The sequence below is a fragment of the Canis lupus genome, chromosome X (assembly GCF_011100685.1).
Source record: "Canis lupus familiaris isolate Mischka breed German Shepherd chromosome X, alternate assembly UU_Cfam_GSD_1.0, whole genome shotgun sequence".
In the NCBI taxonomy this organism is placed as follows: Eukaryota; Metazoa; Chordata; class Mammalia; order Carnivora; family Canidae; genus Canis; species Canis lupus.
This window is the reverse complement of record NC_049260.1, coordinates 93771865-93843953: the sequence shown is the minus strand read 5'-3', so window position 1 is coordinate 93843953 and position 72089 is coordinate 93771865. Positions and strand designations below refer to the sequence as shown.

Genomic DNA, 72089 nt, shown 5'->3' with positions numbered 1-72089 from the left:
TTATATACTGTATTCTTAGAAAAAATAAGCTAGAGAAAAGAAAATGTTATTAAGAAAATCATAAAGAAAACACATTTATAGTACTGTTTAAAAATCCACATGTAAGTGGACCCACACAGTTCAAACTCAATGTTGTTCAAAGGCCACCATTCATCTCAAGCAATAGAAGACAGAGATTTAAGAAAGCAGTCTCTCCTGCTGGGAAAATGTGGCTGAACATGCTTTTTCCTCACAATTAATTCCCTTTCTACCTTATGAAACAGAATGCCTGTAACTTTGGTACCCCTAAGTCGTTAGGGAAATTATAAGAGCTCTCTCTAGAAGTTCGATTTAGATGTACTCATATTTGTTAAAGGGCATAAGACTCTGAAAAGGAATCCTGCTTCTGTAGAGATGCAAAAAATCAATACAGGATTACAAAACATAAAGTCAAAATTGCACATAAAAGGCTCTCTACAGAACCAAGATTTTTAGGATAAATATATACTTGACAAGAAGAGCATTCAGATATTTCGCAAGTAATAGTTGCAGTTTGCTCAGATGCTTGGAAAATTAAAACAGTACGGGCCAAGAACGTATAACTTCTGATTCAAGATGCTGTATCACTGAATTAATAAAGTCTTGATATCCTTAGTATGCCAGAAGACTCAACAAAAACGTGATACACAAGTAAAACAGGTGAAGAAATTTTTTTAGAGGCTCTAACATTTCAAACACTTTTCCCTAGAATAACAGAGTACAAAGCACATCAGTACAGAACTCTTTAAAAAAGAAGTTAAAAGCCTTTCTCATTTCTGTCTGGCACCTATATTTGACTAAATACCACTCTAGCCTCCCGTTTTTTAAACAACTACTGCCTACACAATTCTTTTCCCCAGAAACAATTACCCTTTCTCCTCTCCTGGCACTAATCTCAAGTGTCTGCAAGTATATAGTTCAGGGATAAAGGCAATCCAACTCTGCAGGTAAATTCAGTATCTCTCCAGAAAGAGGCACCTAGGGACAAGCAGATAAGACAAGTCAGTGTCCTTATCTACAGCAGGAAGTCATGTAAAGCCACAGATTTCAGAAAACTGCCTGAGCCACACAGTTCCATCCTTTGAGGCCACAGCCCAAGAGCACCTAGTACAAAAATAGACACATTCATCCATCCCCACAGTTACAGGCCAAACATCTCCAAAGAATGACTGACTCATAATTACCGGTGAAACTTGAAAAAGGCAATTTGAAAGCTAAGAGTTAAGATGTTTGCTTTGGAAGTTGAGGTCATGAATAATAACTCCTACTTCTACTACATTCTTTATCCTCCACTAGAACATCATCTCTCTGATAACTCAAAATACATTTTATTCATTTTGTAGAATCTGACACCAAATAGGTAATCAGTAAATCAACAAATGATTGTGAAATCCAGCTTCTGTCCCTTTGAATCTCATAGTTGACCGCATCCCACAACCCTTTCACCCAATGAAATAAAAAGATGTTTACTAGTAGCACAGTTTCATGATAACTTCAAAGTACTTGCCATTACATTTTCGCCTTTGCTTCTATGAATGAAGAAAAAATTCTAAAAGACTAAAGAGGGAACCATGTTTGGATGCTCTGTCCCTCAAAGCACCCAGTGATGGTGTCAAGACCTCAAAGGAAAGTGTGTACACAGTGGTATACAGAGAGGCTACATCCTAGGTACTCTAAGACTCAGCAAAATCCATGGAAGTCACAGAGGAACTTACCTTCAAGAGATCATGCAGGCGGGGATGAGGAGCAGGTCAGCTTATCTAGGAGGAGTATGTCAGTATGAACAAAAGATCAACGTCCCCCCAGCATGTCCTGTTCAATGCTAGGCTCCCAGGACCACAACACAATATAGAAAGGTAGGGGGACAACAAAAAGGACCAATAATAATTGAGACAATTTCCAGCCACCTGATAAACTGGATGCTCAGAGCAGATTAAGTTTGACTTAGAGGAAATACATAATATGTATCTTATACAACGGAGTTTAGGAAATTAAATTCATGCTGACTACATTACCTTGGCTACTTTCCCCACCCCTGCCAGAGATTCAGAGCCATGGAGTGCCTAAAAGATAGAGGCTCCATACCCCGAGGAGTTGCCTAAAATGCCTTATTAATCTCTGGCAAATTCACAGGAAAAAATACTGAGCTCCTTTAAAGCAATCACTTCAGGCAGGTGAAATCAGCATGCTGAATCGGCAGTTACAATGTGGGACCTTCTTAATCATCACCAGTGTGGCTTATGCTTTAGGGTTATATATATATATATATTGAGTTATATATATTATATATATATTGAGTTACATATATATTATATTGAGATATATACAACTGTGAATATATATTCATAGTTGTCTCAATCCGGTATTAAGGCAGGGAGAAGTGACTACACGGGATTCCCCAGCTGAGCATTAGACGAAAACAGCTAGATTAACTGAGATACTCCTGAGGCAGACCTGATTGTAAAACACCCAAGTGGGGGGACTGTGCAGGCTTTATACAATCACCTGGATGTTTGCTGCACTCCTGGGTCTGCTGCAGAAATCAAAGGCAATCAAATTAACACATGTTTGACAATGTACACCAGTGAATTCCCAAGCTTCCAGCACAGCCTGATTAGTATTAACAACAAATCAAGGGAAAGAAGGATTAAGGGATAAACTATTTAGCCACCATGGTATGAATTAAATAGATTCAGTGGTGACTAAGCCTTAGCTTATGTGGTTCCATACAAGCAATCCCATCACCCTCCCTCTGCTGATCATCATCTTTCCAGGTGAACCTTCTGTGTGAATTGTGAACTTCTATGAAAGAGGCCATCCCACCCAATCAAAGCCTAGCATAAAGTGTTCTACAGGGGTGCCTGGCTATCTCGTTCAGTAGAGTAGGCTCTCTTGATTGAAGGTTTTTAAGTTTCAGGCCCCACGTTGAGTGTAAAGATTACTTCAAAAAATAATATTAAATAAATAAATAGATAAATAAATAGATAAATAAATAAATAATGAATTTTTAAAAAATAATGATAATATTAAGGGCACCTGGGTGGCTCAGTGGTTGAGAATCTACCTTTGACTCAGGGCGTGATCCCAGAGTCCCAGGATCGAGTCCCGCATCGGGCTCCCTGTGAGGTGCCTGCTTCCTGCCTCTGTCTATGCCTCTGCCCCTCTCTCTGTGTATCTCATGAATAAATAAATAAAGTCTTTAAAAACTATATTAAAAAACAGCATACTACAAATCACTAATTACCTCAGCCATAGGAAATATGACTTACTAATTTTTTTAAAATCTCCTTAATCAGAAGGACAGGAGCCTATATTTCTTTTGCATCACCTAATCAGTGGCTATTAAAATTATGAATTTCATGGGTAAGTAAAATCTCCACAAAAAGACTGAGGATCTGATAAAAGATTCCCAAAAAAATTTTTTTGGCCAAATAAGGACATTTAAAAAACAAATAGCAGATTTCTGCTTTGTATAAAGGTAACTAGATATTAAGGATAATATTTTCCCTGAAACAACTGGGAAACCTGGCATAAATATTTGAAAAGTCATCTCTAAGTTGGAGAACTAGAAAGATGATAAAAACCTATAGAGCAGGGATCCCTGGGTGGCGCAGCGGTTTGGCGCCTGCCTTTGGCCCAGGGCGCGATCCTGGAGACCCAGGATCGAATCCCACATCGGGCTCTCGGTGCATGGAGCCTGCTTCTCCCTCTGCCTGTGTCTCTGCCTCTCTCTCTCTCTCTCTGTGTGACTATCATAAATAAATAAAAATTAAAAAAAAAATAAAATAAAAAATAAAAACAACATTTAAAAAAAAAAAAAAAAAAAAAAAACCTATAGAGCAATGATACAAAAGGAGAAGGAAAAGAAGAGAGGTGAACTGGATCTTTCATTCTAGAACTGAATAAATAAGTAATAAATTTGAAAATCTGAAGAGGTTGTGGGACCAAAAAAAAAAAAAAAAAAAAAAAAAAAACTAAATTCCAGAATCCAGAATCTCCTGTGGACAAGGGAGTGCATGCTGGTAAATGCTTTCGGTTGGGGCCACAAAGGTTTATATGTTAGAAATAAGGATGATTTATAAATATACCAACTCACTCAGGAACTATGCCTAGTAGTCACTGAAATTGGATTAAGATGATCCAGGACTGTGAGTTCCAATAGCCATCTGTTAGCTAAAAAGAGTGGGGGTGGGAGGTGGGGTGCTTCAGAAAGATACTGTCATATCAGAGCTCAAATGCTTTCTATAGTTTTTTATGAACAATATCCATCACTAAATCAAAGAATAGTACATACACCAGGTAACTAGATAAAAATGATAGAAAACCAAAAGAAAGACCAGAAAATACAATTAATGGATATACCAGACATGGATTTTTTTAATAATCATGGTGAATATATGCAAGGAAATGAGAGAAAAATGCCAAGAATGTGTGGAGAAAACCAGAAACTATATTAAAAAAAAAATTCTAAAGTTAAAAATACAGTAACCACAATTAGGAATTCATTTGATGAATTTAACAGTAAATTAAAAATATATCTGAAAAGAAATTCAGTGAGCTAGAAAATAGGTCATTAAAAAATAGACTGAAAGAACCCTAAAGAGACAAAAGAGTAGAAAAAAAAAAGTCTCAAGAGGGGAAGAGAGAAAAAGAATAGAGAAACAATATTGGAGGAGATAATGACTGAACACATTTTAAAACTAGAGAAAGAGATCAACTAAATGATTCAAAATGCCATATAAACTTGAAAAGTTTAATACACATCAATTTTATATAAATTTATAATATGTAATTATATAAAATATTATATAATTTATATTTATGTAAATATAAATAATTAAAACCACACAGACACATCATAGTAAAACTGATGAAAAACATCAGTTTTTCCTATTAATAGAAATCATAATACTAAAAACTACTAAATTGTACACTTCAAAAAGGTTAAAAGGGTAAACTTTACCTCAAGAAGTAAATAAAGAATAAAGATTGATGATGCTCAAAGTATTAATAATTAGACTTGGGCTGAACTCAACAGAGACAACAGAATTCACAAGAAAAGTATATGGTAATCTCAAAACGCCAAAAGGAAATAATTATAAAAGAAAAAATAATAATTTCTCACCACCCAGATTTACAATGAGAGAAATGATAAAAGGGTGATCTTAAGGAAGAACTAATACAATTCCAGATACAAATAGAGAAATATAGGAAGAAAGTAAGAGACTTGAAAGCATAAATTTGGGGGTAAATCCAGAGCACTACTGAGCATGAACAACAACAATGATAATGTCTCGAGGACTTTCAAATATTTCTAGATTTAAAATAGACAAAACAGCACATGATTTCAGATATAAAAAATGGAGTTACTGTGTATGAAATTTGGAAGAAGCCACAGATAAATGCTGTAATACCTAGAGTATCCACTAAAATAATAATTTAAAAGTATACAGTTACCATGTGAATACACAGTGAGAAAGTAAAAACCAGTAAATCAAAAAGAAGGCAGGATAAGAAAGAAGCCCAGCTTAAAATGGATGGAAGATGTCAGATGGCGTTAGCAATATAGATTTAAATGAAAACATATGTACTAATTATAGTGAATATAAACGAACAAGATACAATTGTCAAACTAAATACAAATATACATGCTTCTTAAAGGAAACATATCTAAACTATAAGAAGACAAAGCTAAAAGTAAAAAGATGAGAAGATATGTCATGCACACTCTGAACAAAAGGAAGCTGATATAGCTGGACTACTATCAGAGAGAATAAACTTTAAGGAAAGAAGCACTACTCAAGACACAGAGGGACACTTCATTACAATAACAGAGCCAATCCATTAAGAAGATAACACAATTCTAAATTCCTATGAACCTAGGGACAACTAGGTGGCCCAGGTCGAGATCCCAGGGTCCTGGGATTCAAGCCTGCACAGAGCACCCTGCTCAGCAGGAAGTCTGCTTCTCCCTCTCCCTTTGGCCCTCCCCCCTGCTCAAGCTCTCTCTCAAATTAATTAAGGAATTCATTTGAAAACCCTTTGAATTTATATGAACCTAATAACATAGCTACCAAATACATAAGGAAAATTACACAGGATTGAAAAATGGAAACGGGGTAGTCAAAATGCCAAAACTCAAGTTATAAGATCAATAACAGGGACAAGGGGTGCCTGAGTGGCTGAGTCAGTTAAGCATTCAACTCTTGGTTTTGGCTCAGGGAAGGATCTCAGAGTCCTGAGTTGGGCTCTGTGCTTAGCATGGAGTCTACTTAAGATACTCTCTCCCTCTGCCCCGACAAGTTCTCTCTCTCTCTCAAATAAATAAATCTTTATAAATAAATAAATAAATAACAGAGATATAAGGTATACATTATGGCTATAGTTAACACTATTGAATGGTATATTTTAAAGTTCTTTTTTTTTTTTTAATTTTTATTTATTTATGATAGTCACAGAGAGAGAGAGAGAGAGGCAGAGACACAGGCAGAGGGAGAAGCAGGCTCCATGCACCGGGAGCCCGATGTGGGATTTGATCCTGGGTCTCCAGGATCGCGCCCTAGGCCAAAGGCAGGCGCCAAACCGCTGCGCCACCCAGGGATCCCTATTTTAAAGTTCTTAAAAGAGTAAATTGGGACGCCTGGGTGGCTAAGTGGTTTGGAGCCTGCCTTCTGCCCAGGGCGTGACCCTGGAGACCTGGGATGGAGTCCCATGTCGGGCTCCCTACATGGAGCCTGCTTCTCCCTCTGCCTGTGTCTTTGCCTCTCTCTCTCTCTCTCTCTCTCTCTCTCTCTCTCTCTCTGTGTCTCTCATGAATAAATAAATAAAATCTTAAAAAAAAAAAAATGACCACAAAACCTTAATTTACATAGAGTATGTTCCTTGCCCACAATGGAATTAATCTAGAAAATAACAAAATGTGGGGTGCCTGGGTGGCTCAGGCGGTTGAGCATCCGACTCTCGGGTTCAGCTCAGGTCGTGGTCTCTGGGCTCTGTGCTCATCTTCTTGAGTAATATGTTGTTTCACCTCTGCTCCTCCCCACCCCCATCTCTCTCTCAGATAGATAGATGATAGAGAGATAGATGATAGACATAGATAGATAGATATAGATATAGATAGATAAAAAATAACAAAATGCAAACTTAAAAATTCTTATGTGTTTTGAAACTAAGCTATACACTTCCAATAACCATGGGGTGAAAAAGAAATCACAATGAAATCTTTAAAATCTTTTGAACTAAGTAATCATGAAAATATGCTTTATTAAAACTGGAGGTTTAGAGAAAATTTTATAATATTAAATGCATCACTTTGAAGAAAAGCAAGCTGAAAATCAATGATGGAGGTAAAGAGTTACCAAACTATGGCCTACAGGCCTGTTCCCTGCTTTTCAAAATAGTCTTATGAAAATACAGGCAAGCTTAAGTATTGCCTATGGGTGCTTTTGAGATACAATAGAAGAGATGAGTAATTGTGAAAAAGACTGTATTGGTCACAAGTCTAAAATATCTATTTGGAGCTTTAAAAAGAAGGTGATCTGATCTAGTCGTTTCTCTCAAGAAATTTAAAAAAAACATCACGAACATATTAAACACAGAGAATGTAGCTGAAATTGAAGGGAAGCAAAATACACGACTTTAAAATATGCCAAATTAGCATGTGCATTATTTGGGGCTGACAGCAATCTGGACCATGTACACTCAAAAGCTTTTCCCTCTCCCTTAATTACCTAAAATAATTTAGATAGGGACGTTGCCCTAGAAAGGGGGTTCTTACAAGTAGAGATAACTTTGATCTGAATGATAGATCTCTACATGAAGACAAACATCTAATGACTAAACATATGCACTTCTTATGCTCCTGTGAATTATCTTCCTCCGTTTTCCCATTTCTTAATTCAGGAAGGTATATAAGGCTATAACTGCTCAATTGCCATTGGAAATCTTTATGAGGCACCCTTATGTACAAAATTAATTTTGTATTTCTCCTGTAAAATCGGTCTTATTCCTACTTAAATATTCTATGACCCAAAAAACCTAGAAGGGTAGAGGAAAAAATTTTCCTAACCTACAAAATAGACAAATTCCTACCTAATCTTAAAACTATTAAAGGAATTATATTTGTAATTATGTTCCCACAAACAAAATTCCAGGCTCAGGAACCTTTCATGGGGGATTTTACCAAATGTTCAAGGATTCATAAACATATCACCAATCTTTAACTCCTTACACAGCTTAAACTTAAAAAGAGGGATCTCTTTTTCTCCCTGGGTGCTTGAAGCTCTGCCACCATCGTGAATACACTAACTATCCGGACCAGGAAGTTCATGACCGACTACTTCAGCAGAAACAGATCATCATTGATGTTCCTCACCCCAGAAAAGCAACAGTACCTAAGACAGAAACTTCGGAAAAACTAGCCAAAATTTATGAGACCACACCATATGTCATCTTTGTATCTGGATTCAGAACCCATTTTACTGGTAGCAAGTCAACTGGCTTTGGCATGATTTATGATTCCTTGGATAATGCAGAGAAAAAGAAATCCAAATATAGACTTACAAGACATTCACTAAGTAATTTTGATTTAAAAAAAAAAAAAAATCGGGCAGACCAGGTGGCTCAGCCGTTTAGTACCGCCTTCCGCCCAGGGTGTGATCCTGGGGACCCAGGATCCAGTCCCATGTCAGGCTCCCTGCCTGGAGCCTGCTTCTCCCTCTCTGCCTGTGTCTGTCCCATTCTCTCTCTTTCTCTCTCTGTGTGTGTCTCTCATGAATAAATAAATAAAGTCTTTTTAAAAAAATAAATCTTGGCAAATTAGGAACAAAGGTAAAATTTCTTGATTTGATAAATGGCTTCCCAAAGAAAGTCATATGTAATGGTGAAATGGTCCATTTGGTCCCTCAACTTAAAATCAGATGAAGATTTCACTCTCATCATTTCTTCATTTCTGTTCAATGTTGTGCCCAAGATTGCGAATCCAAGAAACCACCAAGGAGCCGACACCGATGCAAGTACAGGAAGGTTTATTTACAAGCTCGAGCTTGGGTCCACGTGTACCCGACACAGCGGAGCAGGGACTTGGACTCCGAGCTGGGTTTTAGCTTAGGTTTTTATAGGCTGGTCTAGGGGATTTTCAGAAGGGGTGAAGGAATTTCTCAAGTTCTGTTTACATTTTGATATGGGGCTTTCAAGGGCATTGAGCTCTGTTCTTATTCTAATAGAGGCTTCCTGCCCTTGGCTTGGGCTCTTTCTTATTCTAATATGGGGCTTTCTAGGATGTTAAACTGTAAGCTGTTTTCTTCCAGTAACTGAAGTAATGTAAATGTCAGCTCTTATTCACAGGGGTCTGGGATGGCTGTACTAGTGCTAACGCTAAACTTGAAGTGGAATGGCCTTGATTTTTCTCAGCCTCCACCTTCGACATTGCCCTAGAAGCCTAATGAGTGCAGTGATAATGGGAGAAAAAAAACATATAACATAAATATTAGAAAGGAACATAAATAAAACTTGTCATAGATGACACAACTGTATACATAGAAAATTCTAAGCTACTCACAAAAAACCTTGAAATATTATCAACTAAATTATTGATAATTTACAAGAATTGTATTTTATTCTAGGAACAAGCAAACTGGAAAAGCAAATTTATATTGCCTATAAATAACATCAGCATAATAATATTGAAGACCAAATTTAATAAATTATGTAAAGTCTTTATACCCATAAACTAAAATAAATTGATAACAGAAATTAAAAATACATAAAGAGATGAGAGATCTATTATGTTCATGGATTCAAAGACATCAAAATATCAATTCTACAAATCCAAAGGCAGAAGATATATTTTCTAATTTAAAGACTTACTCTATTTAAAGATACAATTTTTAAGATATATGGTTATTGGAACAATATATAAGTCAAGAGACAGAATAAAAATCCCAGATATAGACCCGCACATATATGGTCAATTGATTTTCAAAAAGGTACAAAAACAATTCAACTAGAGGGGGGAAAAGGCTTCTCAACATGTAAGAATTACAGGACAATTATATTTTTAGTATGAACCCTTCACCAAATAGTACTTCAATGACTGGACATCCACAGCCAACTCACCTCCCTGGCAAAGAGAAATCAGACATAGGATACCACACCCTTCACAAAAATTAACTCAAATTACATCACAGACATAAATGCAAAATACAAAACTATTAAATTTGTACAATATAACACAGTTGAAATCTAGATGTTCTTTACCATGGTGGTGCTATTTATTTATTTTTTATTTGTATTTTTTTTAGATTTTATTTATTTATTCTTGAGAGACAGAGAGAGGGAGAGGCAGAGACACAGGCAGAGGGAGGAGAAGGCTCCAAGCAGGGCCAAAGGCAGGCGCAAAACCGCTGAGCCACCCGGGCTGCCCTGGCTATTTAAATTATTTAAATGTAACACCAAAGGCACAATCCATGAAAGAAATAATTAATAGGCTGGATTTCAGTAAAAACTTCTGCTCTGTGAAAGACCATGTCGAGTGAAAGAGGAGACAAGCCATAAACTGGGAAAAAATATTTGCAAAAACAATATCTGATTAAGAACTGTTTCCAAAATCTCCTCAAACTCAACAAGAAAACAATCTGATTTAAAAACTGGCCAAGGCGGGGAGGGGGGGGACTTGCCAAAGACTTTATAGACATTCTACCCAAGAAAATATACAGTTGGCAAACAAGCATATGAACAGCTGCTCAATGTCATATGCCATCTGGGAATTACAAATTAAAACACTAAGATTCCAATACACACCTATTATAATGGCCAATACCTGGAACGTTGACAACACCAAACGTTGGCAAAGATGTGGAGCAACGTTAATTCTCATTCATTGCTGGTAGCAATGCAAAATGGTATGCCCACATTGTAACATAGCTTGCACTTTACTTTCTTAGAAAACTAAACATACCATATAATCCATCAACTGCATTCCTTGGTTTTTGCCCAAAAGAACTGGAAACTTATGTCCACACAAAACACTGCATACAGATGTTAATAGCAGCTTTGTTCATAACTGATGAAATGTAGAAGCAACTAAGATACCCTTCAGTAGGTGAATGAATATATAAAATGTGATGCATCCAGACAATGGACTATTACTCAACACTAAAACTAAACTAGCTATTATGCTATGAAAAGACATGGAGGAACTTTAAATGCATATTACTGAGTGAAAGAAGTCTATCTGAAAAGTCTATATACACTGTGATTCCACCTATATATGACATTCTAAAGATGACAAAACTTTGAACACAGAAGAAAGATGAGTATTTCCCAGGTAAGGGATGAGGCAGTGAGGATTATACAAATTATACAGAGGATTTGGGGCACAGTGAAACCACTCAATATATTAAAATAGCAAATTTGTGTCATTATAAATTTATCAAAATTCATAGAATATACAACACCAAGAATGAAATCTAATGTAAACTATGTATGTTGGGTGATAATGACTGATCAGTGTGGGTTCATTAATTATAACAAATGTGCCCCCCTGGTGTAGTTTGTTTTTGATAGTGTAGGGGGTGGTGCGTGTGACGGGGCAGGAAGTACTTTCCACTCGATTTTGATGTAAATCTAAACCTGGTTGCAAAAATAAAATCTATTATACTGGGGGTAGGAGGAGAAGCTTGCCTTGCTCACAAAATTGGAGTTTTATACCAGTGGGAAGGGCAGTCAGGGAATAAGCAGTACTTTCTGCTCAATTTTTCTATGAATCTAAAACTTCTCTAAGAAAAAAACTACTAAACAAAACAAATGAACAAAGAAAAAAAGAGGAAAAACAAAACAAAAAAAATGAAAGAAAAATTCTTTTTTTTAAATAAAACTTTATTTTTTTTTATTTATTATTTATGATAGTCACAGAGAGAGAGAGAGAGAGAGGCAGAGACATAGGCAGAGGGAGAAGCAGGCTCCATGCACCGGGAGCCCGACGTGGGATTCGATCCTGGATCTCCAGGATCACGCTCTGGGCCAAAGGCAGGCACTAAACCCGCTGCGCCACCCAGGGTTCCCAGAAAAATTCTTAATTATAGAGAACTGGTGGTTGCCACAGGGAAGATGGGTTGGGGTGGATGAAATAGATGAAAGGGATCAATCATATTGTATACCTGAAACTAATATAACACAGCATTTTAATTATAATCAAATAAAAAAAGTTTTATGAAATACTTAAATTTTTAAAAAATGAACATTGATTTCTACATCACAATATATGCAAAATTTAATTGATGACGGATATTAGATCTAAGCATGAACACTAAAGCTCTAAAGATTTTAGAGTTAAGCATAGGTGAGTATCTTCATTATTTTGGGTAGACAAATTTTCATAGATGGAACACAGGAATACTAAACAGAAAAGAAAACTGGGTGAGTTATTCTTTATTAAAATTAACTTCTCCGGGATCCCTGGGTGGCGCCTGCCTTCGGCCCAGGGCGTGATCCTGGAGTCCCGGGATGGAGTCCCACGTTGGGCTCCTTGCATGGAGCCTTCTTCTCTACCTGTGTCTCTGCCTCTCTCTCTCTCTCTCTCTCTCTCTCTCTGTCTCTCATAAATAAATGAATAAAATCTTCAAAAAAAATTTAACTTATTTATGAAAATATCTTTTTTTTAAAGATTTTATTTATGTATTCATGAGAGACACAGAGATAGAAAAAAATAATAAAAATAAAAATAAAATAAAAAAGACTTGTATATCCAAAACATAAAACTCCTGCCTACAATTTCTTTTTTTCTTTTTTTTAAGAGTTTATTCACAGATTTGAGAGATAGAACACATGCAAATGTGAGAAGGGTAGGGGCACCAAGAAGCAGAGTCCCCGCTGAGTAGGGAGACCAAAGCGGGGCTCGATCCCAGGACCCCGTGATCATGACCTGAGCCAAAGGCAAACACTTAACTGACTGAGCGACCTCCATGTCCCTACAATTTCAAAAAGATAAATGATCCACTAAAAATTATCCAAAGAGCAAGCCACTTCACGAAATGAGGTATATTAACAGCCAATGAGCACAGGACAAGGAACTCAATACCACTAATCATCAGAGAAATACAAATTAAAATCAAAATGAGAAAACTTCACAGCCATCAAAATCATTAATAGAATAAGACTAACACTAAATATGGGTGAGGCTGTTAAGATTCTTAAGGAAAAGACATGAACTTCACCCACCATGTTACCCCTAGTGATTATTCTTGTACTGCTGAATAGGACAGTATTAAATAAATATTTAATGGATACATGGATTGATGAGGAAGAAAAGGTGGCAAGAGAGAGCAAAAGAGAAGAATGAAACAGCAGGAGATGAGGAGAAAATGGGAGGTACAATAATTAGAATAAGATAGTTTCTGACTCAAGTGAAAGTCATCTGACCTTTAAACTGTATATTTTAAAAGCAAAATACATTTGAAAAATTGTATGAATATTAAATCAATCCCTCTTTAACAAAATTCAAAAATTACAAAAAAAAAAAAATGCAAGCGGTCCTGTTATACAACCAACTTAGCAGGATCTGAAATGCAAAAAAAAAAAATTCTCCATTTCACAAAGAACCAAGACCAACAAAAAAGCTGAATTACCAATTCAGACCCGCTCCAAAAATGTATTAGTATACCTCACTATTTTGATGTGTTCTTCTTATGAAGTTTTCTGTTTATTAAACATGTTGAGGCATCATTATTAATACCCAAGGCCCGAGTAAATTCAATTCTGTGCTTACCCAATGCTCCTTAAATGTGCCCTATTACACATTTAGGTTCTAAACTATACATGTAGGTTCTCTCTCCCTATGCTCTCCCCACTGCTCATTAGTGCACGCACTTGCTTCTAAAATAAATAAGTCTTTAAAAAATATACAAGCTATTGGACTCTAAGTATCTTTTTTACATGAAACTGCTTATGCTATAATGAAAAGTAACTTCTTGAAGTGGTTATGTCAAAAATACAGTAGGGCACGGGCCCCGGGGTGGCTCAGTTGGTTAAGCATCTACCTTGGGCTCAGGTCATGATCATAGGGTCCTGGGATCCAGCCCCACATTGAGTTCGCTGCTCAGTGGGGAATCTGCTTCCCCCTCTCCCACTGCCCCTTACACCCCTGCTTATGCTCTCTCTTACTATCTCTCTCTCAAATAAATAAAATGTTGGGTTTTTTTTTTTAAAGAAATTATGAAGAGGCAAGAATAGGTAACCACATTCTATTTCTCCTTACAGGAAATATTTACCACTGTCACAAGGGGCCTCTAGAGACAACCAGAGCACACAAAAGTCTAAAGGTACTAACTCTTAAACAAATCCAGTCTCTAGTATTGGCCTCCGCAAAGCTAGTTAGTCCACCCACCCACTCACCTCCACTGAGCATTCGTACACCATAGAAGAGGCCCTTTCAAGGAAAGGCAATGTTATCTGCTTCCCTTCAATATTTTGAGGACAAAGAAACCATACTGCCTTGACGCTTTTAACAAAGAAATAATTCAGCGTTAAGAATTGTATGAAAAGCCTCTGTATTTGGCACCATGACCATACACTAAAGAGTTAACTCAGCAGGTCTAAATGTTCCACAATCCAAAGGCCATCGGGTTGACCCTTGATAGGCTTCTGAAAGATTACCTCTAAACCACTGGAATATCCTTACTGACAAGGCCTATTTGCAAACGTGGGGCCTTGTTCCACACCAGATAGAATATGCTAACATTGTGATTTAACTTCTTTTAGTCATCTTGGGCCTTAGACCAGCTGTATCGGTTAGATCTGGGGGGAAGGGGTGGTGGTGCTGGACAATGAGTAGAGCTAAGGTCAGTCGTGTGGAGTTCAATGCTTCTATGACTACATCCTAATAAGATCTTGGCCACCAGGATTCCAAGAAGCTCTCCTGTTTGGCAACACTTTTCAAATGTCAAAACACACTGTTGAAGGGAGAATTAAATGCTGTCTGTACGACTCCAGTGGGAGAGGACAACTGAAAGTTGGTGCCCAGTTTTTCCTGGACACTGCCCTAAAAATCTTTTTTCCTTTGCTAATTTTAATCTGTATCCCTTCACTGTAATGAAACATAGTGCCAAGTACAGCTTTTCTAAGTTCTATGAGGCCCTTTAGCAAAGCACCCAATCTAAGGGTGGTCTGTGGGCCCCCAAGACAATATGCTTTCTTGTTTTCACATAACAGATAAAAGAATCTCTTGTTGAGAAATTGTGCACAAGCTCGTTTGCACTTGCGTGCTCTCTCTCTCTCTGTATATATATATATATATATATATATATATATATATATGCTCTCCAGATATGAAATTAATTTACCGCTATAAGCAACCATTTTGACAAATTGCAAGAAAAGACAAGTGTGAAAATGAGAGTTATTTATATTCAGACAAATGGCAGACAAGTCTACACAACAGCCCAAAGGCAAAATATCGGTGGCTCTGGGAGGGAGACAAATTAGCCTGGCATTTTTAATTAAAATTGGGATGCTTCCTGGAATGCATAGGTTTTTTTTTTTTTTTCAACTTCTCTCTCACCAAAGACAAGAACCACACATTTTTAAATATGTTTCTAAAATAAAAAATGAATACATTAAATTTGAGCACATATTAAAGCGCACTAGTTTACCTTTATTTGGTTTTCCCTGACATCCATACTGTAATTTGAATTTTCAGAACTAAAATATCTACTCATAAAATGAAAATTTGGAGGCAGGAAGGTAAATTGTGAACTGAGTTTTGACTTCCTGGCATTTTTTTTTTAACACTTACAGCCTATTTTCATCATTCAAAGCTATTACAAAATGTTCTGGTCTATACAAAGGGGAATAGAGAAAAGATAGAATAAAATCCAAGAAGTGAGAAGAGAAAGTAGAAACAAACCTAATGTCATATCCTGAAACTCCTACCCTTCCTATAGCTCATGAGTCTAAGAATATCTGCCAGTCATGGTCAAGTGACACAGAAGTAGTCTTATCCTTCAGTTCCCTTCCACCTCCTTCCTCTTAAGCTGCACTAACTTTTCTCCTTTCTAGTGAGAGCACTACTCAGGATGATCTCCTGACTCCTGGCCAAGATGGTACCACAGGAGCCCAATTTCTTTTCTCTCTATCAAACATTGCTCAACGTCTTATCTTTTTACAATCCTATACTCTGCTATGTGGAGATGCTAGAGTGATTTTCCTTTAAGTAGAGTACACCAGAAGTAGATAAGAAAACTCTTGATCTAAAGCTCCCACCATAGATTAAAGTCAACTACGGAACAGGCTTGTCAAAAACTATTGTCTCATAACCTTAGAATTATGAGAATTGTCTTGTTGACCCTGGCTATAAATTTAGCTCAATCTAGAAAACTTGGTATCTCTTCTTAAAGATATCTAGTTCTTGTTTAATCATCCTAGGAGTGATGTTCAACTCAGGTTAGATTAAAGAATTCAATCTCCAATCCAAGTGACTTTTGCAAAAAAAGTCATAACATACTTTTTTCTCACCTACTCTATTTGGGATAGTCATCATTCCATAAGCTGTGATCAATGAACACTCCAGAAACTGAGACCACCAGAGGAGCCATTATCTGTATATGATGTTCTTCTGTACTACTTTCTAAGCCACTTCCATTCAAGCTGTGTGAACTTTTGCTCAACATTCAATTAACATATTCGTTATCATTCAGCTTTTATATACCAGGCACTACGTTATTTGCTGCGTTCTATTTCTCATTCAAATTCAGGTGTTTTTGGATGTTGGTAGTTCATTGTGCTTCCCTTCCCAGATAACACTTTCTCATTTCCACAGGGACCTATGTAATAACTACACCCAGAAAGAGATTTGAATGGTTAATTTATCTATCACTGAACTAGAAGGTAAGAAAAATCTCTGGAGAGATACTTTTGATGTATCTTCTCATACACTGCAACTCATAATCTATAGGCAATCCACTAGTCTGCATAATAGTAACAAAAGCTAAACCTAAGGCCACAACTTTGTTTCAAATCACCTATTCAAATAAATAAAACCATCCGGGAGATTGAAGCATTCTTTCAAAATACCCTACTGACAATGAAATATGAAGAGCATTTCTGCAGGGGACAGTACATAGGTGGTTCACAACAATCACTGAACATGTGTATATGCGTATACTTGCTCTACTGTGGTACTGACTTCATTGAATCTTGAGCTCTCTGTAGATACAAGGTAGCTTCTCAGCTGTCTCTCCTAGACATCCAAAAGGAAGACTTCATATAGCAAACTTAGGCTAAAAAAAGAAAATAACTAATGTTTATAATCCTGATTTTAAGTAATCATGATGCAATTAAATAATAATTAGCATAGTATACTTAAAATGAAGGAAAGCTGGAAACAGAATAAGCTGTTTTTATAGCCTTATAGGGGCACCCAGCTGGCTCAGATGGTTGAGCACCTAACTTCAGCTCAAGTCATGATCTCTGGGTCCTGGGATGGAGTCTCATGTGAGGCTCCTTACTCTGCAGGGAGTTGCTTCTCCCTCTCCCTCTCCTGCCACGCCCACTCTCGTTCTCACTCTCTCTAAATGAATAAAGAACATCTTTTTTTTCTTAAAAAAAAAAAGAACTATATCCTTATAAAATGGAAGCGTATTCATAGAAATAGGCTTGCAAAGATATTCACCTGGATGATGCAATGGTTATTTCTGGGCAACAGAATTAATATTGATTTTCAGAAAAATTTTGTTTCACTGAGTTTTCTAATTTTCTACAATAAATATATTTTGTGACTACTAAGCTATTTAAAATAAAAACAATTAAGGGTGTCTGGGGGACTCAGTTGGTTAAGCATCTGCCCTTGGGTCATTATCCCAGAGTCCTGGGATTAAGCTCCACATGGGACTCCCTGCTCACCAGAGAGCCTGCTTCTCCCTCTCCTCCCTGTTCATGCTCTCTATAACTATCTCTGTCTCTCTCTCAAATAAATAAATAAAACCTTAAAATAAAATCTATATGAATACTGAGAATTCAATAAAGTAGCTTTTAGAATCATAGACATTTGTAAGTAGCATACTAAGACAGTGTAAAGCATCTCGTACCTAACCCATAGAAAGTGAGTAATAAATGCTCATAGAATTGGAGGAAAATGTATCTTCCTTTCTACACAAGAAATGATCTTAGCATTTCAGCTGTATTTAAACAGCTGAAATATCTGTATTTTTTATTTGTAAGCTTTGAAATTGACTTGTATTTTTGGTATTACTTAAAAACTCTGTTTCTTCCCCAATTTATTCCATTTGTCAACTTCGGAAACTACACTGGGCTGCAATGGAAAAAAAAATCCTCTATTTGATTACATTAGCTTTGGTTTAGCAATATGGTTGCAAGTTCAATCCATGAGCATTAGGCTAAATCACTCAAATCTAACCCTAAACTCTCAAACCTTACCACAAAAAAAGTTAAGACTCAGAATATTACTGACATAACCTCTGTGAAACCACTAGAAATTCTCTAATGTACGCTTTTCTATAAATTCCAGCATTACCAACACTCAATCACTAGGTAATAAAAGGTTTGATCTCAGCAATGGGAGTGAGTTTTCTTTGTGGTCATGCATTTAGAAAATATATCCAGATGGAAGTGTGGCTTTGCAAAGCTGCCTAACTTTGACAAAAAGCTATTTCTTTTGGCCATATTATCATATTAATATGCTGACAGAATCCATAAAGGAAATAATAATAATGTGAGGCATAAATCCAAAAGGGAAAGCAGTAGTGGTTGAGGCTTTGGGTACTGACAGGCATTCTTTAAGCTAGAAATGTAAAAATGTATTTTAAAACCACAGCATGTGATAGCTCCTACTGGTTAAATTCACCATCTTGGACCATATATATATTTTTTAATTTTATTTATTTATGATAGTCACACAGAGAGAGAGAGAGAGAGGCAGAGACACAGGCAGAGGGAGAAGCAGACTCCATGCACCGGGAGCCTGACGTGGGATTCGATCCCGGGTCTCCAGGATCGCGCCCTGGGCCAAAGGCAGGCACCAAACCGCTGCGCCACCCAGGGATCCCGAACCATATATTTTTTAATAAGAAAAATCAGATTCTAGTCAGAACTTATCTTGATTGATGACTGACATCTTGAGGAAGGTACAGTAGGTACTACGAAACCAAATGCATCTTCTCCATCAAAGGGAACAAAGCATGAACCTCAACTATTGCCACTACTGTGGCTAAGAAATCCCTGAACAAATCTGGTAGAAAAGGCTTAAGGGATAAAGAGGCATCTCCGAGAAAACTCATCCTATGGAAAGAGACACATGTATGAGAAAGGACAAAACATTTTGCTGTACAACAAAGCCCGAGTGATTTGAATGGAGTAGCCATTTCACATTTGACACAGGACTATCACTCATATCTGTCCTTGGCCTAGCCCCGTGGATACAGAGGTTCCAAGAAGAGAGAAAATTGTGTGTCAAAGCCTCAAAATGTTGTTTCAGCAAAAAGCTCTAACCCACTGGGAGATGAGCACATTGTTCTGGAACCCCTCTTATCATACAGGACAAAGTATGAAAGAAAGTATGAAAGAAGGGTGTCTTTGCCACAAAGAACTGCTCACCTGTGCCAACATCAATGTTTTGAATTACCAGAGAGGGCACCCAGACAAGTAGCAAGGGTGTCCAAGGGAAGAGTGGCAACACCCAGCAGGAGACTGCCATTTGCCCTGAAGGGTGACGGAGCCCAGCTGCGAGTCTGTAGAGTACAATGACCAAGGACCACCTGCCACCAAATGTGCAGAACACTACAATGCCTAACAGAGTAACAGCAATGCTGAGGCGGGGGGTTGGACAAATAGTGCCAGGTGGAAGAATTGTCGAGCAGAAGCACACAACATAAACTGTGTGGGTTCACAAATTGTATCTGGATACTGAGAAATAACAGGCACAAATAAAGAAGAGCAAAGATGGGATTCTAGGCTTTGCAAGGAGCTGGAGGTCTGGTATGTGTTAAGTAAGAAGCAAGAGTCCATGAAATGTGAGTTGGTACTATTAATGTTTCTCAGTTTCCTCACCTATAAAATGGAGCTAGTCAGTCATACATCAGAGGAACGTTAAGTGAGATGCTCTATCCAAAGTATGTAGAATACTACCCATCACAGATACTATTGACGATGTTGATCTTGTTGCTGTTGATATAAAATCAAGTTGCAGTGTATCTGCTTTTGTTATGTGCATAGATCGATCGATCGATCAATAGATAGATAGGGGTTTTTAAATGTTATTTTATTTAAATTCAATTAATTGTTTAAATAAAAATAAATAGATAAATGCAATTAATGAACATAAACTGTATTATTAGTTTCAGAGGTACAGTTCAGTGATTCATCAGTTGTATATAACACTCAGTGCTCATTACATGTGTATATATATAGTTAGTCAAAGGCTGGACATTAATTTTAAAATATAGGTACTACCCAGTGTAGACTATTTTTTAAAGATCTTATTTATTTATTCATAAGAGACACAGAGAAAGAGAGAGGCAAAGACAGCCAGAGGAAGCAGGCTCCTCACAGGCAGCCTAATGCAGGACTCGATCCCCGGATCGGGATCACACCCTGAGCCGAAGGCAGATGCTCAACCGCTGAGCCACCCAGGCATCCCCCCAGTGTGAATTTCTAGCAGCATAGATATAATCTGCAACTCCCAATTCATCTTCAAAAATCCCAGAGATGTCAAAAAAAAAAACAAAAAAAAAAACAGAGAAACCTATGGCTATGTAAATATGGATAGAACATAATTTATCTTATAAAAATTGCATTCACAGATAATTCATTGACATTTTAGAAGTATTGTTCTTTATAGCAAGTAAATTCCCCTGTAGGTGTCATGACTTTCTCTAAAACTCAGTGTCTACGGGTTGGACTTTCACAAGCTATTCGTTTATTATTTAGCACTACACTTACAATGTGGGTCATTGCCATCAGATATACTTTGGTGCCAGGTTTACTTTGACTTGATGAATAAGTGGATCTCACATTAAGCATGGAAAACTAATTCAAAGTTCCTGTGGTATATGTATTCTCTACCATTCTTTTTTTTTTCAAAAGATCACTTCCTTAAAGTAACAAGGCATGTATTCAAAAAAAAGGTACAATCTTAGAAAAAGACTTAAAGAAATAAAAACGTTATGATTCCTAAACTCTCCATTGTTATTGATCATTTCTGACACCCTATGAGAGAGAAGTGAAAAATGATCCTCTGGATACCCTGAATCTCTTTCTTAGAATCACAAACTGTTGGGAGTTCATGACTGTATATAAGGTTTACTGCAGTAATATGGAGCTGTAGGACCACCCTCTTAAGGGATCTTCTTCACTCCAGCATTTTCTCAAATGCAAGATTGACTTCTAGCTTCTCATGACATTATTTTTCTTAAGATTTTATTTTATTTATTCATGAGAGATGAGAGACAGAGACACAGGCAGAGAGAGAAGCAGGCTCCATGCAGGGAGCCCGACGTGGGACTTGATCCCGGGACTCCAGCATCATGTCCTGGGCCGAAGGCAGGTGCTAAACTGCTGAGCCACCCAGGGATCCCCTCATTACATTATTTTAAAAGAGCACAGCTGTACCTGTGTGCAGCTATGCCCTAAGCTTCCAGTAGGTGTTTCCTCTCCTCCATGGCAAACAGAGTAGAGCAACAGAAACAGAAGGCTCCAGTCTATACCTTCCACCAGGTTCCCAGTTTGTCTAAGCAGATGAATGAAGCTGCCATTCACTGCAATAGGTAACACTGGAAAACCACCATATACTGGGGGGGGGACAAAAGAACAAAAAACAACAACAACAAAAAAACCCACGCCTGTTCAGGCAAAATTCTAAGTTTTCCATTGGTCGTTCAGCACTCCTCAGCATCAAGTACTCAGAAAACTCATGCAGTCATCTGCCTATACAGGCCAAGACCCTTCTCCTAGGTTGTCATTCCAGACTATTCCTGACCCATTTTTACTTTTTTCACAACAAACTGACAGGAGAACCTCCCAACTCTGTGTCCTATTTCCTCAGAAATTTTCTCTTCATGCTTTATTTCAGAAATAAATCCAAACCAAGAAATTAATGAAGGAGAATGATTATGGATGTTCTTCCATTCATTTAAGCACAATTGGGCTATAATATAAACTTCCAAAAAAGGGGGAATTTGAGGTCCTAGAACAAGGTCAGGGAAGGATACATTTTTGTGCAGGGAGACATTTCGTGCTCATCAAATTATAATATGCAAGCTCCCAGTCTCAATTTAATAAAATATCAAAGAAAAGATAAAACCCAGGTATCCTCCTGCATGAAACTTTCTGTCATTAGGTGGAAATACCAATTCCCTGCCTGACCTTCACTCACATAGAAATTTTTTTAAAAAATTTTTTACAAAAAAAGAAAACAAAAAAACAAAATGTTTTGCAGGGAACTTATCATTTTAATATTTTTATGTTATTTATCTGAGCATATATATTCAACCATATTGAGAACTGACTCAACTCACACGATTTCTTCTTTCCCACAGTCATTTCTTCCATTCTTTTGCCCTCTATTACACACACACATACACACACTCCTCTTGCTTTAACAAACAGTGCCGGTTCCATCGATTCCTATGGAATAAATTACTAGATTTTAGAAGAAAGATTTTAGAATTCTATTTATACATGGAGGGAGGCATTCTCTTCTGCCCTAGAATTAAAAGTCCATATGAGTGGGCTGCCTGGCTGTAGAGCATGCACCTCTTGATTTCAGGATGCTGAGTTTAAGCCCCATGTTGGGCATGGAGACTGTATTTCTTTAAAAAAAAAAAAAAAAAAAGGCAATGTAAGCAATAAATTTTTATCTCTTGTGATCACAGCCAAAATATGCATCTTCCAAAGCCTTGTCTACCCAACATTTGCTTTTATTTTTATTTCTTTAGCAAACTGAAGAAACTATCTTATATGCTTTAATACTATTGGTATTTCATCTAATGCCAAGTTCAAGAGTTAAGATTTCACCTTAAAATACCATGAGGTAAAAGACAAATATAAATCTACAGATTAGTCTATATGAGAACTTCATTTTTTTGAGAACTTCATTAATTTAGACCACAGTAATACAAAATCTGTGATCATCTAGAAAAAAAAGTTTAGTATGCTAAATAATAATATAGACAAAATTTCAAGGAACATATTTATACTTTTACCCAACTATTTCAATCATTTTAGAAGTAGTCCCTTGTTTACAAATAACAGATATGAAAATTATACATCATTAGCTACTCAGTAAGCAGCCCCACTAAGGAGTCCTATTGCACTACATTGTTTAGTATTTCTAATTCTCATTATATTGTAATTGATTCTTTCTTTGCCCCCTGTCTGTTTTGTTCATTGCTACATTCTCAGCACTTTAAACCATGCCTGGCATGTACATGTTTAATAAATAGTTGCTAAATGATAAAATAAATCCTATCACTAAGTGTACTCAATAGTAACAGAGTTTCAGTGTTTTAAATATATCCTATTATTCAAACTTTTAAACTAACACAATAATCCCCAAGGTGTTCCAATCAGTGTCGCTTATTATCTTTACATCCAAAGCTTTGCCATTTTGAAAATCATCAATACAGATTAGCAGAGAAACATTCTGTCTTCTTCAAAGCTGTAAAGGTGGAATCACTTTTACAATTGCAATATAAATTCAAACACACGTAAGGAATTTCATTTCCTTGGTTTGACAGTTTTCAGCTATTCCTATCAATTCATTGGCCAAAATAATACATAGTTGAACTATAAAGTAGATATACCACCAAATGCTATGTGTTGGAGAAATGCAATGCAAATTTCTTTTAAGCAATGCAAATTTCCTTTAAGACTGAATTGTTCATAAAGCCTTAAACAACATCTTTCTTCCCCTCTGCCATCTTCCCTCCTACACCACCCATCATCTACTGCAAGCATTTTTGAGAATTAGTGTTCAATTTCCATGTACTTCTCCAAAGCAAATAGGCTGAAAAAACTTGTGGTGTTTAAAGAATATCATTTTTAAAGAACAAAACAATTATATCTAATCTCGTCTTCAAACGCAAAGAGATTTCAATGTTGAAAGCATGTGTTCCATCTCCATTAGCACATAAACTTTAATGCTCCTATTGTCATTTGTTTGTGTTCTTTGACCATTTCTGACACCACTATTATCAAATTTCCCACTATTAATGCTAGTTTATAACTTCTGAGTAATATAGCAGAAGTAGAGGTAAACAGCAAGCAAATCGAATGGCTTGGCTTTCACAAATGTACCTATCTTACTATGGTTTTTGCCTAACCTAACACTTCCACTCCATACTAGCTCAGGATACTTGTAAAAGCCATGTATAATTTCCAAATGCTTAAAATATTTGTCTAAGGGCCATCGAGGAAACAGGCCTTCATTATTCACAAGTACTCCTGGAAATTCACCCCCTAAAGAATGAGTGTTTTGACAGAAACCACATCAAAAATATTAAATATGCTGCAAATGTTTCAGGTGCTTACACATACCTCAAACAGAATCAGATGTGGTCCCTTACACACACTGTAGGGCTATGATATTCAAAAAGATCTGTTTTCTTTAGTGGTGGAATATTCATTTTACCTCACCCCAAACTGAAAAAAAAAAAAAAATTACACAGCACCTCAGTCTGTGGCTCTCACTGAAGCAAGTCAGGAAGATGGTGAGACCTATAAGCTTGAGAGCCTGTGAGGTCAGGCCTCAGCTACCAGAATAGCAGCCCTAAAGGCAAAGCAACAAATGGCCAAGGAATCAGGCAAAAAATTAGGGCAACAATGGTTACAAGACAGGCATGGCTAGGCTGTGGTGACAGAGATAGAGAAAGAACAAGAAAGAAGGTATAATCCAGAGCCAGAGTGTGAATCTAGGGCTGCTGGCTGACTTCTCAAACTGCTATCTCCAAGACCCCACACTCAGAACAACCTTGTTGAGCAAAATGGTACCTACTCTCCTCTTCGTGTAGTGGCACACTCAGGAATGGTGACTACCTCCTACAAGGATGAGGCAGCTCTGTGGGACCAATGCCCAGCAGTGTGCCAGCTGCTTAAATTCACATGTCCCCGGGAGAAAGCCAAAGCTAGCACTGAGGGGCTATCGGCAAGCTGGTGTGAACACTGTATAGTCCTTCCAAGTACAGGAATGGATTGACATATATTCATTCATTCTAATTGGGTCCAACGGAAGGCTTTTTTAAAAACGATGTCTGAGACCCTGGAACAGACTCAAACTACCTAGTCGCCGATGAGTACTGAGCCACAATTAGGGTTGTCGTGGGCTTTACGCAGGTAGATAAGAAAGGTTTGTTCCAATCTACTGAGAGAGGTAGCTTCAGATTACCCTAGGGTAAGGACTGCAACTCCTAACATGTAGCAGACTAAGCCACAGTACAGACAATACCCAACAACAGCCATAAAAAATTGCAAAATATGGTTTTCTCATCCTTGAAGAATAATGTTAAAAATCAATTAAAGGATAAAGAGAAGGAAATGTATGTTTGGCTGTGTGTGTGTATATATAGGAGTGGGAATGGGAGGGTCCTTGGCACACATTGTGTTCTGCCTCTTAGAATATGAGAAAAGTCTATCTGCCCCTAGCTTGTTGTGGAACTCTGACTAGGTCTTTTCCCCTTTCTGGGCCTGAAGTACCACAAATGAAAAATGTAAAATGCTGGCTTTATTAGTCTGAAGGGTCAGTGAGGTCTCTTGCAGCTCTCATAGTCTCTGGTTCTAAAACTCCTTTTTACATCCTGGATTTCAGCTCTAGGTGTAAAGACCACAGCCAGAGAGGGACTGCAGTCTTTCTTCCCTTATAACATTCCTTCATCTTCTAATTATATTTTCATTTTCCATTTGTCATAAAGAGTCGTTACATACCCCTCTCCGCCCCCAACCAGGCAATCTTTGCCTTGTCTTCTGAAATAAAGAATAATTTCTTTTCTTCTAATTTAAAGGCCAAGGGAAGCTCTGAATCCATCCCTCCTGCCCCATTTTCTTACTTATAAGGACCTTTCTAGGAAGACTCGGGGATATCTGTTCAGTGTAATGAGGCATACCATCCAAAACACCTGCTGGTTATCCTCACAGCAGCTTTCAGGACTCTTGGATAAGGAGCAAGATGACACCATATGAACATACAGGAGATAACTTGGATATAACAATAAATGATGGTGGAGTAAGCAGAGAAGAGAGGACAAAGCTCTGTACCAAATCACTCCTTCTCTCTGGATCTCAAAACTTTGCAGTCAATCCTGAGCAGTGATACACCAGAAGTGGGGGATCCTGTCAGAGAGCTCTGCCCAGTTGGGAAGAATATTGGTTTCCAATTTTGGTATATGCTGCTAAAATGCAGGTCGATTTTCGTTTCATTATTACGTCTAAATCCTCTACAGACAGCGGCTTTGGGAAGTTCAAAATGAGGAAGTGAAATATAAAGGAAACATCCTTGTATTGCCAAGACATGGGTTTTAATAATAGAGTCGCTAAGCAATTGGTGAGCTATAATGTGGCCTTCCCAAGATACGCAGGAGCTAGTCCATGGAACCTATCTATGTTATCTTCATGACAAAAGGGACACTGTAGATGTGATTAACTTATGGATCATAAAATGAGATTATCCTGAATAATCCAGTTGGGCCTTAAATGCTTTCACACATACCCTTAGAAAAGGGACCCTTAGAAAAGAGGGAGACAGTACCACAGAGAGGAGGAGAAAGCAACGTGTGACTACTGAAGCAGAGATTACAGTGATGTGGCTACAAGCCAAAGAAGGGAGACAGCTACTGGAAGCAAAAAGAGACAAGGAATGAATTCTTCCCTGGATCTTCCACAGGGAAACAGCTATGCTGACACTTCGATTTTAGCCCCGTTATGACTCACTTCAGACTACTGACTTCTAGAACCATAAAATATTAAATGTGTGCCCCTTAAGCTATTAACTCAGTGATAACTTGTTACAACAGCAACAGATGTACCAGACATTACATTAGATACTTAACACAGAGGATTTCATTTAAGATCCACAACAGTCCTGTGAAATACTGACATCCTCATTTCGCAGATCAGGACAGTGAGGCTCAAAGAGATCACATAAGCAATTACTGGAAAGGCTGAATTGGAACTCAGGTATATGTCACTTCAGAATCTGTTTTTTTCCCCATACAATATGTAGAAAAAAATAACTAATACTGACAACTTACATTCAACTGAAAGCTGTGCTAAGAAATTCACATTTATGACTTCATTTAATCCTCCTTAAGAGTGAGATTTTTAAAAATATTTACTAGTTGGATAACAATGAGAAAGTTATTATTCTCTGTGATTCAGTTTCTTATCTGTAAAATAGAGCTGCAAATAGTATTTCTTGCCTCAGAAGTTGTTATAAAGATGAAATAACTTAATATTTGTAAAAAAAAAAAAAAAAAAGATTAAAGGCACATGGGTGGCTTAGTTGGTTTCAGCTCAGGTCATGATCTCAGGGTCATAAGATGAAGCCCAGTGTAGGGCACTGTGCTCAGCATGGATTCAGTTTGAGATTCTCTCTCCTTCTCCCCTCTTGCTCTCTAAATAGTTCTTTTTTTTTTTTTAAGATTTTATTTATTTATTCATGAGATACACCGGGGGGGGGGATGGGGGGGAAGCAGAGACACAGGCAGAGGGAGAAGCAGGCCCCATGCAGGGAGCCCAATATGGGACTCGATCCCGGGTCTCCAGGATCATGCCCTGGGCCAAAGGCAGATGCCAAACCGCTGAGCCACCCAGGGATCCCTTGCTCATGCTCTCTAAATTAAACAAATAAATCTCCTTTTTTAAAAAAAGCTTATAACATTGCTTAGAACATAGTCAATACTTTAAAAGTAACAAGGATGATACATTCTCTCAGGAATGTAGTCCTGTCTCATCTGGTAGCTAACAAGTAACCCTGAGCTATTTCTTTGACTAGATTACAAGGCCTTCAAACATTGATATTTTGTGATTCGAGGCCTCTCTTGAGCTCGGTTTCCCCAAGTATGAAATGAGGGCTTTGGACAATAAGAGTTCTATCATTACATGATCACATAGGAATTCTGGTGGTGGCTAAGCACATACATCAAAGATTTCGCAAATATTGTTCTTTCCAAAGCTAAAACTTTATTGTGTTCATACCCAGGGAATTTGAGAGCTCAAGGCAACCAGATCATTGCATGTCACAAAGCAGTTTATTTGTAGATGACAGTTTATTCCTTGCCAAGTCCTTTTAATTAGATGCTTTTGCTTCCTAAAATGAGAAAGATCATTAAACTGCTTTTGAAAAATGTAACAGCTCTTATATTTCAAAACAATGAGCACTGCGACACCCAACATTATTTTTACCAATATATAACCTTTTGTCATTTCTCTCCTGCCTCCTTATAATGGTTGGGAGATGGGCCTAATAGTCATGGATGCCAGGTAACCTCATTTAACATGACAGAAAATTGGTAGGAAAGGAGCACAAAAGCCCAAGCTGAAATGACTCATCTGCAGATTCTCTGGCAACAAGATCACAGTCCACCATGTGATGGGGGTAGCGGGCACTGCTTGGAGCCAGAGGTAAGAAGCTTATGGGAAAGCAAGCAGCAACAGAAGACAGAGTCCCAGGGTAGTAGTGATTTGAGGAGGGGGAGGAACAAACTGCTTCTACTTCCATCAAGGCCAAGCCCAATGTTACTGGGATTTATCTTTTACAGCAGGAGAACTTCGGAGAGCAACAGGTAACTACCCCGCAATGAGTGACTTTCTTATCAGGAGACTTTCTCAAACTGTTTGTATGCATTCTTACCTCATCAGTAGGTCTTGGGGTCTTGTCCCTCACAAGTTGGATATGTTGAATGACTAACTGACAATGTGATGGTTTTAGAAGGATCTCTGCGGGAGGTGATTAGCTCCTGAGGATAGAGTTCTCTCACCCCTCCACTGTGTAAGGACACTGCAATAAGACAGGCATCTGCAAACCTGAGAGCAGGGCCTCAACCAAGAACCCAGCCATGTTGGCACCCTAATCTTAGATGGTGAAGAATAAATCTCTGTTTATAAGCCACCCAGCCTAGGGTATTCTGTTACCACAGCCTGAATGACTCAAATGCTAGGTTAATCGTTTCTAGCTATTTTCACAAAATATGAGAACCTCTCTTTACCATCAAACATGTTCTCACACCTCCATGTGACAACAGCTGTACTTCACAACTGATGGGTGAGAAAACAGCGACAAATAGTAACCGAAACCCAGGATACATACATTCAAGAAATGCTATATACATGTGCAAGTAATGGATTTAATAAGTTTCCTGCAAGTATTTTGTGAAGTTCTTAAAATAATTGTATCCCTCCCCACTCTTGAGGCTGCTGTCAAGTGGGCATTTTGTCTCTTATCCTCCTACTTCCTTGTCCTGATATGGCCACCAAACCTCCTCCTCAAACAGGGTTGCTATGGAAGTCGAATTTAATGTTCTGACCAATCAGGGTCGCTGTTACTTTCTCAGTGGTTTATCCAGCTTCTCTCCAACGCAGGGGTACATTCACATGCAAAACCTGGGACAAATCTCCCTATAAAACTCAAGAGTCAACCTCCAATTCTGTCTATGCCTATCTCATTTCAGTTCTACTGACAATTCCTTGCATCCCTGTTCTCATATCCTTAAGTGCCTCCTCCCATAGCCAACTTCTCTCCTGGGAATGAGAAGGGTATATCGAGGTAGCTTCCATGAGGAGATATTCTTTGATCTGGGCCTGGGAAAATGGACAGGAGATTCACAGGCAAGAATAAGGGAAAAAGCATTCCAAGTGTTGGGCATTGGTTATCAGAACAGGAACTCCTGTTACATATGCAGATATCTGGAGCCCACGCCTAGAAGTTCAGACTCTTTAAGACTGGGGTAGGGCCCAGAAACCTGCAGGCTCAAAAAAATGCCCCACACAGTTCTGCTAGTGGTGTTTATAGAACACACTTTAAGAAACACATCTAGAAACAGACTTAGCCTGTCAAATACAGTTTGTTTGTTCATCTATAGAACTGTGCAGGAAAACCCCATTGAGTATCTAGGGCTCATCCGAAGAAACTGGCCATGTATATGCTGAAAGACAATCCTGATCCCTAGGTATTGCTGAATAATGGCATCCTAAGCAAATCCTGCCTAAGAATGACCTACTTATTTCTTTCTTTCTAACTTCATAAAAGCTCAATTTTCCAAGGATGCCATGTGCATTATTTTTTTGTCCTACAAATCACAAAACTAAAGATACTCCTTTTGTATACCTAAACAGCTTTATAGCAAAATGCTATATGACTTCACATATTAAGGTGGCACACTTGGTGATTTTTGGCCTCTTCAGAGTTCTTGGCACCTGCATCGAGGTAGTTTTTGCACAAGAACCAAAATGCACTTATAAATTCGAGATGGAGGAGAGGAGTGAAAAGAATGTATTTGCACACATAAGCAAGTGTGTAAACCTGATGGTAAACTCAGTAAATTAACGCATCATGCCAAGATTATGAATTTAATCCACTTACGAACTAGAAAGCTATTCTCCCTTGCTTATTATTACCTACCCCCTCCTTTACCCCAGCCCTGTCACCATGAACAAACATAAATGGTCTGGGCATAAGAGTATGGCTACCTCCATGCATGACATCCCAGATATGTGTAAGTAGCGAAAAGATGAACAGCACATATATTTTTTTAAATTTTATTGATTCATGAGAGACACAGAAGGAGAGAGGTAGAGACACAGGCAGAGGGAGAAACAGGCTCCATGCAGGGAGCCTGACGTGGGACTCAATCCCGGGACCAGGATCACGCCCTGAGTGGAAGGTAGTCGCTCAACCACTGAGCCACTCAGGTGTCCCAACAGCACATATTTTTTAAAAGAATGGGTTAGGAGCACTACCTTTTTTATTATAAAGTAAAATCATATATTTTACCTCAATCAAATAAATGGTTTTATGTGCCTTCATATAAGTATATTGAAGCATCTTTTTGCAAGTCAAGCTGAGGAGGGAAATATGCTTAGTGATATTTTGTAGATGGATGTAAAATGGAGGAGAGCACTCTACCAAGGTAATTTCAAGATGCAATATTTGGACATATAATTTTGGCAATCATACCTCAATAAAAAGATTTTTAAATGCAACAGTCTAAAGGGAAATGTAAGTTTCACATGATTCACTGGGCTTCTGAATCTTTCTCTGAATTCCACTAAAGAGTGTATAAGAAATTTAAAACCCCATTAAAAAAGTCTAAGTTGTTGTCTTACGCTTGAATAGCCATTGTCATACTTCAAGGAGACTTAGGCCCAGTGCATGCTGGGACCTTGCCAAGAAGGCACCTCTGTTAATTGGAAAGATGACGGGACTAGTCTAGATAGAAACTGAAAAACTAATTCCACAGGCTAGCTTAGAAAGGGCAGCTCAGTCTCTCAAAGGGCATGAGAATTTCTGTTCAAAACAAAAAGCATTCAGTATTGGTCTATTGCCCAATAAAGTCAGTGACTAAATCAGTTAGGAATCCAAGTAACCAAATATATGAAAGACAGTTAGGCTGTAACCAATTCTTCCATATAGAACAAGTCCCTAAACCAGCAACTGACCAAAAGGGAATAAAATCTAATGCCCTAGGAAGGTTCTGGCAAGAATTTATAGGGTACAGAGCCCTGTTTAGCTGAGTCAATGTTCGTAATGGGATCCTATCCTAGATGTTGCTGGGTAATGTGGATGACAAGATGGGGATCTAGACTGGACCTCTGAAACTACTGTCTCTGGTTGAGTTAATACAAATAATGGACACAGGGGATCCCTGGGTGGCTCGCGGTTTAGCGCCGCCTTCAGCCGAAGTCGTGATCCTGGAGTCCTGGGATCGAGTCCCACATCGGGCTTCCTGCATGGAGCCTGCTTCTCCCTCTGCCTCAGTCTTTGCCTCTCTCCCTCTCTCTGCTGTGTCTCTCATGAATAAATAAACTCTTTAAAAAAAAATAATGGACACAGAATGGTGCTTGGCACAGAATAAGCCCTCAATAAGTAACAGCTGTTACTATAACAGTTACTTAGAAAACTTTAACACAACTGCTTTGTTACCCTTGCCTTTCATTAGGCCAATTCTGAGGAGCATTGGTCTTGCTCAGCCTCTGTTCCTCTCATGCTGTGACTTAAAGACCATGAAGGGGTTCAGAGTTCACGAGTACTCTAGAGCTGGAGATAACTAATGGTCAGATTGTGACTGACAAGTGGAGTACTGCAAGGCAGCTAGGACTATGGGCTCTGAGATCAAACCATCTGAATGAAAATTCCAGCTTGTCCATACTGTGTAACCTTAGGCAAGTTGCTGAACTTCTCTGTACCTCTGTTTGATGCTCCACAAAAGCAGCAGGACAAAAATATCTCATTGTCTTTGTTAGAAAAATTAAGTTGACACACTATATATAAAGTACCTAATATGACATTCAACATACAGGAAGCACTCATTAAGTGTTCGTAATTGTGATTATTATTTCTTTTCTCATTCAGGACTCGCTTGGAAGCATGATGCAATCTGTAGCTTTGGATTTCTGTGGGCTCACCTGGGAAGTGCTGAAGAGGACGGACAACAAAGGAAACAGAGCAAGAGCTAATAAATGAAGTTGGCAACAGCTGATAGACTTGAAGGGGCCCCTCTTGGAGGATAGATTTAAACTTTAATAAGGGCCTAAGGGGGGGCACCTGGGTGGCTCAGTCGGTTGAGCGTCAGATTCTTGATTTCCCCTCAGGTCCTGATCTTGGGGTTGTGAGATAGAGCCGCGCTCAGCAGGGAGTCTGCTTCTCTCCTTCTCCCTCTGCCCACCCACCCCACCACCACTCACACCCGCTCTCTCTCTCTCAAATGAATAGGTAAATAAATAAATAAATAAATAAATAAATAAATAAATAAATAAATCTCTTTAAGATTTTATTTATTTATTCATGTGAGACACAGAAAGAGGCAGAGACACAGGCAGAGAGAGAACAGACTCCCCGTGGGGAGCCCGATGCGGGACTCAATCCCAGGACCCTGGGATCACAACCTGAGTCGAAGGCAGATGCTCAACCACTGAGCCACACAAGAGCCCTCTTTTTTTGAAAAGAGAGAAAAAATAGAGGCCTTGGGTGTCTTAACCTGAAGCAATGTTTTTAATGCAGGTTTCAAATGCTGTGGCATATCTAAGATGGGAGAACTGAAGATTATCAAGGACTGTTAAACGCACCCTTCACTTCACAGCATGTAGGCAGCTACCTACTTTCCCTAAGGATGGGGCCAAGGAGTGCTTTGGTCCAACAGCCAGTGGAAAGTCAGGTCCCAGATACTGCCAAGGGTTCTCCTCGCTTTATAAGAGTGTCCCAAGCTTGACTGGTTAGGGAAGATGGTTTTTTTCTCATTTATGCTACTAATTTTTTCATTGTAGTGCTTTATTCAACCCTATACCCACATCAGCTAAAATGGCAATTATTACATTTGGCTTAATGAAAAGGAAACTAATGAGTATAACTAAGGTGATTAGCCAAAATGAATCACCAATTTAGGGAGAAGTGCTGGCTCAGCAGGGGCACTGCTCACTTCCAGGTGTGGGCTCCAAATTGCAGCTTCCAGCAACCACTAGAAAGGGGTTTATGAGAAGAAATCACCCCAGCAGACAAATACCCAGCACTTCCCTTATGAAATCTCCTGTCTCCTTTGCTCACTGAGGCCCTCCCTGCCTGTTTCACTCTCAGGGCAACTGCCACAAAAGAGTCTAAGGACTGCACTGGGGAAGGCAGAAAAACACCGCAGAGCCTGGGCTCTGAAGGCAGCCCAACCTGGGATCGAATCCTAGAGCTTGATTGCACAGGCTTGAGTATGCTATTTAGCAACCCTGAGGGGCGGCAGTCCCCTTGTCTTTAAAATGCAAGTCAGATAGGTACCCAGAAGGCTGTTATAACAATTTCATGGCATCATTGTTTCATTCCACAAACGTTTATGGAACGTCTGTTCTATGGCCTGAGACTGCTGGGGTGCTATACACACATCACAGAAAAGGTTTTCTCTGCCCCTATGGAACTTACAATCACAAGGAAGAGGAAACAGTGTCCCCCACCAAACTGTAAACTGACTCCATGCTTACTGCAGGGCCACAGCAATTGGTGGTTGGATGTTAGTAAAACTAGAAACTAGAGGGTGCCTGGGCTTGGGTCCCTGCTTGACGGGGAGCCTGCTTCTCCCTCTCCCCTTGCTCTTCCCCTCTGTCCATTCTCTCTCTCTCTCTCTCAATAAATAAATAAAATCTTTTTTAAAAAAAAACTAGAAACTAGGTATGCTGCCCACCACCTTTAACACTAACAATACTACCTGCCTGAGACTGTATTTCTGAAGCAGTATCCCTTCCCCAGGCTGCCTCATTGTTGTGCACTGCTGACCTATTTAAATTTTTTTAACTTACTTTTTTTAAAAAGATTTTATTTATTTATTCATGAGAGACACAGAGAGATTGAGAGAGAGAGGCAGAGACACAGGCAGAGGGAGAAGCAGGCTCCATGCAGGGAGCCCGATGTGGGACTCGATCCCGGAACTCCAGGATCACGTCCCGGGCTGAAGGCAGGTGCTCAGTCGCTGAGCCACCCGGGATGCCCCTATTTAAATTTTCATTCACTTATTCAACATCCAATACAGGGAGAAATGGAAAATCGGCAAGTGTGGCTTGTTCATCAGTGTGGTTTGTTCATCGTAAGGGGAATGGAATGGAGGAGGAATAAAGTGGAAAGTCTGGGAGAAGCAATCTTAAGCTTCTTAGGACATATTAAAGATTTTATATTTTATATCAAGTACCACTGGAAGTCACTGAAGATGTTTAGGTAATACGAGATCATTTTGTGTTTTCCAAAGATCACTTTTTTCCAACATTTTGTAATGACAATTTTGTGACTTACAGAAAGTTTTAAGGAACTAACTGTACAGTGAATACCTGCATCCCACCAATAAGAGTCTATGATTTGCACTTATTAGACTTGCTCCATGACATTGTATCCATCTAGGCATCCTATGCACCTAATCTTCATCTGCATTTCAGATTAAGTTGCAGTCATTAATATACTTCCCACTAAATATTTTCTCATTAACTAGTTAAGTATTTGGTTGTTTTATGTTTGGTTCTTTTATATTTTCTTACCCCCAAAAAAATCACATTTAAAAACCTGACTACAGAAAGCAGTTGCCACGGAGAGAGTCCTTCAGAGAAGAAGCCTTCTGGGGTACTGGAAATATTCTACATCTTGATCTGAGGAATAGTTACAGGAGTATATACACATATGGAAAAATTCACCCAGCTATACACTTAAGACTGGTGCACTTTGTACATATCACTATATATATGTGTGTCACACTTCAATATAAAAAGCAAAAAGAAAGTATCTGAGCACAGTGAAGACAAAAATTGGAAGGGTCAAATACGTAAGAGGTGACACCAGTGAGAAAGCTATTATAATCTGCAGAAAAAAACAATAGCTTCCACTATGGTGATTGTATTGAAGAAGGAAAGAAATAGATTTAATATATATTTCAGAAGATGAACTATGAGAATTTGTTGGGCTTCTCGATGTGAATCAAGTGCAAGACATTGGTTAGTTGGTGGGTACCATGCATGTTGACAGAATACACAGAAGAAAACCTGGAATGGTGTTGAAGTAGGGAAAACTCTAGAGATGGTCCAGTTTTGAAAACTGTTAGTTTCAGTTGCCTTCTAGAATATCCAGATGCCAATGTCAAGTTTTTAGTTACATATATGGGTCTGGAGATCAGAAAAAGTCTAGAATATAGATAACAAATGTGGTAGTCATCAAGACATATATCGTATCTGATGCTAAGGTAACGGCTGAGATCCTTCAAGGAGAGAATGTAGCAGGAGAGGAAATACAACTGGAGATAATTTTTGTGAAGAATTTAGCACTGACACTGCACATAGTTAGAAAACAAATGGTAGCTGTTCATCATCATCATCATCATCATCATGATGGGCCCTAACATAACAAAAAGGGACAGCTTGATAGGCAGAAAAGACCCCGGGGTTAACTTTAAGAGCTCAAAGACCTAGTTCTTGTTTTCTGCTCACTCTGTCGCTGAATAATGCAAAAGACAGATGCCTGACAAAGCAGAATATTTTCCTTCCAGACCATTTAGCAAACATGTAATGAGAGTTTAATCTGGGCCTAGGAACAAAGAATACTAAAAAATGTAACAATAGCACTTCTTCTGTATCTGGTACCCTATAAGCATTATCTAGTTCATCCTCATCTAGAATCTGCAGTAGGTTGGTATAATTCTACTCGTACTACAGTAAAAACCAATACCCATACAGGTTAAGGAACTTCTCTAAGATCAGAAAGCTAGTAAGTGGCAGACCTAGGACTCAAACTCAGGCAGTCTGTGTCCAAAACCCATACTTTCTCCACCATTACACTACCCCAAGTTCACTTAAGGACATAAAATGCTGCAGAAATGCGCCATAAAAACCCAATTCAAAAAAAAAAAAAAAAAGTGTATGTTTGGAGCCACATAGGAAGTATCAAGAAAAGTATCTAATCATCACCGAGTAGGCACTGTGCTTTGCACCGGGCACAATTCACTGTCTTAAACACATATACCCATATAATCCTCACAACAGCCAATTTGATGAAGTAGACACAACTATCATTCTCACTTGACAGGTGAGGAAACTGAGTCACAGAGGGGTTAAGTAACTTGTCCAAGGTCACCCTGCTCACACGAGGAAGGGTGACCTGGAATTCAAATCCAGTCAGTTAGGTTCAGAGATGAAAACAAGTAGAAACTTGGGAGAAATCACAGAAGGCTTCACAGAAATAGTAGGATTGGAGTTAAATCTTAAAAAACAGTAGGGTTTAGGGAAGTTAGGAAGAAGACACTCCATTTAGAAACACTTGCATGAGCAGCAGCGGCGGCGGCGGCCACGACGGCAGTGGAGACGGCAGCGTCAGACTCCCAGAGCAGGGCAGGACAGGGTAAGGAAGCAGCAAAGCATCTCCCTCACCATTCCCCACGCTCTCAACAAGTTGGACAGGCCTTTAAAGGGCACAAAAACAGGAGAAACCAAAAGTAAACTGTATAGAGCTACAGGTTTAGAGACGGATCACAAGACCTGCTGTCTGTCAAAGAACTATTATTTGTTTGGCTTCAATTCCTGTGTCCCTGGGGCTGGTCAGCACAGCTTCACGCTCCAAGATAGAACCCCTAGTCCCTGCTTACTTCCTTTTGTTTTTGCTGTTATTTCCCTACTTCCTACTGAATAGCTCAAATACAATGCAACAACTCAAAGAGCAACCCCATAACTGAAAGGGGCAAACAGGAGATGATATGAAAAGAACATAAAAAAAGAAAGAATTATAATATGCTAAAACTACGAAAAATGGGCAGTCGGTAAGTAGCTGCAACAAGCCAGGAGATCACTTCACAGATTGAATTCAGAATTCTGTAGCCATGGCAACCCACTCGCTGTCCTTGTGTTGCCCTTGGTAAAGTACCCCCAACCCTGCCTTCAGGAACCTCAATCTCTAGATGTTTTCTTTCTCTAGCTCAAGGAACTCCACTAAATAAGAAAGTCTCCCAGGGAATGAACCATCCAAAGGAATTCAATAGCATCCCACTCCCCCCAGCACATGTGTGAATCACATTCTGGGTCAACATTCAAATGCCTTGAAGTTTCGGCCCAAAAGATGGTGCAGTTGTAGGCTCTGATGCAAGGATGGAAGATCATCTTCAGAGTTAGTTCATACCAGGTGAGGTCGTAACTGGATGAGCATAAGCCCCACTTAAAATGCCTTTCTTAACATTTCAAGTTTAAAGGTACAAAACATCTAGGTCATTTCAAATACATTATGTACATGTAGAGGAATACCTGAAAAGTGCGTGCACACTTACATGTATGAACAGAAAAGGGGAAAAAAAACAAGCACATCATAGTTACACTCTAAATAAATATTTACTGAGCACCTCCTAGAACTAGCAGAGCAGAATTCCTCTCACCTCCCCTACCTTCATTCTTATCGACATCGATAGTGGTTGTTGGTAATTTTAGCAAAATAACAAGCAAGCGATATTAATGAGAAAAACATCTGTCATACAGAAGCACCATTCAGAAGTAACTGTAAGATTTAAGCCGGTTCCCAAAGAAGACTAAGTAATCAACTGTTCAGAGAAGTTAAGTTATCCTTAGTCCTCTTTAAAAAACAAAAAGTCTCAAATCAAAGTCCAAGGCATTGATCCCTAGAGAGAGAGAGCCAGAACACTGGGGAAGAGCAAAAGCAATGAAATTGGAAGCTAGAGGGTCATTAGGGGAAGAATGGACTACTGGAGCACTCATTTCACTTAGAACTGATAAGTTGGACAACTGGAAAAAGTACAAAACTAGTTTTTGCACCATCCTAAAGATTCAATACCTGTTCCTAATTGGCAACTCACAAGATTGTGTTCTTTCTGGTGAGCTTCATCTTGAAGCCCTTCCAGACAATTTAAGACATAAATGGCAGGATTCGCAGAGGCCAGATGCAGGCGATGCACCACTGAACAAGAACAATAAACACAGTCCCTAAATTCCCAAAAGTGTAGAGTCTATTTGCCAGAGAAAACAAATAAGAATGTTCAAAACTGAGGTTCCTGGGTGACTCAATTGGTTAAGTGTCAGCCTTCAGCTCAGGTCAGAATCTCAGAGTCCTGGGATCAAGGCCCATGTCGGGCTCCCTGCTGCTGGAGAGCCTGCTTCTCCCTCTCCTCCTCACTCGTGCTCTCTTCTCTCACTCTCTCTCAAATAAAAAAAAAAAAAAAGAATGTTCAAAAAAAAAAAAAAGAATGTTCAAAACTTTAGGGTAAGTGGTATAATCAGGAAAGCACTAAAGGCTGTGAGAGCTACATAGGGGGATAGAGGAGGGGTAAAGATGAGACTTTCCAGGAGGAAATGACATCCAGACTAAAACTTTAAAAATGAGTAGAGGTTAGGAAGAAATATTCCTTCAAGAAGAAATTGAAGAACTAAATTATTTTATAGAATGGTTTTAATATATGAACTTAATGTAAGTAAGAATAGAACTGCTTACTCGGTAAATAAAAAGAAACTGAAAAAAAATAAAACAATATTCTCTAAATAATACAAGAATCAATACTGATGAAAACCCAGTAAGAACTATATGGTACAGGGGACTTTAAAAAGGTATTTAAAAATGGAAATGAACAGCGTTTAACGGCATTCAGAATGACACTATGGATATAAAAGAAGTAGACAAAGGAGATCCAATGCAAAAATTGAGACAAATAATACAGCAAAACACGAATTAAAAAATATTTAGGGGCAGCCCGGGGGGCTCAGCGGTTTGGCGCCACCTTCAGCCCAGGGCCTGATCCTGGAGACCCGGGAGGGAGTCCCACATCGGGCTCCCTGCATAGAGCCTGCTTCTCCATCTGCCTGTGTCTGTGCCTCTCTCTCTGTGTGTCTGTCATGGATAAATAAATAAAATCTTTAAAAAAAAAATATTTAAACCTTCCCAGAAATAAACAACAAAAGAAACCAAATGAATAGCATTTTTAAAAAACCATGTAACAACTCCAGAAAGGTTGATACAGAACAATTAACACTAAAACATAACTTCATAAAATGATTAATTTTAAGAGTAAAGAATCTTTGGACATTCAGAAGAAAACATAAAGTCATCATTAAGAGAAATTTTCAGGCTGGCCACAAAGCTCTCCAGTGTAACATTCAATACTAGAAAAAAGTGAGGCAACGTCTGTCCAAGTATCTTCAGAAAAAAAAAAAATTTAAGCCATATCCTGCTACGTAGTCTTTCCTGAAGAGAAGCAACAAATGTTTTGGTTCATACCAGAACTTCGCAGATACCACTCCAATGAGCACATCTTGAAAACCCTACTGGAGGACAAATGTCAGCCTACTCAAGAGATGGATGGAGAATCTCTGACAAGAGGATGAACACTAAGCACAGAAACCATCTAATACTTAAAATAACCCTGGAAATTATGGTTACAGAATAAGATATAAATCTTATAAATAAAAATGTGTAACTAAAAACTATATAAAATTATGTGTAAAAGTATATAACTAAGAAAAAAATAAAGATAGGTAGGGAGATAGAAGGCCGGACTTAGGGACACCTGGGTGGCCCAGTAGGTTGAGTGTCTGACTCTTGATTTTGGCTCAGGTCATTATCTCAGGGTCTTGAGAATGAGCCCCTCTTGGAGCTCCGAGCTCAGGGAGGAGTCTGCTCAAGATTCTCTCTCTCTCTCCCTCTCCCTCTCCCCTTCTCCCTGCTCACATGCTCATGCTGCTCTCGTTCTCTCTCAAATAAGCAAATCATTTTTAAAAAGGCAGGGGTTACTTAATACACGTGTATTGATTTCTTCATATTTTAGAGCTGGGGATCAAAGGATATCATTTAAGGCAGATAAATCAAGTCAGATCTATAAGCATATTTAAAAGTATAAACATAAACAAATAAACTAAGAAAATAATATGAACAACTCAATGGGGAATGAAGGAAAAGGAGGTAGCAGTAACATAAAGCAGATTTATTTTGCCTTCGCTTATGCAGAGTCAACAGACATCATTTTTTTTTAAACCGAGGATTAAGAGTAAGTATAGTTACAAAAGTAAACACGAACAAGAACTAGAAGGAGAATAAAAACGATTCAAACTATTGGCAAGAATAATATTTCTCAGGGCACCTGGGTGGCTCAGTGGTTGAGCATCTGCCTTTGGCTCAGGGCGTGATCCCGGGGTCCTGGGATCGAGTCCTGCATCGGGTTCCCTGCGAGGAGCCTGCTCCTCCCCTTGCCTGTGTCTCTGCCTCTCTCTGTGTGTCTCTCATGAATAAATAATTTTTTTTAAAAAAAGTGAATAATATTTCTCTCTCCCTCCGTCCCTCTACACACACACACACACACACACACACACACACACACACACTAAAGCCTTATACAAACTCTATGAGGAGTTAATGCAAGGATCAATTTTATGTAGTTCTTCCTTATCTCCGTAGCCATGGCAATGATCTTTGGTCAAATTCTGAGAAGTAAACTATACGAATGTTCCCATACTTACTGATTAGGAATGTTATATTCTATAATCCCAAGGCAACGGGTCATGACAAACTGGGCTTTCAATATGTTTAAAGTAAACATAAAGATACATAAAGATAAAGTACACTTGCTACCTGGTTTCGGGTCCACACTATGTCTGGAAATGTGACAATTATAGGTCCACAACAACAAAAAGAACAAATGAGACTGAATCTTCAGTAATCATTGATTACAAAAAGAACAGAAATAGACTCTAATAATAATAAGCTAATAATTACAAATTTTCTCAGTAGCATCACTAGTATTACATTTGGCCCTACCAGAATATGTAGTCTTCAGAATCATTTTAAAAACTACTGAGGCTTTTCAACAATTCTATTACGGTTAGATAATTTACATACAACCATAAAGAAAAAAATTAGTTTTATTTTTCCAGTTTTATTGAGATATAACTGACATATAACATTGCATAAGTTTCAAGTGTGCAACATGATTTCATATATGTAAATACTGCAAAATAATTGTCATAGGTAACTTAACATCCATCATTTCCTACAGTTAAAAAAATTTTTCTTATGTTGAGAATTTTTACGGTCTAGTCTCTTAGCACTGTATTGTTAATCATAGTCACCATGATGTATATCACATTCCCAGGACTTCTATATTGTATTACTGGAAGATTATACCTTTTGACGAATTCCCAATTCCCCACCCCCTAACCCCGCCTCTGACAACCATTAATTTGTTCTTGATTTCTGAGTTTGTTCATTTAAGATTCCACATATAAGTGAGATAATACAATATTTGTCTTTGTCAGACTTAGTATAAAGCCTTTTTCTAAAAAAATAAAGGAAAAAAGCTTTCAAGGTCCATCCATGTTGTCACAAATGGGAGGATTTCCTTACTTTTATGGTTGAATAATATTCCATTGTGTAAATATACCATATTTTCATTATCCATTCATCGACTGATGGACATTTAGGTTGTTTCCATGCCTTGGCTATTTTAAATTAACTATGGAACACAGGGGTGCAGACAGATCTTCATAATAGTACTTCCGTTTTCTTAAAATAAATAGCAAGAAGTGAAATGGCTGGATCATATGATTTTTTAGTTTTTGAGCAAGCTCCATGCTGCTTTTCCTGTAATAATGAAAAATCCTAACTTTACCTATATCAAATCTTTTCTTCTAGTTTAGGGTAGGCACTTATAATGTAGGAATTCCATTTGCTAGTCTTTTCTCACCCTGATCATGCTCCCCAACTCCCTTATTTTAGATGCTCCAGGCCAAAGAAGTTGGGGAATCAAGGGATAGAATAATTCTTACTGGACTCAGCGTTTTCGGGGTCTGGGTCTGGGGACAGGCAATAGCTAAAGCAGACAGGGTTTCCTAAGTTGTTTCAAAGGGCAATCTCTTCTGTTTTTCTTCTGCACCAACAGGTGCAGATCCCATGCCTCTAAAGCCAGAAGTTTAGTTAATTGGAACTCTTCCCACAACCCTTGGGCATCCTGCAGTGGACATTCTGCATATTTCTACTTAGGTTTCCACACCTCTCTACTGTACAAGATCCAAGATGATACCATGGCAACTCTCCCTTGTGATGGCTCACATTCATCTGCAATGCTTTCTCTAACAATTTTTGGAAGTATAGATCAATGTGGAAACCAAGACACAGGAGGAGGGAATTTATTTTGCATTGTATATAAACATTGCCTTTTGCCTTTTGTATTGAGTTTATGTGATATCTATTTTTAAATAAATAAGTAAATAAATTAAGTCTACTTTAAAAACCAAGCTGGAGCACCTGGGTGGCTCAGTCAGTTAAGTATCTGCCTCCAGCTCAGGTCATGATCCCAGGATTTTGGGATCGAGCCCCATGTTGGGCTCCATGCTCAGTGGGGAGTCTGCTTCTCCCTCTGGCTCTCTGGCTCATGCTTGTTTTCTCTCTCTCCTTCTCTCTCTAAAAAATAAATAAAATCTTGAATGAGAAAAAGAAAAAGAAAGAATGGCAACATTGAGATGAAGAAGATGTGGAATGACTAAAACTTAAATGTTATGTTATACTGCTTTGGAATACAGTGTAGAAGTTTTGTAAAATATTAAATGTCTACCATATAACACATCTATTCCACTCCCAGGTATTTACCCAAGAAGAGTTAAAACTTACACCCAAAGACTTGTGCATGAATGATCATAACACCTTTAGCCAGAATACTTCAAAACCATAAACATCTCAACCTTTAGGGAGCCAGGAAGGAAGGGTTTGGCCCTGGTAAATACAGTGTAATATGGTTCGAGATTCTTCCCAGGATCGACATCATGGCTGTCTGCTTGGTCATCCCTGGCATAGCCAGGACGCATATCCACAGGTTCAGTAAAGCGGACAAGTAAAAAGGGTTGCCCAATATTCATATCAGCGTAATTTGATGGAAAGGAATAGGCACATCTCTGGAGTTAATATGAGTCTAAAGGTTTGGAGAATATCGATTAAGGAAGCACTTTCCTGATTAATGAAAAATAACTTGGTTATATTCATCTACCCTTTCTAGGTTATGCAGTGTTTTAATTTAGTACGTAATAAAAACAAAACAAGACAAAAAACTAAAAATATCCCAAAGGTAGAAAAACAGGTAAAGGGAAAAATAAAATGTTCCACAGCCATTTAATTAAATAATATTCAGCGATACAATGAAGTAAGTACTGATATGTGCAACACGAATGAATCTCAAATTCATCATGCTGAGTAAAGGAAGTCTGATTTTTGTTCTCAGTTTTCTGAGAACATATCTTAAGATTAGATTCACTTAAGACCCAAAAACAGCAAACTAACCAGCAATGATAAAAAGGTAACCAATGGTTACCGGGAGACAAGGGTAAAGGAAGAGATAAATTGCAAAGAGGCAGAAGGAAACTCTGTGGGGTTTTAGGAACATTACACACCCAGAATTAACAGGTACATGAACAGGTCAAAACTGATCACACTGGAGAAATTAAATATGTGCAGTTCATTCTTTATAAATTACAGCTCAATAAATATTTTGTTGAGTAAAAGGCACAAAATTCTCTTTGGGGGAAAAAATCTATTGGATAACTTACATTTTAAGAGAAATTTACTATTTATCAAATACATATATATATATTTATTTGAGAGAGAGGGAGGGAGAGAGAGAATCCCAAGCAGACCCCATGCTGTGCGCAGAGCCTTGACTTGGGGCTGGATCCACCACCCTGACTGAGATCATGACCTGAGCAGAAAGCAAGAGTCCAACATTTAACTGAGCGACCAAGGTGTCCCTATAAAATATACTTTAACATACGGTCATAGACTCTACCTTGCCAAGTTGAAAAAATGAATTGAGTAGGTTTTGCCTCACTTTTTTTTAATATGAAAAATTTAAGGCTTGGGGAAGTAAGAGATCTTCCCACTATACATATAAACCAAGTGGCTGAGATGTGGTTTGAATTCAGTTCACTGTTCTTTCCATTTCACAATGCTCCCTAATGAAGTAGGTCTTTATTAAGCAATGGATGAAAAGATTCTACTTCCCAACACAATTCTAATTAGTACCTGTACAAATTTTACCTACATCACAATGTGGGAAAATCCTTATCTACATTACTAGGATCCCAGGTCTGTCTACTTAGTTGAAACATGCTCTTCTTGATTTCCAGTGTTCTAAAATGTCAAAACTGGCAATAATACATATATATTCTGCAAATCTTTAATTATCGATAATATATACTCTCCTGATCAACTTATTCTCCTACATATATCAAAAAGCAAATTGTAGAACAGTGCACATTATAAAATATTATTTTTGTAAATAAAGTATGTGAAAAAAATTTAAAAGCCACCCAAGTGTCCATTCATGGGTAAACAGAAAAACAAAATGTGGTATGTACTACATACAATGGAATATTATTCAGCCTTAAAAAGTAAAGAAATCATACCACATGATACAACTTGGATGAACCTGGAGAATATTATACAAAGTGAAATAAGCCCATTACTAAAAGACAAATACTGCATGATTTCACTTAAATAAGTATCTGAAGTAGTCTAATTCATAAAAACAGGAAAAATGGTATTGGGGAGGTGTAGAAGGGGAAGCTACTGTCTCATGGATATAGAGCTTGAATATTGAAAAAGTTCTGGCAATTGTTTGCACAAAAATGTAAATGAACTTAACAGTACTGAACTGTACATTTGGAAACTGTTAAGACTGAAATTTTATTTTATGTTTTTACACACAGTAAAAATAAATATGAAATTTATGTTTAAAAATTAATGTTCAAGATAAAAATGAAAAGTTAGAACACACTCTGTGAAGGTATACCCATGAGTACTACCTCTTTCTCCTCTGTAAAGCTTTCTACTTCTTTAACAATTTTAGTAATTCGTGTTTTGAGTAATTTATGTCAGTGAAGACTTCAGATTAAAAGCATGGACTTATACATGACTTCTATATAACTCTGAAAATCTCCTCAATATTTATGGTTATATTCCCTTTCTCATTTTTTCCTTTATGGATTTTCCTCCTTTCTTACTTTTATTAGGCTAGGATTTTCTCCCCCCACACTCACCTTTTTTTTTTTTTCTTTTTAAAGAAAATGTATTTAGGGATTAGTAGAATTCACTGGTTCTCTGTTTCCTAGTTCATTTCCTAGTTCAAATCTGTTCTTATTAGTCTTCTGTTTCATCATGTTTTGCTTATATTTATGTTGTTGTAACTGGAAGCTGAAGATTTACTGAAACAAACTTTGTAAAGCTATGAAGTTTCCTCTGATTAAAGCTCAGCTATACAACTTAGATAAAGGCACAATATATTCTTATGATGGTTATTTTTTCAAGTATTGTGAACTGTGGCTTTTGATTTCCTCTTCAGACCAAGAATTGTTAGAGGTTTGTATTTCCTAAGTATGTGGAAATAAGTAAGGTTTCCATTTGCTAGGTCTATTATTAATTGCAAATATTACAGAATGGCATACCACAAATGCTTTATAGAACTGGGGTTTACATCGTGGCCAATATGATTCTATTTCTTTAATGTTCCATGGGCACTACAAAATAAGATATAGTTCTTTCAAATAAAGAATTTTCTTTGAATTAATTATCTTTAATAAGAAAAATAATCAGACCCTCTATATTGCTTCATACATTGTGTATTTTTACAAGATGTTAAACTCCCCCTTTCCCATGGGCATACTGTCAGTTTCTCCTTCTATCTGACAGTATTCAATTATCATTTTCAAATGGATCTTATTTTGTGCATAAAGGTTTACAAATATTATACTTTTATTATACTTTCTTTTTTTAATTCCTTACCAGGACTGTCAAAGCAAAGAGAAATGGTGGACATATTCTCGGCCAGCGATGTCCAATATGCTGGCTATTAAACACTTGAGCAGATGTGGCTACTAAGCGCTTGAAATGTAGCTATTATTACTGAGGAATAGAGTTTTTAAATTAAACTTTATTTTCATTAGATTAAATTTAAATTCAAACAGCCATATGTAGCTAGTAACTACACTATTAGACCAAGGCTAAATTAATAATACATGAATGGCCTTATCTTATGAAGGAGTTCTCATTAGATTCTACTTTGTTGATTAATAATATGCTTTCTTTGTGCTTTCATTTCCTGATATATGTCATCCCTCTTTCACCTTTTTTTTTTTTTAAGATTTTATTTATTTATCCATGAGAGACACAGAGAGAGAGGCAGAGACATGGCAGAGGGAGAAGCAGGCTCCACGCAGGGAGCCCAACATGGGACTCGATCCCGGCCGCTAAGCCAACAGGGCTGCCCCCTTTCACCTTTTAGAATTACTTTTACACATGTCTTTCGGAAACTACAGATGTATTTTTTTTCCTAATTCACTCTGGGAATCTGTCTTGTAATAGAAATGTTCAACTCAAACATTCATTGGCATTGCTTGATCTTACTTATGTTGTTGTATTTAAATTATGCTTTTTTCCTATTATTTCCTTTTTTTAAAAAAAATATGGCTTATCTTTGATTTTTTCCTACTTTAGTAATTTGGAAAGTATACTTTCTGCTTTTAATTCTCCATGTGGTTACCCTTAAATTTAAAATACATGAATCTAGGGTCCCTGGGTGGCTCAGCAGTTGAGCGTCTGCCTTTGGCTCAGGGCGTTATCCCAGAGTCCTGGGATCAAGTCCCACTGCATGGAGCCTGCTTCTCCCTCTGCCTATGTTTCTGTCTCAGTCTCTCTCTCTCTCCCTCTTCCTCTCTTTCACTCTCTCTCTCTCTGTCTCTCATGAATAAATAAAATCTTTAAAGATTAATTGATTAATCTATTAATTAAAATAAAATAAAACACATCAATCTATGGGGTGCCTGGGTGGTCAGTCAGTTAAGTGTCCGACTCTTGATTTCAGCTCAGGTCATGATCTCAAGGTTGTGAGGTGGAGCCCCCACTGTACTGGGTATAGTGCCTGATAGCGTTCTCTCTCTCCCTCTGCCCCTTCTTCCCTCAAAAAAATCAATAATCTATGGATCTCCTGGAAACAGTATCTAGTAATTCCTCCTGCACTTTCCTACCCTATCCGGATCTCCCAGGTAATGGGGGCATAGTATAATATTGTAGATGAAATTTTTTATTTTCAATGTTTGAAACAAAATTATCTATTTTTTTATCTATTCTTTTAAAGATCATTATTATCTGTGTTTTTCATAAACTCATCTATAACATCATTTAAATAATTATATGTTTAAGTGAACTCATGTATACATGCATGCATCAATTTATACTTAAGTCCACATTCTTAAGACCTTTATTTTTTCATTATTTTCCAGTTGCTTTGCTTATCTCAGTTGCCCCTTCTCCTTTCCCACAAATTCTACATGGGGTATGTTTTCTGAGCTATCATATTTCTTAAGGTATCCTTTTGTTACATTGTCTGGGTACAGAACGCCTTGGACAAAATATTTTTCTATCGAATTGTAAATGATGCTCTATTGCCTTATTGCATTCAATATTATACCAAAATTCCCAAATTTTATAATTTTTTTAAATTTTGAGGTAACTTGTTTATTTCTGGTTTTTTGTTTCTCTTTTTTGACTGGGTGTTTGAATTTTTTTTCTTACAATTCAGAACATTCGCCAATTTTTTTTTTAAAATTCTACTTATCTGTGAGAGAGAGAGAGTGCTAGTGAGTAGGGAAGGAGCAGAGGGAGAAGAACAAGCAGACACCTCCCCTGAGTACATAGCCTGAGGTGGGACTGGATCCTAGGACCCTGAGATCTAGACCTGAGCAAGACCAAGAGTCTGACACTTAACTGACTGAGCCACCCAGTCCCTACCAGGACTATTTAGAGGTCAGTCACATTTTAGTTTGACTGGTACCTGGTGATCCATTCCAGCCTGCAGTCTCAGCTATTTCTCCAATGCAGAAATGTTTTCTTATATTATTACTTCTAATGCACTTATTCTTGCCTCCTGAGATACATAAATTAGCCACACAGTGGCTCTTCATACAATGACCCATTATATTATTGATTTTCTCATTCTTTGTATCTCCTTGCTCTTTTTCTCTGCATCCTAGGAAAGCTTAGGTTTGAACCCCAAAGTGATTTTATTTTCCACATTCTCAAACCTGAACACTATTGCGGATATATTTATTATAAGCTAGTATAATTTGGTCTTTGGTGGTTGGCTGTTTTGGTCTACTAAACGAGTAATTTCTTATGGTTTAAAGCAATACAAGAATAGTAACTGCAACATAAATGGTGATGGCAAAAAAAAAACTGGAAATACAACGAATGCCCATTAATATGGAAATGACCGAATCAAGTTTGATACATTCATATCAGAAGCTACTATACTACCATTAAGAGAACTGTGGAAATCTTACCAACTTCACCAGGTATTAATTAATAAATAAAAGATAAAGAAAAACATATAACATGATAACTAATTTTATAAAATATTGACCAAACAAAACCTGTGTGTTTGAATCAGAGGAAGTAAATGTAGAGAAATGTACACAATTATATACACCAGGCTATTAATTTTGGGTATATGGGGGAGTGTAATGAGAAGAGAAGAGGGGAGACCAAAGTCCCTCAAAAAGTACCCTGAACAATAATGCAAGCATTTAGACTCTGATGCCGTCTATGGAAAGGAACATATGTATATACACATAATGAACCACACAAAAGTATGATCATCCTAAAGTGGTTATCTCGGGGGCGGGGGGGGGGGGGTTAGATGCTTTAACTTTCTTCCTCCATCACACACACACACACACACACACACACACACACACACACACACATACATTTACTCTCTAAGGAACTTTGACTTTGGGACGCCTGGGTCGCTCAGCAATTGAGCATCTGCCTTCGGCCCAGGGTGTAATCCTGGAGTACCAGGATCAAGTCCCACATCAGGTTCCCTGCGTGAAGCCTGCTTCTCCCTGTGCCTGTGTCTCTACTTCTCTCTTTTTCTGCGTCTCTCGTGAATAAATAAATAAATAAAATCTTTTTTTTTTTAAAGGAACTTTGACTTTGCTTCCTCTGTTTTATGAAACTTTTGCTCAGATGGCCAGACTCAGACAAGCACCCCTTAAGAAGAATGGTCTCTACATCAGAGAGTCTTGCTAATAAGTTCCCTTTTAGACCTGGCTCTTCTAAATTCGGGACAGATTATGAGGTCTAGGATTTTTACCATTTCTTGTGAGGTTGAGATTCTACCTTTATTTTAAATTTTAAATCAGTCCTTCCAAAATATCCCTATTTCTTAAACTCAGTGTCTTTTACTTCTTTATTTCTAAGGTTCATTTATTTCAAGTCCACCTTACCTATCTAGAATCCTAGCATCCATTTTGCCTTTCTAGGCAGTAATTCTTGGGATTCTGGCTGCAAAGATGTTGAGTATTCCATTTCACAGGACCAGAAACCACCAAACCAATCTCAATACCCTGAGATTGCCAAGACCCTTGAACCACATTGAAACTAGTAACAATGCTTTAAAAGCCTCTACTCATTTTTAATATAGGCCCGCCCTTGAGCCCTTAGACATCACACCCTCCCACCCCCCATCAGTGTTTTATGGAAGCTAAATTAAATGCTGTTTTCAAACTCTTAATTGTAAAGCATTACTTTCAATTTTCATAATGACTGAGACCAAATTTAGCTTCTGGGCATTGCTTAGGCTGTCCCTAGTTGGAGACAGGCGAGGACTATTTAAACCTATAATCTTAGTTTCAATCCACGCTCTATAATTTTGTAGAATGATGGCTCTGACAAGAAAATGCCTAGAAAGACACCAACCTCAGGGTCTCACAACTCTGCAAAAGCCTCATGTTGACAGATTTTGATAAAAGGGCCCCTAGGGGCAAGTTTCCATATGAATCAGACACCCTCCGGTTTGGCCCCAGCTTTTTCAAATGTGGGCTAACTTGCACTATTTAACCCTTACTTTTCACCTCACTGGCATTGGTCTCCCAAACACAGGACACCCAACAAGCAAAGGAACACTTTGTCCAAGTTCAACTTCACCTGCACAGTACAGCTCTGTTGTCTAATGAGCTCCAAAATGGGAGTGTTAGAGTGAGAATCTTTCCGGAAGTAAACCACAGGAACTCTACATAGTTAGGATCACTTCAGATCACTTCAAGCCAAATTGACCATCAAAAGATACTGCTTGAACAATATTCTTGCCTCAGCAGTGGTAGGAATTACAAAGGAAGAACAAAGAGGTAAGGTGAACCACATTGCAAAGAAAGGACGTGAATAGCAAAGAACTAAAAACCTCTCCTTCTCCCAACCCCACATAAAAATCTGTCCTCAAGGACCTGCCAGGATTCTAACATTCTCATCATAGGAATTACACTTTTAGGTTAAAGATAATTGAATATACTTGTTAAATTTTAACTGGGTTACCCAGAAAAGGTAACTCAAAACCATTACAAAAACCCTTCAGCTTCTATAGGAACTTGTTTGCTATATTAAGTAAATTTCTAGAAAAACCTAGTAACAGAACATAATTTGTAAAATGCTTTATAATGTACACATTGATATTTTATATGTTTATAACACACAAATGACATAAGGAAATATTATCCTTCTTTTTTGTTAAGAAAATTGAGACTCAAAGAGGTAAGGTGACTCCATCCAGCTAGCGATTGACATCTGCACTAAGAGTGGGTCAAAGGACAGAGAATTTGAGAGAAGGGATCTGGAAAGATCTTGAACACTGAGGTGCAGGCTAGGGTGAGGCCCCAGGTTGGGGGCACCAGAGTAACCAGAGAACACAGAATGGATGAGCTTCAGCTCAGGTTGAAAGGGAGGTGGATATGTAGACAAAGACGACAAACTTTTCCCATTCCAGAACTTTGCAAGAAGGTTGGTTCTATCAGTGGCCTTAGAACATGCAGACCCACATTTGAGGATCTTTCTAAACCACAGCATAGCATTGGGTCTGCCAGGATCCAAATATAAAATAAAGTAATACAAATCTACTGAGAAGTAAACAACCAGGTTCTGGTATAGGCTCCACTAATTACTAGCTGCATGACCATTTGTGTATTTTTCCATCAATCTCTTTGAACACTGGCAAAAAAGAGTGGCCATAGAGAATTAAAAACAGGACTTGTGACAGGAAGACTGAGTCTTCAAGATTCAACAAAGCATTCACTATATGCCATGCACTGATCTAGCCTCTGGGGATATTGACATGAACATGACAGGTAAGACCCCTGCGTTAATATTTAATTTGCATTCTAGTGGCAGTGAAGAAAGATGATAATTAAGCAAATAAGCAAACAATATGAATGATACGAAGTAATGACATGTGCTATGCAGAAAATAGATTGAGTTCTAAATACAAAAATCTGCAGCAAGTGTCTTTTCTTCTGCCATTCCATCTCCTGTCCTTTAAAAAAAAGAGAAAAAAAAGGTGCTAATACCTCAGGCCAAGACTACAGCACAGATTTGCTGTAGGGATCAAATGACAGAATGGATTCAAAAGCTCATTGTGTATTGCAAACTGTTTACATAATCCTTACCAGAAAGGAAGGAAAATCTTCTGACCACTTCACTGCTGGGAGCAAGCAAAGAAACTGCCAGACATTCTGTTGTTTCCAAAGACAAGATATAAAGGGGTATGCTCAACAACCACATATAAAAGAATACCAATCAATACAGACCACAAAAAAAAATAAAATAAAATACAGACCACAGCATTGTCCTCAGTGGTAACCAGAAATGAGGGTTAGAGGAAAATGAATCAAGACTCAAGCTAAATCAGACAAAATTCTCATTTCATATATTTGGGTGTTTTTTTTTTTAATTTGGGTGTTTTTCTAATTGTTGTTCATAATATGCATTTATTCCTCAACTTGCAAACAGCATGTAATTTGTCCTTCAAAAGTTAATTACAATTGGCAAAAGCTTTTCTCAGATACTTCTCTCAGGTCCAACAGAGGGGTAGATGTTAGCTCTTGATTAAAACACACACTCAAAACGAGGAGGGGATGACCTTAACTTGCAAGAACATTCCACTGTTACATTATTGTATAAACTTCCAAGCTGCTGGCTGTTCTTCCAGATGCTCTCACCTAAAGGATGTAACAGCTCAAAGCTTAATATTTACACATTCTTGGAAAAACGCTTACGTTTCATTCATAGATTCTCTGGGCTCCTGCAACACCATAGCACCTTCAGTCATGGCCCCTGGAGACGTGTCCTGGAGTCGGAGGCTGCCTCCTGAGGCCTGGGTTGGTAGACCATGAAGCGGATTCCTGCCTTTAAGCATCATTTTGCCAGTACCCGCCCTTTACTCTCATAGGCCACCACATTTTTGGTCCCGTAAAGGTGCTTCTTCATAGCCCCTCCCGAGTGGATGCTGAAACCACGATCTAGCCACTGCAATGCTTAACAAGCACCTCTACACGATGCTGAGTCTCGCAACTCAGGGGAGGGCGATATTGTCCCCCAAAGCTGCTCTTTCCTGGCTACAGCGAAGGGCTCCAGATTGAGGGGGTTCTGGTCGGTGAGCGCTGAATCAAAAGCTTCTTTTTCCAGGGGGTCCACTTCGGGTTTCACCACTGGCTTGGAACTGATTGAAAAACACTATGACCCCACACCTGGGATTCCTGTGAACTACCACTCCCAGAACCATGCTTGCCAGCTGCAGCCATATGAACCCCACCAATTTAGGTTTTTTTGCTGGACTTCGTGGGACATGAAGTGGACTCAAAGCCAACAAATCAAGAGGCCAAAACCCTCTTGATTTCATTAAAGCAAATTCGTATTATGCAAACACTAAAACTGAGTACTGTATACCATTGGTGGGAACACAGAACTGAGCATAGGTAAAAGGACACCCACTCAAGAGAGTCTAGGTGTATAGAGGGAAGTTGGCATTAAAGGCACATGCTCTGGAAGTAAAGTTATAACCCACAGTTCAGGAGAGAGGGAGGGAGGGAGGGAACATCAAAAACTCTCAGGCCTACTTTGCCAGGACAATACTAGTCAGCAGCTTAGCAACCTACTAGAAGACTAGTTATTTAAGTTTTACTTCTCTCATTTCTACAAGTAACCTCCTATAACAGTGGTTCTCAACTTTGGTTGCACGTTACAGTCACCTGGTATATTTTTAAAGAAGTTGATGCCAACATCTACTCTCAGAGACTTGAATTTCATTAGCCTGTAGCATGGTCAAGGTGATATTTTTATAGGCTACCCAGGGGATTCTAATGTGCAACCAGGCTGAAAACAAATGAGTCTACAACTGATTTGAATGCCCACCAAAAAGATAGGAATAGCATTTCTCACTACTTGCATTCGATCAGCCCTTCCAAGTACTAGTGGAATCCAATAGATCAAAAGTCAGAAGATATAAAACCAGGAGCATTTAGTATACACACATCACAGAAGGCCCTCAACCTCTGTCGTCTGCTTCTCTGTGACTCACTCCACCCCACAGAGTTTATAGCTTTCTCAAAATGTGCACCCCATGTGTCACAAGTGTCTAGGAGACAAATATAGTGTTGCTCCACCCAAGAGCAGAGAATGTGGCTTACCTGCCCTATCTCTCACTAAATCCAACAGAGATCCCATGCAGGAAGCACTTTCAGAGTCTGTGTTCACTGAATCATTCCCATCCCCACTGGAGCCAAATAATGCCTTGTGGATGAGGGGGTGGACCAAGGGGAAAAGATGGAAGGAGAGAGAAATAATGTGATCAAAGAAAGTGAGAGAGGGATGGAAAATGAAGGCATATAAATGGTTTGTTACAAAACAAAGGTAGAGCCACCAGAAAGAATCTTTAAAGCTGGAAAAGACCACAAAAATCATCTAATTTAGTTTATCAAAGAATGATCCTTAAACTATATAGAATTTATGTTGAGTTACTTCTTAATACCAAGATTCCTAGGCCTCATCTAAACTTACTGACTCAAAGGATAAAGAAATGAATGACAATTTAAAAATATGCATTTTTTAACACACTCCTTTGCACAGTTCTTAGACATCTTCAAGTTTGATAATTCCTTATCTAAATTCATTCATTTTTCAAAAAAGGAAACCATGGCCCTAGAGAAACAAAGAGATTTGCTTGAGGTCATAATGCTAATAAGTAACAGAAATGGAGCTTGAAAACACAGTTTTCCAACACCCAGTTCTACTATTTTCTGCAGGTGCTGCCAGTGCTAAGCAATAGGAACACTAAGACATATTCTTGTTCCAGAACAAGTCCCTACTCAGTGTCACATTTCCTCAGACATCCTATACCTGTTTGCCAAAACACATGTCTAATTAAAAGCAACAGTAACAAAAACCTCCATGTAAAGGCGGCCATGAGTGATAATGTTGCTAAGTGTTGCCTTTCCCAGCACTATATACGTAATCAACTAAATTCCCCAAATCAGCAGTTACTCAATCACCCAAGTCATGACTCAAAACTGATAATGCAGGCACCCAATGAACCACAGTGGAGAGGTTTGGGGAGCAGTAAGTTTTCTTTCATAGTTTCCATTAACTTCCATTATGCATAAAGTCACTACTGATTACCAATAATTTTACAGATGTAGTTTAAAGACATCAACTTTACTGTCATTATTATCTCCTGGGGATTCTATGGATCACATACTAACATCTTCTTCAGAAGGACTGTGGATTGCTCTCTGGTCATCTCAGAAGGAGTTTCTCCACTGTCTTTCCAGAAGTGGCCATCTGGTACTAAGAAGGCATTTCTAACTAGATTTATGGCTCTGGAACTTGGATTGATCCATCCAACTGATTACAATTTTATATTATGCAAAATTGGATGCCTTTAGGGCCCAGTTGGCCCAGGAATTTCTAATTGGCATCTGCTGAGATTGACACTCCATTACCTGCTAGAGCACATGTATATGAATGACCTTCATGCATTGACATAAACTAGGAATCAAGGACAGGCTGTGGCATTTGGATACATTAAAAAACATGCAGTACTTGAGATTTTGTTCAGAGACCATAGCAAAGAGTCAGCAAGTTCAAAAGCACATCTCCACCTCTACTCAACATGTGCACATTGCAGTGAAACACTCCAACAACCTAAAGAAACACAGTTTGTAACTATCCAAAAGATTAAAATATGTGAAATAAAATATTATATAAATCAGCTATATAATTGAGAAACAATTTCTACTTCTATATGTTCTTTAACTATATAAACATCACAAAATTTTTGTTAGGATTCAAATTCAGAAGAAAAAAAAATGATGAGTATCACATTATGGAAACCTCTAATACCATGATAGAACATACACCCAAAGTGTTTCGGAAAGTACAACCTCTGTTCAAAGACGTTCTGTCCTCTAGCTGGCAAAAGGGATTTATTAAACACTTAGTATATGAAGAAGTAAAAGTCTGGGCACTTAACCAAGAGCTAATATAAATTACTTTGGAAGATACAACATATAGAATAAAATTATATGAGAGAAATCACTCAGCAAAACAGGGTGACATTTGGCAAGACTCAACTGTATATTTATTATTATGTTTCATTTATCTATGAGTCTGTTTCTGTTTTATTCGTTTCTTTGGATTTTAGATTCCACATACTACGTGAAATCATACCGTATCTGTGTTTCTCTATCTGACTTACTTCACTTAGCATAGTACTCTCTAGGTTTATTCATCTTGTCACAAGTGGCAAGGTTTCATTCTTCTTTATGCCTCAGTAATATTCCTGTGCGTGTACACTCATACACAACATACCTTCTTTATCTATGCATCTACAGATGGATGCTAACGTTGCTTTCATATATTGGCTATTATAAACTGTCCTGCAATGAACATAGGGGTGCGTATCTCTTTGAATTAGCATTTTCATTATCTTGAGATAAATACCCAATACTGAATTCTCAGGAGCATATGATTGTTCTATTTTGAATTTTTTGAGGAACCTTCATTTTGTTTGCCACAGTGACTGTACCAGTTTACGCTCCCACTAACAGTGTGCAAAGCTTCCCTTTACTCCACATATCCTCACCAACACTTGTTATTTCTTGTCTTTGACGCTAGCCATTTCTGGCAGGCATGATATCTCATTGTGATTTTGATTTGTATTATCCTAATGATTGGTGATATTGAGCATCATTTCACATCTCTTGTTCATCTGTAGGTCTTCTTTAAAAAAAAATGTCAACTATAGGCCTCTACTAATTTTGTAATTGAGTTGTTTATTCGTTTGATATTAAGTTGTGTACGTTCTTAATATATTTGGATACTAACCTCATATCATGCAAATATCTTCTCCCATCTACTAAGTTGCCTTTTCATTTTTTGATGATTTCCTTTACTGTGCAAAATCTTTTTAGTTTGATGTAATCTCACTTGCTTATATTAGCTTTTGTTGCCCTTGCCTGCAGAAACTGGTCTAAGAAATTATTGCTAAAAAAATGTCATAAGAGCTTACTGCCTATGTTTTGTTCTAGGAGTTTTATAGTTTCAGGACTTACATTCAAGATTGTAATCCATGCAGAATTTACTTTATGGTCTCAGATCTTACCCTCAAGACTTTAATCAATTTTTAATTAATTTTTGTATATAAGATAGTGGTCTATTTTCCTTCTTTTGCACATAGCTATCTACTTCCCAACACCATTTACTGAAAAGCATCTTTTCCTCATTATATATCCTTGCCTCTTTGTCATACATTAATTGACCAGATATGTGTGGGTTTGTTTTTAGGCTTTCTATTCTATTCCACAGATCTATGTGTCTGTTTTCCAACCAGCACCATATCTTTTTGATTAATGTAGCTTTGTAGTATTATTTGAATTCAAGAAAAATGGTAACTCCATGCTTTGGTCTTCTTTCTCAAGATGGCTTTGGCTATTTGGGATCTTTGGTGGTGCTACACAAATTGTAAGATATTTCTATGTCCTACTTCTATGAAAAATGTTATTGGTACTTTTTTTTTTTTTTTTTTTTGCTATTGGTACTAGCAATAAGTGAAGAAATGCATTGCATCTGGATAGTAAGGACATTTTAACAATATTAATTCTTCCAATTAATTCCTTCCAATCTTTCAATCCAATCATATATATATATATATATATATAGGCATTTGCTATATATATAATAAAAATAAATGGAAAAATGGAAATAATCATATATATATATATTCCCATTTATTTGTGTTGTCTCCAGTATTTTTAATCAGTACCTTATAATTTTCAGAGTACAAATCCTTCACCTCCTTGGTTAAACTTATGCCTGGATATTTTATCCCTTTTGATGTATTCATAAATGGGATCATTTTCTTAATTTCTCTTTCTGATAGCTTATTACTATAGTATATAGAAATGCAAACAATTTCCATATGCTAATTTTGTATACTGTGACTTAACTGTATTAATGTATTAGTTCTAATAGTTTTTTTAATTTTTATGTATTTATGATAGTCACGGAGAGAGAGAGGCAGAGACATAGGCAGAGGGAGAAGCAGGCTCCATGCACAGGGAGCCCGACGTGGGATTCGATCCCGGGTCTCCAGGATCGCGCCCCGGGCCAAAGGCAGGCGCTAAACCGCTGCGCCACCCAGGGATCCTGTTCTAATAGTTTTTTGGTGGAATTTCTAGTTTTCTATATATAATACCATGTCATCTGTCATTCTTTTCACTTCAGATACCTTTTATTTCTTTTTCATGCCTAATTAGTGGATAGGACTTCCAAAACTATGCTGAATAAAAATTAAGTGGGCATCCTTATTCCTGCTCTTATAGGAAAAGCATTTGGCTCTCCACCACTGAGCATTATGTTAGCTGTGGGTCACACAAGCTTTTAATGATGGCTGAGGTTTCCGACATTACTAAAACATTAAGGCAATGACTCTCATCTTATTTGAGGACAATGGACATAGTAAAATCTTTAGGAAGAAAGAGCCTGACATAACCTGTTAAAAAAAAATACACCTGGTAATGATTAAGAGCATGCGCTCTGGAACATGGTTGCCTGGGTTCATACCTATGAATCTATCACTTCTTATCTCAATGTATTCCTAAAATCTTCTCCAGTCAAGTTGCTGCCCTCATCAATTCACAACACCATCCCTGTCAAGTTCAGGTATAATCTGTATGTTGCTATTCCAATGGTAAATTACCAGTCCTCACCTTCTTTGACTATCAGTAGTACTTAACATTTTATCTCTCAAACTTGAAATGCCTTCTTTACCTGGATTTCAGGGCAACACATTCTTATGATTTTTCCTCCTTCCTCATTGATTCATCCTTCTTAGTTTCCCATTTTGACTCTCCTTCCTCTTCCCAATTTCTAGATGCCTAAATGCCCAGGATTCACTATTGAACTTTCTTCTCCTCTTCTATATATACTCACCCTTGCTGAACTCCTTCAGTCTCATTGCTTTGAATCACTTATACATCCCAAATTTCTAATCCTACCCAGCGTACCTCCCTGGAACTATATATATATATGCAATCACTTCCCTATTACCTCCCACTTCTCTGTCCGATAGGCCTCTAAGATCTAACATACCCAAAATCAAACTCTTGCTCTTCTTTCTCAAACCTGATCATCCTAGCTTCACTTCCATTTCAGTTGTTGGAAATTCCCAATTGTTGAGGCCAAAAACACGGAGGTCACTTTTGACTTCTATTTGTCTTTCATATCCCAGTTGCCTTGGATAGCAAATTCCACTCATATACCTTAATAATATCTCCAAAATTCAACCACTTTTCAGGTTCTATATCATCACTCTAGTCTAAGTCACCATCAGTTCTTACAAGAATTAGGATAGCCTCTAACTGACCTATCTGCACTTGTCACTGACTCTCTATAGTTGGTTCTCAACAGAGCAGCTAGGGGTCTTTTTTTTTTTTTAAGGGGTTTTAATCAAATGTACACCAGACCATATCCTTCCTCAGCTCAAAACCCTCCTATGACTTTCTCATGCAGGTAAAAGCTAAAATGCTTACAATAGCCTATGGAGGGCCCTATTAGCTCACTGCTATCCCTCTGTCCTGATCTCCCACTAAATGCTATCTAACTCTCTCCATGCAAACTATGGTGGTCTCTTTGCTTTTCCTTCAATACACTAAGCAAGATTCTACCTCAGCTTCTTTGGGCTTATTGTTAACTCTACCTGGAAAATTCTTACTATCCCACATAACCACCTACCTCCTCCCATGACTCATGCAAGTATTGATCAGATATAATGACCAAGGAGGCCTAGCCTACCCCTATTTAATATTGTAAACACAGGCTCCATCCCAAGCTGTAATATGCCTTCCCTCAATTATTTTCCTCCAAATTACAATAAATGACTTTTCTGTTTATTGTCTATCTCCAGATGTATACATCAGAATATAAGCGAAATTAGGACATGAACTATCATCTGCTTTGTTCACTATCACATCCCCTGTATCCAGAATTGTTCCTGGAAGGTAGCAAGGGCTCAGGGCACATTTGGTGAATGAATAAATGGTCTTAGATAAGTTAACTCTCTCTGTCGTCGTCATAGTTGACTCATCTATAAAATGAGATCACTACTACCTACTTCATTAAGTGATAGGGAGGATTAAATGAATAAATACAAGTAAGGTGCTGCAAAGTAATTAAACATAATATGCACTCAATATTTGTAGTTATTACTCTTATTCATTAAGAGGATATAAATAAGTATAGTAAAGGAGGAAGGAAAGACATGGGCCAGGAACTTTGAAATCCAGGCCACTGGCATCCAATGATGGGAGTGGGGTAGGATGGGGGACACAGTTCAACCAAGTCCTCATTGGAAACTTTAGAAAATGTATGAGATTTCAAACAAAAAAAAGTACATGTGATATAGGATGTGATACAATCTGCCTTAAGGTAGCCCTGAGCCTGTCCATGGGCCCACTATTCTTTTGGCTACTAGCTGCAAAAAGTTGCTGATTAACCCTGGTTGTTCCTATGGATTGTATGATGCTGGCACCCAGAAAACAAGGAAAGAACTTATTCGAGCTCCCTAGACATCACAGAGAAAGATGCAACATGATAATTTCCAAGTAGAAATGGGGAAAATTTCTATAAGAAAAGTCGTAATTTTTCAAATAGCAAAAAGCTACTAGAGGCCACAAGCAGCAACTTTTTAATAATCTAGAAACATGTGAGTGATAGCCTTTTTGAGGTATTCTGACTTCCTTAAGGTCAGAGTTTAAATAAAGTCTCAAATTAAGCTTTGCAGATTTTGTCAGTGCTAGTTTATTTAGACTTTGGATATTTTCTTCCTGCCTTATTTTGCTGGGAAAGGGGCCATGGGCAGTTCTCTTTCAGCACCTGAAAACATTTCTATAAAAAATTCATCAACCATTAATTTGTTTCAGTGACACATTTAGATTTTCAATTCCAAGGCTGCACCTGCTACCATAGTGTGAAGAAAACACTTTCGGGTGATTTTACTCTGCCTGCTAACAGGCAAACATGACCTTACCTAACCACTGAGACACTTCATCACAATTTTAAAAGGAGTACAGTGTTTAGAGAGAATACACAGGGGTGAACACGTTTAAATATCGCCAAAGACCCCTGAGGGGAGAGGATATGTGCCTGAGGTAAGCAACCCAGAACACTAGAGATACTGAGCTTCAAGGAAATCTAGAACTGACCTTAGAGGAGGGAAATTATGAGCATCAGTAAAAGCCCTGAGACCATCTGCAGTGTAGGAGCTGTAATTTTTACCAATAACCTTCGCTTTCTAAGTTCCCTCCAGGAAAAGTGGGCTATAGAATCCTGAAAGAAAATCTGCATCCGGGATCCCTGGGTGGCGCAGCGGTTTGGCGCCTGCCTTTGGCCCAGGGCGCGATCCTGGGGAACCGGGATCGAATCCCACGTCGGGCTCCCGGTGCATGGAGCCTGCTTCTCCCTCTGCCTGTGTCTCTGCCTCTCTCTCTCTCTCTGTGACTATCATAAATAAATAAAAATTAAAAAAAAAAAGAAAATCTGCATCCAAAACATATTTGGAAAAGTGGATCTAAGACAACAAGGGCTAAATACTGTGCTGTAGTCCAATGAAATATCTAATGTTTTAGTTGCAGAAGCAACTGTGCAGACAGCTTAGTCCCTTCAAAGATTACCTCAACTCAAAGAGCCATCTTGCCCAAAGTCATAATCCTTCTTGGGGAAACCTGTATCCAATACTGATTGACAAAAGGTAAGGACCAAGCCATTCTGACCCAACTTGGGAAAATTCTGAAGGACCTATTTGTTCCAGATTTCCCTGTAGGATTACTTGAGGCTACTGTAGGTCAATTCTCCCTCTGTCCATTCTTACTTCCTTCCTTTCCCTTCTATAGGTTTTGATCCAAAGAGTATTCCTATATAAACAACCTGTAGTCTAAATGCCATATCAGAGTCTGCATCCAAGGTAACCCAAGCCATGACAACATAGGCAATATTATAAGAAATGTCCAATGCATTCTAATTTATTAAACACCCATCCGATTAATATCCATCAAAGACCTACTGTATACCAAATACCTTTTCTAGGTATCAGGGATACATCACTGAACAAGAAAGATAAAGCTCTTGATCTCGTGGAACCTATTTTTAGTAGACGGACACAGGTAATGGACAAATGGATAAATAAACAGCATTTCAAATGATAAATACTGTGAGAAAAAAAGATAAAGTGACATGACGGAAATTGAATTGGAGGTGTGGCTAATTTAGATTGTGTGGTCACAAATGGATTCAGTGAGAAAATGACGTAAGAGCAGGCCTGACATACATACATATAAAGTAAGAGCAAGCATTTCAGGTAGAGGAAAGCACAAGTACAAAGGTGTTACTGTGCAAATGAACTAGGCATGTTCTTGAAACCGAAAGGTCACCATAGCTGGAGATGAGGGTAAAGTAGTAAAAGATGATGGTGGAGAGGTGCCAAGGGGCCAAATTATGGTACGGAGTTACTGTTTCATTCTTGTATATTTGGAAATTACCAGAGTATTTTCAAACAGGGCAGTAACATTACTGGATTTATGTGTTTAAAATAGAACTCTAGCTACTGTGAAAAAAATAAATTTATTTTTTTTAAAAGCATAACAAAAAAATAAAAAATAAATTTAAAAAAGCATAAAAATGGGAAAATCAATTAGAAGGCTACTGCAGAAGCCCAATGTTACAGTAAATGGTGGCTTAGTGTGAGTGACAGGAACAAAGGTGAAGAAAGGTACCTGAATTCTAGATATATTTTAGAGCTACAATTAAACTCTATGTTGTGGGCACATGGTGACTCAGTCGGCTGGGCTCAGGTCACCACCACATGGGTCTTGGGATTAAGCCACTCAAGGGGCTTCATGCTCAGTGGGGGGCCTGCTTGAAGATTCTATTCCTCTGCCCTTCCCCCCACCCATGCTCGAATGCCCTCTCTCTAAAATAAAAAAATACGTCTTAGAAAAAAAACACCATGTTGAATACCAAAGATGTAAAACTGATGAATCAGGTGTGACCCCAAAATCCAAATAGTCCAGAGACAAGATACAGGATACATATATATATGGTTAACAAAGTGATGACAGTGTTTGGCAAAGGTCAAAAAAATAAAATTTTTTATTGTTTTCCACTTGCTTCATGCATATTAATCTTGTTCCTCTAACACATATGTGCGCTTGCAATGGTGCCAGGCAATTATTTGTTGCTAAAGAAATACGTGTTGGCTGCTGATTAATCCGGCAACTCTCCCCAGGATATTTATGGATGCCCTACTCTTTGAAGAATTAAAGTAATTAACTATTTTATACTTGCCATGAAATGCTTTAAGAATCTTAGTTCCAAATTTATGTTCTATCTAAAAGTGGGAGAAATGGATTGCTTTGTCTTATTTGACTGATAAGAGTCTAGTCAGAAAAGAAAAATGACACTAGTTCAAACACTATATTATTGACCATGGCAGAGGCTAGTTTTTCCCCAATATTCTCTCTCTACCCCTTGGTAAAAATAGAACCTCTACTTTGGAGCTAGTAACATGGTCATCATGAAAAAAAGAGTATTTTCCATACTGCCCTGCCTCCAGGTTTGGCCTCATGACTAAGTTATGTCCAACAAGATGAAAATAGAAATGTCCTCTAACCACTTCCTCTTTCCAGCTGGCGACAACATATCCATGATGTCTATAGCTGGAACAGCCCTTTTGGACTATGATGTAGAAATGTCGAGAATTCAGATGCAAAACAGAGAATGAGACTATTTCCTGGTTGATCACAGGGCTGTCAGAATGCTTATCCAATCATGTAATTTACATAAGAAAAAATAAAAATTTTGTTATGTTTAAGCCAATATTATTTTAGGTTTTCTGTGTCTACCAGCAAATCCCAATCCCAATATAATGAACATGCACCAATTCAGTTAAAACAAATTAAGTGGTTTGTGCATTAGAATAGCTTAAGACTGAAACTAGACAAATGTATACAGAACAAAAAAAATATTTTGAAAATGAATATTCCTTTAATATTTCTATTAGAATCAGAATTCCCATGGTTTTTTCCTCCCCAGAAATCCTGAACATGCCAAAAGTTATTCCATCTGCTAATTCTTATTAAGAGAAAAGAAGAAAATCCCTATTGCCTCCTCCAGAAGGCAGCAGAGTATATAGTTAAAAGGACAGGTGATGGGAAAGGGACCATATGGAGCTACAATGACCTTCTCTCTAGAGAAATAACCATAACTGGTGAAAATTATAAAGGACAATCATTTGATGACATTAGAAGTTATCCTCTAAGGCTATTCAGTAAAAAGGCAAACATGTACTCAAGAAAAAACTACTAAAACAGCAAGAGTGCAGCATTCATGCCCTGATGTGCTCTCCCATCCGTCTCCCACACTCAACACAATGGAAACTCTACTGGTGAATCCAGCAAAGAACACAGAACTTTCTCTCCCTGAGCTTCCAATCTAGAGCTACAGTTTCTCGGTAAGAATTCCATTCACCGGGACACCTGGGTGGCTCAGCGGTTGAGCGTCTGCCTTTGGCTCAGGGCCTGATTCCGGATTCCCAGGATGGAGTCCCCACATCAGGCTCCTTGGATGGAGCCTGCTTCTCCTCCCTCTGCCTGTGTCTCTGCCTCTCTTGATGTGTTTCTCATGAATAAATAAATAAATAAAATCTTTAAAAAAAAGAGAGAGAGAGAGAGAATTCCATTCACTCACAACTCCATGTTGCAGAAAGGCGATTCTAGGCCAGGGCACCTGGGAAGTCTGGGACTCCCTTTCTCCATTCAGCCCACAGCCAGAGAATGGTAGCTCTACTGCAGGCTCAGCAGGAGAGGGGCACTGAACTTCAATTACCTTCAAACCAGATTGCTCATAGCACCATGCCAGGAGAAGCAAGCTGGGGTGACTAGAAGCTACCACTCTTGCCCCGTGCCAGATTTAAAACCTGGAGGGTCGGGCAGCCAGGGTGGCTTAGCGGCTTAGCGCGGCCTTCAGCCCAGGGCATGATCCTGGAGACCTGGAATCAAGTCCCACCTCAGGCTCCCTGCATGGAGCCTGCTTCTTCCTCTTCCTGTGTCTCTACCTCTCTGTCTCTGTACTCTCTGTGTCTCTCATGAATAAATAAATAAAATCTTAAAAAAAAAAAAAAAGAACCTGGAGGGTCACTCCAAGAGAAGTGGGCTACTGTCCCACCTTCAGCCTCAGAACATTGACACAACCTTGTAATGGGGGAAGGGGGCGCTTAAGAGAGGACTATATAGCTCTTCTCAGGGGAAGCTCTATTTGGATTAAAACACAGAGAACTTCAAGCCTAAGCCTGCTATCAAAAACAAGGGATATTATTGCCATACAAAATTAAGAGGAGGTTGGTAGTTCCATAAGAGCAACAACTCAAATCATACACAGATAATAGTTTAATAGAATGAATAAGGAAGAGAGCTAAGAGTCCTACTGGGGTCAAAATTCACTTCAAAAATGCCTCCAAGACTATTTCTACAAATGGGCCTACATTTAATAGGATCAGATTTAGCAATATATGATGTAATTTATCCACATACACATTTATCAAAAACAATACTGCAATCAGCTGAGAGTAACAGGGTGAAACCAACAGAGGAAGGCAGTTAATCATATATCAAGGAACACAAAACACCAAAACATAGGATACAGAGAAAGCAGTAATAGGAAAATTAACAGCTGTAAATGCTTACATTAAAAAAGAAGTAAATCCCAAATCAATACCCTAACTTTACAACTTAAGGAACTAGAAAGTTAAGAACACACTACACTCAAATATAGAAAAAGGAATAATAACGTGTAGAGCAGAAATAAAATGGAGACTAAAAAAACAATAGAAAAATATTGATGGGGGAAAAAAAGAAAAATATTGATGGGGCTCCTGGGTGGCTCAGTCAATTAGGCATCCACCTTCAGCTCAGGTCATGATCCCAGGGTCCTAGGATCAACCCCCACATGGGACTCCTTACTCAGTGGAGAACCTGCTTCTCCTATTCCATCTGCTGCTTCCCCCGTTTGTGCTCTCTCTGTCAAATAAATTCATAAAAATCATTAAGAAAAAAAAATTGATGAAACCAAAAGATGATTCTTTGAAAAGGTAAACAAAATTGACAAACTTTTAGCTAGACTTATAGAGAAAAACAAAGAGAAAACACAAATAACTAAAACCAGAAATAAAAATAGAGACATTAACTACTGATCTCACAAACATAAAAGGGATTATAAAAGAATACTATGAACAATGTACACCAACAAATTATATAACCTAGAAAATACAGGAAAATTCCACAAAACATACAAATTACCTAAGCTGACTCAAGAAGAAATACAAAATCTCAACAGACCTATAACAGAGAGATTGAATCAATAATCAAAATCCTCCAGAAAGAAAAGTCCTGAACTTGATGGATTCAGAGGTGAAATCTACCAAACATTTAAATACGAATACAAAGGGCACCTGGGTGGCTCAGTTGGTTAAGCATCTGACTCTTGATTTCAGCTGAGATCTTGATCTCTGGGTCATGGGCTCAAGTTCCCTGTTGGGCTCCATGCTAGGTATGGAAAGTACTTTTTAAAAAAACAATTAACACCAATCTTTCTTAAAACTTTTCAACTCTTTCAAAAACTGAACAGAAGAAAAGAGAGTATTTCAGAATTCATCTATGAAGCCAACATTATTGTGATACCAAGGACACATAAAAACATCGCAAGACAAGGAATCAAAGATTGATATACCATACATAGATCCAAACATCCCCAACAAAACATCAATATATCGAATCCATTATTCATTATGACCAAGTGAGATTTATCCCAGGAATGCAAGAATAGTTCAACATAAAAAAAAAAAAAATCAAACATTGTAAAACATCACATTAATGGAATAACAGAAAACAAACACATGATCATTTCAATGCAGAAAAGTCATTTGATAAAATCTAACACTGTTTCGGGTAAAGGCATCCACTTTAAAAGAAAGAGATAATGTCTCTATTTATACTTGACATGATTTTATATATAGAAGCCCTCAAAGAATCCATGAGAAACCTATTGGAGCTAAGAAAGGAATTCAGCATAGTTGTAAGACACATTATCAACATGCAAAAATCAAGCTGTAACGCTTGAACAACATAGGTTTAAAGTGTGAAAGGCCACATACATATGCACTTTTTCAGTAAATACAATACTAGTACTATAATTTTATTTTTTCGTCCTTATAATTTTCTTAACATTTTCTTTCTTCTGGCTTACTTTAAGAATACAGAATATCATGTAACACAACAAAATATATGTTAATCAACTGTTTATGTTATTGGCAAGACTTCTCGTCAACAGTAGGCAATTAATAAAGTTGTTGGAGGGGTCAAAAGCTATATACAGTTATATATAACTGCCCATGTTGTTCAGATAAAACGTCCACCAACAAAGAACAACTCAAAATTGATATTAGGAAAGCATGTCCACTTAGAATAATATGTAAAAGAATTAAACACTCAGGAAAAATGTAACCACGTATTTGAAAGTCTTATATACATAAAACTACAAAAAGTGAAAGAAATTAAAGAAGACAAAAAAATGGAAAGGCATCCCATCTTATGGATAGAAGTTTTAACATTGCTAAATAATTAGATATTATGATACTAGCATCAGGACAAATAGATCAATAGAATAGAATAGGGAGGCTAGAAATAAACTCTCATGTATGGTTAATTGCTTTTAAAAAAGGGTGCTAGACTATTCATTGGGGAAAAACAGTCTATTCAAGACATATTGCTGGGAAAGCTAGATATTCATAAGCAAAGGAATGAAAATGGAGCTTATTATCATAAACAAAAATTAATTCAAAATGGATCAAAGATCCGAGCTCGAGTTTAAAGTGTAAAACTCTTTGAAGAAAATATTCCTGACATAGGGTTTGGCAATAACTTTAAGGATATAATACAGAAAGTACAAGCAACTACTGAAAAAAAATAAATTGGACTTCATCAAAATTAAAACCTTTATCTATGAAAGAACACTATGAACAGAATGAAAATCCAAACAATTAAATGGGAGAAAATATGTATAAATTTAATACTTTATAATAATGTCCAGAATATACAGAACTCCTAAAACTAAAAATCTGATTCAAAAATGGGCAAAGAGGGATCCCTGGGTGGCTCAGCGGTTTGGTGCCTGCCGTCAGCCCAGGGCGTGATCCTGGAGTCCCCGGGTCGAGTCCCACATCGGGCTTCCTGTATGGAGCCTGCTTTTGTCTCTGCCCCCCCCCTCTGTCTCTCTCATGAATAAATAAATAAAATCTTTTAAAAAAATGGGCAAAGAATTTGAATAGTCATTTCTCCAAAAATAAAAATACACAACTGGTTAATAAGCACATGAAAAGATACTATAGGGCAGCCCGGGTGGCTCAGCGGTTTAGTGCTGCCTTCAGCCCAGGGCTGGATCCTGGAGACCCAGGACCGAGTCCCACATGGGGCTCCCTGCATGGAGCCTGCTTCTCCCTCTGCCTGTGTCTCTGCCTCTCTCTCTCCCTCTCTGTGTGTCTGTCATGAATAAATAAATAAAATCTTTAAAAAAAAAAAAAGATACTATATACCATTACTCCTTAGGAAAATGGAAACTAAAACCAAAAGATAACCACATTAACCCTCCTAGGATGGCACTAACTTTTAAAAATGGAAAATCAGTTTTGGAAATGATGTATGGAAATTGCAACCCTACTATAAGAATAGTGCTGAGGGGAATGTTAATTGGTACGGCCACTGTGAAAAACACTTTGTCCGATTCTCAAATGATTAAACATAAAACTATCATATGACCCAATAATTCTACTCCTAGATATATATCCAAAATTATTTATTTTTTTAAAGATTTTATTTATTTATTCATTCATGAGAGACACAGAGAGAGAGAGAGGCAGAGACATAGGCAGAGGGAGAAGCAGGCTCCATGCAAGGAGCCCGATGCGGGACTCGATCCCGGGACTCCAGGATCAACCCCTGGGCTGAAGGCAGGCGCTAAACTGCTGAGCCACCCAGGGATCCCCTATCTAAAATTATTTAAAGGGACTTAAACAGATATTTATATACCAATGTTCATTGAACCATTATTGACCATAACCAAAATGTGGCAACAATGCATGTTGTCTCTTGTTTAACTTTTGTCTCTTCAAAATTTAACTGCTAATAGCCAAGAGTTGACTGGAAGCCTTACCAGTAACAGAAACAGTCAAAATATATATATATCATGTTGTTTCTTACAATAAAGTAAAAGCTAGAGAAAAGAAAATGCTATTAAGAAAATCATAAGGAAAAGAAAATACATTTATAGTAGTGCACTATATTTACTGAAAGAAATTCACATAATGAACCCACGTGGTTTGAACTGGTTTTTCAAGGGTCTTTCGTATTGTAAACAAATATAATTTCTTACTCTGAGAAATAAGGCACTCATAATTACAAGGGTGAGCAAATGAATGCTGTCTCAGCACAGATCCTTCTGTGAAGTACTAGACAGCAGGGATCAATGAAGGTTTTCTATAAAGAGTCAGAGAGTGACTATAAATAATAAAAATTATAGGTTATAATATATCCATTTAAACTACTTGAATATGCTGTTACAGCAGGAAAACAGCCATAGATAATACATTTAAAAAAATGGTGTGACCATTTCAAAAAAACATTACTCACAAAAACATGTGGTAGCCATATTTGCCTCACATTATAATCTGTAGACTCAGTGATGGACACTTGGCTTACATAAACTACTAATACATTTCAATAAATTGGATATATTTTTGTTTCATTCTTAAGGAACAGCTTTGAAGAATACTGATCCTCTATTTCCCTTAAACAAACAGTTAACTTTGGCTAGGGAATTTACTGGTTGCTTTTTCCTTGTTAAACAACATTAGCTAATGCTGATGCTTTGCCAGATATGCCCAAAGGCCCAAACACCAATTGTGAAACATACATCTAGATCCCTTCATGACATTTTGCCATGTTATGCCTATCTATGAAAATGCTTTACTTATCTTTTATTTTACTCATTTACTTACCACGTCCACAGTGGAAATTAATGGAAATTGATATCTACAAATTACTCGGAAGTTATTAGAGTATTATTATATGGTTCTGCATCCAGGACCCCTTTTATTAATTATGTATTGTTCTCAGTGCATAATTAGGTAAACCACAGCAAATTTAATCTGACGTATTTATCTTTTATCAATGCATTCATATATAATATGGCCATGAGTAACAAAATGAAAACCTGAATTCCTTTACAATTATACAGACAGCTGATTATAGGTTTGGTCTTGGCACACAATTACCAAAGATAGCCACCAAAATTGCACGACTCCAAAGAAGCAGCGACTGCCTACAGTTTCACTAAAAGATTCTCCTTGAGATTTTCCCTCTAAAGCACGTCTCAAACACTCTCCCTCATCCAACACACTGTCCTCAGGCACTCTGCACTGTATTTTTAAACATAAAATGCTTCACAGGGCTGACCTAATTGAATTACGGTCAGAATCCCCATGGTATTTATCAGAAATCCAGCATACCAGAAGTTACTTCACCTGCCATTTCTCATTAAGAAGAAAACAGACAAGCTGTTCTGTTCACATTGCTGAGGAAAGACAGCCTCTCCCAGAAACTAGCTCTTCTTTCCTCCACAATCCCCTTGGCATTTAACTGTAGTTTGAAATAAAGTTAAAATCCCATTACAATAAATTGAAGAACTGCCCGCAGTTTCTGTGTGTTGATCCACTCCACTTTATGTTGTTCAACAGACAAAAATTCAAACTTATGAAAACAACTCAATTGGGGGGTTATTTGCTTTATTTTCAAAAGGATGAATCACAGGATTTTGATAATGGCTTCACAAGTACCAGTTAACAATAATTCAATGGGAAAATGTACTTAGGCTCTCCAAATTCCAGATTTATCCCCTGCATAATCAGGATAGATATTTACCACTTACCTCCCAGGGTAGTTTTAAGATAAGCACTGACCAAGTTGAGCCCCAATTAATAGGAGCTATTCTTATTCAAATGTTTTAGAAATAGTTTCAACCAAAAGAGAAAGAGAAACAGAATTTAAAAGTAATCCTGAAAAATCCCACTAATCATAACCTTCCATGCTTTGCTTCTTCCTACACGCCAGCATTCGGGTTAAAAGAGGTTTCCTTATCACAGGTGCAGGAAAAAGTGAAAGTAGTCCTGAAGAAGTTGGCTTCTCTCTCCTGACTCATGGGAAAAAATGGAATACCACTTCTAGCCACTATAACTCCACCTTCCATATTATCCAAACCTCAGTTTGCAACCAGTGAATGAAAGAAAGAAAGAAAGAAAGAAAGAAAGAAAGAAAGAAAGAAAGAAAGAAAGAAAAGAAAGCAAGCCATCTCTCCCTGAAAGCAGTCTCTGGATTCTTCAGTTATTTTTCATGCACTGAGGAGTGACTGAGCCAGTGGTATATTAAGACATTAACATGGTGGCTCAGCGGTTTAGCGCCTGCCTTTGGCCCAGGGCGTGATCCTGGATACCCAGGATCGAGTCCCGAGTCCCGCATCAAGCTCACTGCATGGAGCCTGCTTCTCCCTCTCTCTGTGTCTCTCATGAATAAACAAATATAATCTTTAACAAAAAAGATATTAATACCTTTTAAGTCAGATACCCGGCTCTAGGCTACTTCTTCCCTAACCTGCTCCTGGTTCCCATAGCTTCCAGACTAGGGAAACAAAAGAGATGAATTCCAAATATAAAAGATTAGATGGATACTTAACAGCTCCATGTAAAGGTTTATAGTTAGGGTGAAGCCTCAATAAAAATGGAGACTGCTTTGAAAGATTAATTTGTCTTTACTATCCATGACTCATTAGCGTGGTTAGTTAAAAAAAAGAAAATGATACATCTCCTCCTCTTTCCTAATATAAGTCTGGAGGGACATAATATTTAGCC

General features: G+C 37.9%; 2 pseudogenes; one reads left to right on the top strand and one right to left on the bottom strand.

Moving 5' to 3' along the window:
• The first annotated feature begins 37001 nt into the window (after positions 1-37001).
• LOC100688713 lies at positions 37002-43651 on the top strand (annotated as a pseudogene).
• A 9151-nt stretch (positions 43652-52802) lies between these two features.
• On the bottom strand, positions 52803-59217 carry LOC100688640 (annotated as a pseudogene).
• Between the last annotated feature and the right edge of the window lie 12872 nt (positions 59218-72089).